This window comes from Lissotriton vulgaris, chromosome 10 (genome assembly GCF_964263255.1).
Source record: "Lissotriton vulgaris chromosome 10, aLisVul1.2, whole genome shotgun sequence".
Taxonomy (NCBI): domain Eukaryota; kingdom Metazoa; phylum Chordata; class Amphibia; order Caudata; family Salamandridae; genus Lissotriton; species Lissotriton vulgaris.
The window spans coordinates 907,086,022-907,158,110 of NC_141698.1; the positions used below are offsets into that span (position 1 = coordinate 907,086,022).

The 72,089-nt window shown below is 47.0% G+C and overlaps 1 protein-coding gene across 1 annotated transcript; it reads right to left on the reverse strand.

The window, feature by feature from the left end:
* Positions 1–21,991: 21,991 nt before the first annotated feature.
* BET1 (Bet1 golgi vesicular membrane trafficking protein) lies at positions 21,992–38,025 on the reverse strand. The gene is made up of 3 exons (XM_086941880.1): positions 37,721–38,025; positions 26,366–26,422; positions 21,992–22,158 (listed from the first exon to the last, which is right to left on the reverse strand). Exons 1-3 carry the CDS (start codon positions 37,841–37,843, stop codon positions 22,003–22,005), a joined length of 336 nt encoding a protein of 111 aa, XP_086798006.1. The 5' UTR covers positions 37,844–38,025; the 3' UTR covers positions 21,992–22,002.
* Positions 38,026–72,089: the final 34,064 nt, after the last annotated feature.

The window sequence follows — 72,089 nt, forward strand, 5'->3', positions numbered from 1 at the left end:
ACCTTCAAATCACTTCAATGACACCCCTACTACCCCCCCAACTTCTTTAAAGAAATGATAGGATCACTAGTCCCGCTCTGGTCCAAGATCCTCAACGCCTCTCTTCTTCAAGGTGATATCCCGGACTGCAGGAAGGCTGGCCTAGTGCTCCCTATTCACAAAAAACTCACGCTGGAAACTGAAGACCTGACTAACTATCGGCCAATCACAAATATCCCTACCCTGGCAAAACCTCTTGAGAAATGTGTACATGTACAACTTCACAAACACATTGAGCAATTCCAACTTCTAGACCAATTCCAATCAGGCTTCTGCACTGGCCACAGCACTGAAACGGCCATCACTCATAGTGGACAATGCTATCACTTTGCTCGACTAGAATGAAGCTTGCCTACTACTTCTAGATCTCACATCTGTTTTTGACACTGTCAAGTATGACAACCTACTTAACCGCTTGGAATGCAGGGTGGGGCTCTCAGGCTCGGTCCTAAAATGGTTTGCCTCTTTTCTCAACAACAGAAGGCAAAGAGTCAAATCCAATCAAACTCTATCCAACTCCAGTCCCTGCACTCTGGGTGTCCCCCAAAGGTCCTCATCTCCCCCACGCTCTTTAACCTTTTCATTAAACCACTGACTGTAATCCTCAACGCATTCCAACATCCAAAAATCACATGTATGTGGATGACACCCAACTGACCATGAGAATATCTTCCCCTGAAGATATCAAGTCACTCAACGGAACCCTGCTCAAAACCCTAAATCAGCTAACCTCCAACCACCTCAAACTAAAACACCATTAAAACAGAATTCCTCCGCCTGTCACCCACTAGGCAAACCCCCACTGTTGTGAAATATCTAAGTAACCTGCACACCACACATCATTGATTCCACGGAATTACAGGGAGTTGTGCTAGAAAAGAATCTAAACATGCAAGATCACATCAGAGCATCTACCAGAGGAGCGAACTTCCAACTGAGCATTCTAATAAAACTCAAACCTTACCTTCCCCAAGATGACTTCAAATCGGCAGTGCAAGCATTAGTCATCTCTAGACTAGAATACGGCAGTGCTACTCTATGCTGACTTCCAAAACTCAGATTAGCCCCCCTCAGAGCATCTCTGAATGCTGCGACTAGACTCCTCACTGGTTCCAAGAAAGCCAACCACATCTCGCCGGACCTGCAATTGCTCAACTGGCTTCCATTTGAGGCAAGGATCCAGTTAAAAATTGCTTGTATGACCCATAAAGCACTACACTTCAATACTCCTCTCTACCTGACAAATAAGCTTGAACTATAGGGTGGCACCCGGCCCTCAAGGAGCACCAGCACACTGCTGCTTAAGCCGAAGAAATTTAAAAAACTGAAAACCTACAATCAACATTGTCTGGCATTGCCCCGAGAATCTGGAACTCCCTCCCTGTGGAAACAAGACAGATTCCCTCAACATTTGCCTTCAAAAGGGAAGTTAATGCTCTACTAATGAGCACTGCGCTGAATTAGAAGCTTTTCTCCTCTTGTCTCCTATCTTGTTTAGCTGTTTTAGCTACTACCTGACATTTGTTACAGCCCAATGTCACCCCCATTATGTCATTTTTGTTCCTGATGTATATTACCTTACTTTTCTCCCGCAGATATCTTCTTAGGTCTTCCACAACCCGTATGTATAGCGCTCTGATACCCGCTTGGGTCATGTTCGTGCTATATATAACTTTAAATAAATAAGTAATGTAAGAACAAGTGCTTAACTGGTGCTGGTTATGGCGCTGCACTGTGGGGAATGTCTAACTGAACTTTACTTCAGACTCAAGAGAATGTTTTTATATAAAGACTATTGCCTGTTTCAAGTTCAACTCCACCTTACATTGTACACAAAGAGCTTGTGGTTCCCTATATTGAGCACGGCATTAGTGTAGGCCCAATTGTCGCATGATATATGGAGCAAAACTGTAACTAAAGTAACCAAAGGAATTCTAGCTATATAACTTATGGCCACAGTAAAAAAAATCCCATGGTTGGTATTGGTCAATAGTCTCTTATACGAGCTTGATGAGAACATTGATATTAGTGACCCTACTAATGTCCTGTGTTATAGCAAAAAATATAACTGAAGACAGGTTTTATAGAGGAGAGTCTGTAAGAGACGATTGTGAATGTTTGAAGACTACTATAAAGATTTACTGTAATTTACACATTGCCTTCTGATTAGCCTTGACTGCTCGTAACAAGCTACCTAGAGGGTGAGCAGGGGTTATCTCAGAGGGTTTCCTCCTTACCCTAACTAGAATCAAGGGTCCCTATTTGGACAGTGGTACCTACCTCTGCCAACTAGAGACCCCCAGTTCTAACATTGGTGGCAGCGGTGGGATTTGAACTTGTATTTGTACTAGACCCACAGTGATTGGTGTACATCACTAGTGAGTGCAGACCACTACGCCACCACATACTACTGGTTTTAGATTCGATTTTTGAGTAACTCTTCAAAGCATCATGTCTGCGAAAGGAAATGCACTCAGTGAGGGGGCAGAAGCAGAATTGGAGTTTGCCATTAGAGATTTGTATTCATACAAAGCTGGACAACTTAGAAAATTCTGCCTTGAGTTTGAGTGCCCCATAAAGAGCGCCTACAGAAAGGAGGAGCTGCAGAGAATCTCGAAGGCCCATTGGGAGGCACAAGTGGGAAATGATGATGTGAAAGGAGAGAATGGTTTTCAAGTCACAGATCTGCCAGTGGGCAGAGTAGGCTCAGGAGCTGGCAGCAACCACTCCGGTAGGGGCCTCACCCCAGAAGAGTTACAATAGAATCAGAGAGTGAGAGAATATGACTTGGAAGTCATGAAAATGAAAATTAGGCAATTTGAGTTGGAGAAAGAAAGGGCAGCGGAAGACATGAGGCCCGTGCCCTAGAGGAAAAGAAATTGCTTTTGGCTCATGAGTTGAGCCTGAGAGAACTGGATCTTAAAGCCAAGGAGGTGGATGCCAGTTCAAATGGTGGCAGCGCGCAGCCAGTGCATGGGGGTAAAGTATATATTCCCAAAGACCTGGTACAGAATTACCATAGGAGTGAGGATATTTATGCCTGGTTCACTTCGCTTGAAATTGCATTGAAGATGAATGGTGTGCCTGATCAGTATTGGGGGCGGGCCTGTCGAAAAATTTTGAGGCTTCTGGGAGGAGTGTTCTAGAGCCCTTAGAGATGGCAGGTGCCATGACCTACCCCAATATGAAGGAGGCCTTATGTCTCAGGTATGGCCTTACTCCAGAGGGTGTGTTACTGCTACAACGCATCTTTTACAACGTAATGCTGTTACAACGCAGCTATTACATCGCAAATACCATTACAATGCATGCCATTACAACGCATGGCATTACATAGCAGATGCTATTACAACGCATACCATTACATCGTAAGTATTGGTAAGTATTTAATTTTTATTTTTATTTTATTTAATATGTTATTATTGATTTAATTATTATTAATTTAAAAAAAATAATTATTTCGTTTTTAAATATTATAAATTAAATATATCAATTTAAGTATTTTTTAAAATAAGTATGAGTATAGGAGTATATGTTTTGGGGTACTGATGTATATGTTTTGGGGTGTTTGGGTATTTTTAGGTTTTAGGGCAGTGTTTGGGTTTTGGGGTACAGGGGTGTTAGGTTTTAGGGCAGGGTTTGGGTTTTGGGGTACAGGGGTGTTTTTAGGTTTTAGGGCAGGGTTTGGGTTTTGGGGTACAGGGGTGTTTTTAGGTTTTAGGGTAGGATTTGGGTTTTGGGGTACAGGGGTGTTTTTAGGTTTTAGGGCAGGGTTTGGGTTTTGGGGTACAGGGGTGTTTTTAGGTTTTAGGGCAGGGTTTGGGTTTTGGGGTACAGGGGTGTTTTTAGGTTTTAGGGCAGTGTTTGGGTTTTGGGGTACAGGGGTGTTTTTAGGTTTTAGGGCAGTGTTTGGGTTTTGGGGTACAGGGGTGTTTTTATGTTTTAGGGCAGGGTTTGGGTTTTGGGGTACAGGGGTGTTTTTAGGTTTTAGGGTAGGGTTTGGGTTTTGGGGTACAGGGGTGTTTTTAGGTTTTAGGGCAGGGTTTGGGTTTTGGGGTACAGGGGTGTTTTTAGGTTTTAGGGCAGGGTTTGGGTTTTGGGGTACAGGGGTGTTTTTAGGTTTTAGGGCTGGGTTTGTTTTTTGGGGTACAGGGGTATTACGACTTTATATAAATTAAATTAATTAAATTAATTTTATTTAATTTAATTAAATTAATAACAATATTTACAATTATTAATTTAATTGTATTAATAAACGATTATAATTAAATTATATTATTTAAAAATGTTTAATTAATTAAATTCGTTTAATTATATTAAATATAATTATATTATGTATTTATAATTTAATTAAATTATAATTATATTTATTGTAATTAATTACATTATATTATTTACAAATTTTTTATATTTCATTAATTATAATACATTAAATTAATATCAATTTTAATATTAATTAAATTTCTATAATTAAATTAATTACGGTTTTAAAAATGTTATATTATTTTTATTAACTTAAATTAATTTAACTAATTTTATTACATTTTTTTTTAAAAAGATATACTTACCTATACTTACGATGTAATGTCATGCGTTGTAAAAGTATCTGCTATGTAATGCCATGCGTTGTAATGGCATGCATTGTAATGGTTTTTGCGTTGTAAAAATCGCGTTGTAACGGAATACGTTGTAAAATAACGCGTTGTACTGACACCAATCCCTCCAGAGCAGTATAGACTGCAGTTTAGAAACTCCAAGAAGAGAGAGTCTGAGACTTGGATGGAATGGGTGAATCAGTACTCACGTGCACTGGAAGGTTGGATGAAGGGTAGTAAAGTAACTGATTTTAAGGGGTTGTTGCATTTAATCAGTTGGGAGCACTAGAGTAGTCTGTGTTCCAGAGCTGCGCCAGCATCTTTTAGACAGCAAGCTTACAGACCCCATTGAGCTTGCTAAGGAGGCGGACCGCTGGACCAGTACCAGGGTCCAGAGAGGAATTGTGGGTACCACAGCCAAAGGTGGCAGGGTCCCCAGCAGTAGAGTGTGTGTGTGGGGGGGGGGGGACAAGGGTAACCAAAAGGAGTTCTCACAAGGGCCCCAAAATAGTTCCCAGGGAAAGGAATCCCAATCCCCCAAACCTAGACAGCCATGGCCCCTTAAGGGCAGGCGGGACAATAGAGACAGGAGAGATAACCAAGGTCCCCCTACCTGCTATCACTGCAATGAGGTGGGCCACATTGCTCAAAAATGTCCCAAGAAGAAGCTAGCACCTACTGGTGCTCCCGCCCCAGCGTTAGCAAGTGTAGCTTTGGGAGGGGATTTGGTTTCTAGTGACTGGGGGGAGCTAGCAGTTATGACCCTTGTCTCTCTAGGAGACCAAGAGATGGTCCAGGAAATCTTACTGCCCTCTAACACTAAGAAGTATGGGCAGAAGGTGACCATCAATGGGCGGGAGGTTGAGACTCTGAGAGACACAGGAGCCAGCGTGACATCCGTGAGGTGTCAGTGGGTGTCTGAAGAGCAAATCATCCCTGATGCACTCCGCCCTGTAGTGGCAGCTGACAGCTCAGTGCGCCTCTGCAAGCTGGCGCGTGTTCCCTTTGAATGGGGGGGGGGGTGGAGATGTCTCTGGTCTTTTGGAAGTTGTTGTCAGTGATGCCTTGCCTGTAGACTGTCTGCTAGGTAACGATCTGGAGAGTTCTCCATGGAAGGATGTAGAACACAGAACTCATTTGGAGATGTAGGGTTTGCCTGCATGGATCTGTGTGACCACGCACGCTATGGCAGCCAGGAAGGGTGACTCAGCGGAGCTGGAGCTTGAAACAGTGGCCCAGAGACCTGCCAGGAGAGGAAGAGGCAAGGGGCGCAGGAAACCCACTCCAGCAGTTCCCACGGTCCAGGAAGGAGCAGAACCTGAGGGGGATGCCCTGGAACCTACAGGGGAACAGGTGGCCGAACGGGGAGACCTACCTGAGCTGACCCATTGGCAGCAGGAAGGTGGTCCCTCCAGGTAGGAATTCTGCCGGGTGCAGAAAGAATGCCCTTCCCTTATTGGTCTGCGGCAGACCAGGCAGCAGGTGGAGCATCCAGATATCACTTTATCTACTGGGAAGATGACCTACTATATAGCGAGCCTAAGTTTACTGAGCCCGGTGCAACCCGTGTGCTGGTGGTACCCGAGCGCTTCAGAATCTTCCTAATGGGTCTGGCTCATGACGTGCCTCTTGCAGGACATCTGGGGCAAGACAAGACCCTGAACCGGCTTGTCACCCACTTCCACTGGCCCCAGATGAGAAAGCACGTTGGTTCCTTTTGCAGATCTTGCCAAACCTGTCAAGCCAGTGGCAAGACTGGAATGAAGTTGAAGGCACCCCTTCAACCCTTCCCAGTGGTGAGCACCCCTTTCGAGCGGGTGGGCATAGACATAGTAGGGCCCCTGGACCCCAAGACAGCCTTAGGCAACAGGTTCATCCTGGTCTTGGTTGACCATGCCAAGCGGTAGCAGTCCCTCTCAGGACAATCACAGCACCCGTGGTGGGCCGTGCATTAATGGGGATCTTTTACCGTGTGGGGTTCCCCAAAGAGGTGGTCTCCGACCGGGGTACCAACTTGATCTCTAGGTACATGAAGTCTCTGTGGGAGGAGTGTGGGGTAACTTATAAGTTCACCACTCCTTACCACCCTCAAGGAAATGGGTTGGTTGAAAGGTTCAACCGGACCCTAAAAGGTATGATTATGGGTCTAGCGGAGCCCATGAGACGGAAGTGGGACGTTTTGTTACCATGCCCGTTGTTTGCCTACAAGGAGGTGCCTCAGAAGTCCTTAGGGTTCAGTCCCTTTGAGCTCCTGTATGGCCACCCTGTTAGAGGACCTCTTACACTGGTGAAGGAGGGGTGGGAGAAATCCCATGGGAAACCCCCCAGGATGTGTTCAGCTATGTGCTGGCCTTTCGCAACCAGACAACGCTTCAGGAAGCTCGCTCAGGAGAACCTAGAAGCTAGCCAGGAAGAAATGAAAAGATGGTATGACCAGAATACCACTCTGGTCGAATTTCAACCTGGGCAGAAAGTGTGGGTGATGGCGCCAGTGGAGCCTTGTGCGCTCCAAGACAAGTGGACTGGGCCATATGAGGTGGTGGAAAGGAAAAGTGAGGTAACCTACCTGGTTAACCTGAGGACCCCCAAGCAACCCCTGAGAGTCTTGCATGTGAACCGCCTCAAACCACACTTTGAGAGGTCTGAAGTGACAATGCTCATGGCTACAGATGCAGGAAGGGAAGAGGATAGTGATCCTCTCCCTGACCTTCTGGCAGTTAAGGAGCAAGACGGGTCAGTGGATGGTGTGGTCCTCTCGCCCACCCTGACCCCAGAACAGCAAAGAGACTGTCGCCAAGTGTTGGGTCAGTTCTCCTCTGTTCTCCCTGACCCCAGGTGTCACCAACTGGTGCGTCTATGGTGTGGACACTGGAGATAGTCTGCCTGTGAAACAGAAATTTTACAGGGTAGCTGACAAGGTCAGGACCAGCATCAAGGAAGAAGTTTCCAAGATGTTGGTGCTAGGGGTGATTGAGCCCTCCAGCAGCCCCTGGACTAGCCCAGTGGCCTTGGTACCCAAAGCTGCTGCGCCCTGTGCCACTCCAGAACTCCGGTTTTGTGTGGACTACCGTGGGCTCAATGCGGTCACGAAGACTGATGCACGCCCCATCCCCAGAGCTGATGAGCTCATGGATCGGTTGGGAGCTGCCCAGAACCTCAGTACCTTTGATTTGACCTCTGTGTTCTGGCAGATTGCCTTAACTGATGGGGCCAAAGAGAGGTCTGCATTCTCAACGCCAGAGGGGCACTTCCAGTTCCGAGTCATGCCCTTTGGGTTGAAGAATGCCCCTGCCACCTTCCAGAGACTGGTTAACTAGGTACTGTCCGGGCTGGAGGAATTCAGCGCCGCATACCTGGATGACATCGCTGTGTTCAGCTCCACGTGGGAGAAACACTTGCAACACCTCTGTGTCAAAGTCAAAAAGATTTATTGCATAATTAATTAAAATCGTTACAATTTCCACATAATAATTTTATAATACAAAAGACAAAATGCTTGCTAAAAAATTAGACTGCTCCTTTGTTAAAATAATGTAACACAGTTTAAAAAAATGTCATCCGGGGATACTCCCGCAGGCTTTACGGTCAAAATGTTATTACGTGAATAGTGCAGAATTTACCAGTCATTAGGATCGAGGCAGCGTTGGTGACCCGCTTCATTAGCCCTGTCCTTGTTCCACAAGACTCAGGCATTTTTTCACTTCTGCGAAGAATTTTATTCCCCGGCAAGCCAAAATAATTGAACTCCCTCCCAGCCAACAAGTTACCATTTGCCTGCAGGTGCTGATTTTTAACTCGTTGCAGATCTGTTTTAAGAATTGACGACGTTGTGCCAGGAGAGCCGGACAAACACACAAAAAGTGAGCTAGTGATTCTGTTTTGTATCCACATAGTCTACAACTCTCCGTCTGGTAGTTACCTTTCCAGGATGGTGCTAGATCCTTCGAAATGTGCATCCCCATCCTATAGTCTGTGAAGGCTCTTTTTAAATGCACATTGAAATGAGAGGATAAGTATGCATGCGGTAGTCCAGCTTTAAAGGAGTTGATTATGGTCCAACCATGTCGCCGTTTGAGAAGTGACGCTTTGTCATCTTGAAAAGATTTCATCCTTGCTGCCTTGTTGTCTAATCTACTTATGGTTGCTTTGTCCGTCACAGACTCCCATGTGCCTTCCAACCCCAGTTCTTTTACACAGATTTTCAGATGTTTTCCCCAAGGGCACAGGGTTCCCTTCACTCCTTGATTTTTTATAGCTTCCCAGTTTAACCAATCCATTGAATCCGGATCTGCTGATCTTAACTTGTGACACAGTTTTACAAAGCCGCTCATGCTCCTATATTTCTGGTTTTGCAGACCAAATTCCAGCCTAACTTGCGGGGCTGAAGCACACTTTGGAAGGTAAAAACTGCTTTATAGATTTTGGTTTGAAGCTCATTTAGTAGGTCTATTTCCTTGCCACACCAGGTGACAAGACCGTAAGACAAGGATGGTAAAATTTGTGCCGACATAACCTTCAGGAGGTGATTGCAGTTCGGACAGTCCATTTTTGTTTTTAGCAACCGATAAGCAAAAATTAGGCTTTGGGCTTTTGCGCGTACTGCAGTTATATGCTCAGTTTGTTTTGCTCCCTGGGAAATTGTAACTCCAAGGTATTTATACGAACCTTGTTCGTTCACCTTCGTCCCGTTGTATGTCCATGTGTATCTAAGTTTTTTTGGGTCTACTAGACGGACCACTTTGGTTTTTTCTTTGTTTAGATCCAGACCTTCTTGTTTTAAGTACGCTGATAGTATGTTTAAGGCTCTTTGTAGACCAACTGGGGTTTTGCTCAGCAGGACTATGTCATCTGCGCATTGCAGGCAGGGAATTCGCAAGTTTGCCAATGAAGGTGGGTGCACTTCATCTGTGTCCAGCACTATTGCGAAGTCAGAAAGAAAAAGGTTAAAAAGGGTGGGCGCTATAACGCAGCCTTGTTTTAGGCCCTGGTGTGTTGGTATGTTCCTCGTTGTATAAGCTCCATTTTCCAATTTAACCTTTGCCCATGTGTCTTCATGTAAAACTTTTATTGCCTCTATTAGTTTTGTTGGCGTCCCCCAATGCTGCAATTTACCCCATAGAGGCTCTCGGTTAACTGTCGAAGGCAGATTTAAGATCTACAAAACAGGCATACAATCGTGCGCCCTTTGCTGCTAATCTGTCCATTAATAGTGACAGGCAAGTCAAGTTGGTAATTGTCCCCATATTCCGCCTAAAGCCTGTCTGAAACCAGGGGATTCTGTGAGATTCTTCAATCCAGTCTTGCAGCTTTAGGAGAATACAAGAGGCGTAGAGCTTTGCTTCGACATCTATCAGCGATATAAGTCTGTAATTTGTTGGGTTGCCATGGTCACCATGTTTGAATATTGGATGAATTACGTTGCCCTTCCAAGATGCAGGTATTTGTGTGTCTTGATAGATTTGATTAAAAAGTGGCGTTAGGATTTCTGCCCAGAATTCCGGGTCGTGTTTAAAGATGGCGTTGGGCAGCCCGTTTGGGCCTGGCGCTCCTTCAGCCTTTAGCCTTGTGATGATTTTACAGAGTTCCCCTCTAGTGATTAGTTCTGGGACTGTCGTCTCCTCTTATGAGCTGTCCTTTAACCCCGGTCCTACTGTACCATGTTGTAAGTTCCCAACTGGCCATTCTCTTCCGGATATGTTACCCGTGTATTGTTCGGGAGGCCTGCTGTTGTTATGCTGTAGAGGGATTGCACATGTTGGGTCCAAGAGTCTGCTCCTACTCCCGCTTCCTGGTAGAGTTTTGGTCCTTTATTTAGGTCATTAATGATACCCCAAAATTATCGACTGTTGGGGTGTTTTCCTGCACTTAGTAGTTTATGCCAAAGCTTCTCCTTATAGGCAGATTTTGCGACGTTTAGTGACTTCCTATAAGCGTTTCTGGCTTCTATCAGGTCCCCCTTATTTGTTTGTAACCCCAGTTTTTTTTGCCGAGCTAAAAGTCGGACCTCCTTTGCTACCCTCCTTTTTTTTGTTCTTAATTCGTTGGAAAACCAGGGCTCCATTTCAAGGGTAGACTTACTTGGAACACTTGAAGTTGCTGGAAATTTGTGAAGAAGGTCCAGGACCAATTGCTCCCAATTTTTTACCAGGTCCTCCTTTATTTGCAGCCTTAACTCGAGTTTCCGAGCTGTTGCGGCGAGCTGGATTTTTTCCAGCATTTCTCCACGCCATTTTAGTTTCTTTAAATTGAATTTAGAGGCTTGGTGTAGTAAACTTGATATTTTCGGTGCCACGTTGGGCGCAGAGTTTAGGGAAGTTATTTGGGGGAAGTGGTCACTTTCTGGCCGTTGGACAATTTTAAAGGTCTCAATGCCTGGAATTAAGTAGTCACTTACTATTGTGTAATCTATAATTGAGTGGACCCTTCCACTCAGGTACGTAATACCTGCCGGCCTATCCCCCAACGCGTTGCCGTTCAAGATCGTCAGACCCAGGTCTCTTAGATCGAGGGCTAACCTGGGGCCTCCTTTGGGCTGTCGCATGGTTCCTTTTGCCCCATGTTTACCAATTAGGTCGCAGTTGAAGTCCCCTGCGATTAGTAGTGGACATCCTAGATAAGTTTTTTGCATCGTTTTAATCAGCAACGCCAGGCTGATTTGTTTTTCTTGTTGTAACTTCCGGTCTGGGTGGATATAAACATTGAGGGTTATGATTTTCCACTGTTTGGGCCCAACTGACATGGATTCAGTGATTCTGGTCACTTGTACCCAATTGAGGCCTACATCCAATACTTCAGATGTCCAGTTAAATTTTTGAGTTATACGAGTTGATTGACCGCCCCGGGGGTGCCCAAAGTTTGAATGTCTTTCTGCCGGGATGTGGTGGGTCTTAAAACCTGGTATTACACTTGGTGCTAGTTTCCATGACTCCTGAATCAGGATTATATCTTGGTTGGAAGAAAAAAAAAAAAAAGGATTGTGTATCATGGTCCAGCTCCATTTCTTGGAATCCGTGTACGTTCCATGCGCATACTGAGATCTTTGTTGAGGTTGTTTTGGCACTCTGCGTTTCCTCCATCCTACATGGAGACGATGAGAAATGTTTCTTTATGTTAGGGTCCCTTTTTACACAGGAACGTGGGGACCCAGGACCAGTCTGTTATATCCCGGTCGTGTTGTCTGGTTGGTTGCTTGGTGTCTGTCACGATTTCCCCGTCCGCTAAGCTTGCAACGGCTGGTGAAGTAGCACGTGCTCCTAATAGACAGGAGAACGGAGGACATATTTTTTCGTTGCCCTTTGATTCGTTGTGGGTGTTTATTTGTAACGGAAATGGATATCTTGGGCATTTATTTCGTACAAGCGAGATGCCCCATGTTTCAAAGTGATCTTTTGTGGGAAATATCTTGTCGGCGATGGCTTTTGAGGCCCACGTTGTGATGGTGACTTCAGACTCTGTATGATGGGGCTTCTTTTAAATTCGACTGTCAGAAGGTCCTGTGATGTTATCTCGTTTAGCTCCTCTATTTCCTGGAACAATTTTAGAAGGTTGCCTCGGTTTATGAAATCCTGAGGCCCCTCTGATGGGTATTCCGGGATGAATGTTAGGATGTGGTGTATAGTTTCCAGATGCTCATTGGAATCTTTAGACTGTTGAGGCTTCGTAAATTCATTGAGTTTGGGAGTTGTAGAGGGGGGGGGGGGGGGTCTCGTTCCCGGTCTGTGTTTACTGACGTCGTATGATTAGTTGGACATTGGTTTAGACCTGGAAGTGTTGAAGGCTCTGCAAAGGGCAGGCCTCACGATCAAGGCCAGCAAGTGCCAGATAGGGCAGGGATCTGTGGTGTATTTGGGACACCAGGTGGGGAGCGCACAGGTGGCGCCCCTACAGGCAAAGATTGATACCATTCTGGCTTGGAAGCCCCCCAAAACCCAGACAGAGGTGAGAGCCTTTTTAGGTCTCACCGGGTATTACAGACGGTTCGTCAAGGGATATGGCACCATCGTTGCCCCCTTGACAGAGCGGACTTCTAGAAAGCAGCCCAAGAAAGTGAACTGGACCGAAGCCTGCCAGACTGCTTTTGACACCCTGAAGACTGCCATGTGCACAGCCCCTGTGCTCAAAGCACCTGATTTCTCCAGTGAGTTCATAGTGCAGACAGACGCTTCAGAGCATGGTGTGGGAGCAGTATTCTCACAAATCACCGAGGAGGGAGGACACCAGCCGGTAGCTTTCATTAGTAGGAGGCTACTCCCCAGGGAACAGAGGAGGAGTGCGATTGAGAGATAAGCTTTTGCTGTGGTCTGGGCTCTGGAGAAGTTGAGGTCCTACCCGTTTGGGACTCACTTCCCTGTTCAGACCGACCACAGGCCCCTCAGGTGGTTACTGCAAATGAGGGGTGAGAACCCAAAACTGTGGAGGTGATCCATCTCCCTACAGGGAATGGACTTTACGGTGGAACACCGCCCTGGTACAGAGCACGCCAACACTGATGGTCTGTCTAGGTTTTTCCGCCTTAGTGAAGAGAACCCCCAAGAGGGTGGGTAGTTCTCTCCACTTTCAGCTGGAGGGGACACATGTTATCTGACATCTATGGCGTGGTTTTCCCCTATCTTTTTGCCTCTGCCTCCTGTATTTTTGATGCTGTGCTGGATTTCGTTTTTGCTGGTTTAGATGCTTTGGACACTCTGCCACTGCTGATCAGTGCCAGAGTGTAAGTGCTCCCTATGTAAATTGTTATCATGATTGGATATACATGATTGGCATATTTGGATCACCCCGAAGTCCCTAGTAAAGTGCATTGGGTGTGCCAGGGCTGGTGATGACAAATGCTACTAGTGGGCCTGCAGCACTGATTGTGCCACCCACATGAGTAGCCCTAAAATGGTGTCTCGGGCCTGCCACTGCAGTGCCTGTGTGCAGTCTAGGAACTGCCGTGTCCTCCTCGTCAGTGTCCCCACTGACCAGGCCTAACCCTTCCCTTTTTGTGCACATTAGTCTCCCCTATGAAAGGCCCAAGGTACCCCCCCTGGGCAGGGTGCAGTGTATGTAAAAGGTAGAGCATGTACTAGTGGGGGTGACATGCTCTGATAGTGAATGGCAGCCATTTTCGTTTTTCACTATTGCAAGGCTATCTTGCTCCATAGATTAACATGGGGGATGCTGGCTACAGTGGCTTCCAGCATTTCTTCCCATAGGAACAAGATAGGACAAAAGTATCTTGTATCCCTGAACTCAGAATTTAATAACACATCTTTTAGGAAAGGTGGTTTTTAAATCCTGTGTAGTAGTTGCTGTACTCTTGCCTGACGTTTGTGTGCCTTGGCCTGTTTGTGGATGTACTGTCTGGTTTGAGAGTGACAGAGGCTGGGGATGCCCCAGGAGGCTGGCTGAGTCAGCCATAGGCTGAATGACTGCATTTGCAACTGGAGTGGTGGGAGGAGTTAGCACCTGGGCCTGAATAGGGCTGTGCCTGCCTACCACAATGCTGGCTCCACCTCCTGCTGGGCGGCTGACTACCCTGCCCCTCACTCTGAAAGGAAAGGAGAAGCCAGGAAAACAAAGTTCTCAAGAAACACCCAGAACTGGTTCAGACCGGGCTCAGGGCCCACATGCACCAAGATAACAAAGACTTTTAGGGGTATAAGTACAGGACCCCTGACAACAGAAAATTAGATCATCCTGGAATCAAGAAGGAACCTCTGCCAAGGAGAAAGCTGAATCTGAAGAAGTAAGACTGTTCTGCTGTTGCTCTGCCGGACTGACCTGTTGCTTTGCTGCCAAGGAGAGAGGAAGGACTTTGCTGTTGTGCTGTGTCCCCTGTCTTGAAGGAATCTCCAAGGGCCTGAGAAGAGCTGGCTCCCTGTTCTGAAGTCCCAGGAACAAAAAGACTTCACCCCCAACTTCCCTGAACTCTGCTGAGAGAGTTCTGTCCTTCCTAGAGTGCTTGATCCATTTATGGGGCCTCTGGAAGTTGTACCTGTGCTGGGAAGCTTGAAACTAAGCTTGAGATACTTTTGCAATTGAAAAGTATCGCATCGCTTGCTGCGGAGCGCATCCGACAGTGCGAGAAGTTTCCCGCCGCTACGAAGGTCTGTTGCCGCTGTCAGAGCAGTCATAACCTTCGTTTGCAGGACGCACCCGATCGGTCTTACATTGCTGCGGTCGTCGCAGAGTCAGTCGGCGCTGGGTGAGATCGCCGCACTGCTTGCGGATCGCATCACGTTGCTGCGAGTGTCGTCGCAGAAACCATCGCGTCGAGGAGCTGCGAGAGAGAAGATCACCGCTGGTCCGCGCATCGTCGCCCCGGAGATAGTCGAGCCTCCAAAGATCGTCGCATCGTGCCTTTGCGAGAACAAACTTCCTACGGAACCTACGCACCGGAATCCATACAAGTGGCCTTCCTCCCCATACAGACCGGATTTGTCGCAACACGGCCGCTGCTGCAGCGGGGCTGTCGCATCGGAGCAACGCTCGTTTTCCACCGCGCTAGCTTCTGCTTTTGGAACTTTGTCGCAACTGAAAGGTATTGTGAGTAAATGTGACGCAACTGTGAGCTTTTCATACATCTGTGGATTATTTTATCGCAACCTAAAGAACTTACCTTACAACCTTAAGAACTCTTTTGAAACCATATTCTTGAATTGTGTATGTTGGATTTTTGTCGTTTTGGTCTTGTGTAGTTTAGATTAAATACCTTTATTTTTCTAAACTGTTGTGGAGTCAGTTTGTGGTGTTTTCACTGCTTTACTGTGAGTGTTGGTACAAATGCTTTACACATTGCCTTCTGATTAGCCTTGACTGCCCGTGCCAAGCTACCTAGAGGGTGAGCAGGGGTTATCTCAGAGGGCTTCCTCCTAACCCCGACTAGAATCAAGGGTCCCTGTTTGGACAGTGGTACCTACCTCTGCCAACTAGAAACCCCCAGTTCTAACACGGGCCAACAGAGCAAGTAATTCAAAAGGTATCTGTTGCTGGTACCAAATCTACAACATTGATTTTATTTTTCCAGATTATGAATGGCTACGCTGCACCTTAGGGTAGCCTTGCCGGATATGGGTAAATGGTATCAAAAGTTACCAAAAATGCCAGTGTGAGGGCAAATCGCACCAGTCAACCTTATATTTTATACTCTTGTCATTTTCATAGGGATATTAGGAAGCAAATTGTAGGTCCTTTTTTTATTATGAGGAAATATATTTTTATAAAGACACATTTAATTTTATCTGTGGTATTGAAAATGAGGAATTGTGTTATGCTGTGGCTGCTTATGCTTAATTAGCTATTAAAAGGAGGAATGGCAATTCACATCTTGAGTCCCTAGCTTATGAGATTAAAACTTATACGGCTGGGGTAACTCATATGACTCAAAGTATGTGTTGGATCCTTTCTTATTAGATCTATGTTAAGCACTTTTGCACATTATATTTTCTCATTTGCAATTGGTTATAAGTGGCTCAGAAGCAAAATAAAATGCAAGATGATTTTTTGCTGAAATGCATAGAAATTGTTCCTTCCTGCATAGCATAGCGTCTGTGTAACGCAGCCTAGGGGAATGTATTTCAATGTACTGTTATGTGATATTTCTGTTTATTGTAAATCACTTTCATGGATTTTGCTCAAAAAAACGATTTTTGAATTTGACTTGAAGCTTTTAAATAAAAATGGTGCCAATAAAGCATTAAGCACCAACCAAGGTCATATTTAGAGTTGGAGTTTCAGTAGGAGATCATCCCCATAGCCCAACAGAGAAATGACTGTCTGAGGTGTTACCATGTGTCTGCCCACCATATTTAGAGTGGACTAACAAATGTCAAGTTTTCACTGTCTGTCATTGCTTTTTCTATTTTCATAAGCAAAATCAAGTTAAGGATTTGGTTTTTGTATATAAAATAAAAAGTTGAACATTTGACGTATTGCTCCGTAATGTTGATGGAGTTGTCCATCAAACATTCCATGCATTTTCAGGAACCGTTGTGATGGAGCTTCCTGCAATTGAAAGATGTCTGCTGGGCCAGGGCACTTTTGTAAACTTAGCAGGTGGAGTACCCACGCTGGAATAAAGTACCATAGCAATGGTGCATACTCCCACCGCCAAACTCGAAACCGTAGTCTTTAAAATTGAAGTCAAAAATTCTCAGCAAGTCAAAGAAGAAGGCTGTGCCCGAGAAGGGTACCATGGGGCTGTATAGCTGCTGAACGAGGTCTCCGTGAAGCCGTTGACATTTGGTGGGAAAGCTCAGCGCAGAAAAAGTAAAAAATGTGCATCCAAGGAAGGTCCCTTACCACCCGGAAACTTTTGCCACCTTCGCCCTATGAAGATTTCAATGCTCGCACTTATTCACTTTTGGGGAATTCAGTTTCCTCCAGAGGGGCAAGGCTTCAAGCTGTAGCCAAACACGGCTCTATGTGACTAGATACCTTCTCTGTCGCCCCTCTGAAACAGATTTGCTGATGTGGAAAAGCTCTGAGTGAGCGATCTGAATCTTTGGATCAGATGCACTGCATCTTCGACAGACTGACTTTGTAGGCTTACCCTGGTCCTCCAAAGGTCTCGGATAGTAAAACGTTTCCATGTCCAGATTTTTTAGGATGTTAGGAGGGATACACTGACACAGCCAGGGGTCCTAGGACCTCAGGAAAAGCACTTGAAAGGCAAGACTCACTCCAGAAGAAGGCAGAGTCCAGGGCAGGTTTAGATGGAACTGGTCAGCTGGGCTCTTTGGGAAAAGGGCGTCTAGATGCTTATTGTGTTTCTATAGCTTAACAGGAGGTAGGATGTCAATCTCTAACCCTCAGAGTTCACTTACTGGTACGGTGTAAAAGTGGGAGCAGATTCAGCCTTTCCAGTCTCCACAGCAGGTGCAGTCCTCCTGTCTTCCACAGGTCCAGTAGTGTTCCGAGGAGGACGTTCAGGTGTTCCACATTTATACCTGGCTCTAGCCTATTGGAGGGTGGGGTGGGGGGAGGGGTGACTCCTGGTGTCTCTTATCAATAGAGAGCATATTTAAATATTTCCATTTGTTCTTGTATGCCCCTACTACAAACGATCCCACAGTGCCCCTTCTCTACCTAAATGCAACATAGATGAACCTTCTCTCCCCTGTGTATACTTTGTGCCCACCCTAAAGGTGTGGCCAGGGAAATTAGCAATCCCTCCTCTGTGGTCGCTCAAAGCCAGTTCTGTGGGCAGCTCCTCCCCACAGGGATTAGTGCCTGGCTAACTGCGGGACAAAAGAAGGAGACTGGCACATGTGTTCGTTACATCTGCCTTAGACAAAGTAGGTATCTTTGAAGTGAATTATGTTTTAAGCACAGCCCAGATGGTTAACCGAACAGAGGAACAGATGCCTCCCCACACCCTAGGTCTTTGTCTTGGCTCTGTCTGGGAGCAAGTTCCCACCTCATCAAATGGTCTATTCAGCGCCTGGGTGACAGTTAGAAGATCACGCAAATATGCTTTAAGCAGAGAAGAGGCGACTTTTTATCAGTATCTTTTCCAAAATGTTTATTACAACTACACCAGTACATTGAGCTTGTAAATATTTTAAAAAGTCCAAGAACGGGTACTGTAGCGGTTTCCTAGGTAGAGATAACATTAATAGTTTCCCAATGCATTGCTTTGGAACAGCTAACCATGCTACAGGGAAAATAGCATTTAGGACCTTATCACTAAGAACATGTTTAACATTAACCTTTCACATGTTCTATTTTAAATGTGTTAAGAGCATTTAAACCTATTTGGGAGGGGTGGGGGGCTTCAGATTTAAAAAGAAGGTCTTAGGCCTGTCTAAAGGGGTTATTTTAAGAGGTCGAATTTGTAGTGTTAAAAACAGGCTATGAGATAGGCCTGCAGCCAGGTTTGCCCTGTCACTGAAGTGGGTGGTACAATGGGTTGTGCAGTCCACTAATGACATTTAACTAACAAATACACTTTGTACCATCTACAAGGGACTTACGTGTATGGTAAATATGTCAACCAGGAGTATAGACAATTTAAATATGTAATAGAAGTCGGAGCACATGCAACGGGCCCCGTTATGAAAGTCTCAGTGCAAGGTGTCAAACAATAAGGGGTGATCCAGCAAAAATAGGTATTTTCTTACATTCACATAGCGGAGCAATTTCCACCTTTATCTGACATTGTTAGACCAATACAAGCAAGCAATAAAACTGAAAGAACCTACAAAATTGTGGGACAGCCGTTTTTCGAAACCGTAGCAACCTGATTTTTCAGCACTTGTGTTAAGAGATCGGGATACTCATAGCCATGATAGGGCCAGGGAAATGTCACTTGCAGAGCCAAAAGGTACCCCCCAGGCCCTCCAGAACTGGAAACATGGATGCTCTATAATATGAGGCTGGAAAAGGTGGTGCCCCTGTCTAAGTAGTCAAATACCATCAGCTCTGACTATCCTCCACTGGATCTCAGTGGAAGTTGGGCAGTGAAAGGTTGCAAAACTGAATCCTCACCAGCAGGGAACGTACTCGACGCTTCACGTCAGCTGAAGTATGACATCCGTAGCAGCCACTACCCATGTATCAGAAACAAGGCCCACAGGATGAGCTAAGAAAAAGACACAAACAATGAAAGCACACTTACTTGAAGAGGGGAGCATAGCAAATCTGTCTCCAAAGACGATTAAAAAAAACAAAAACTATTTAGGGGTTAATAGCCTAGTATAGTCAAAGGAAGCAGTTTAAAAAACAAAGGACAAGTGTACAGCATTTCTCCAGATGACAATTCACCTCACAGATAAGAACTGGGACAAAGAAGGCAAGGTGGTAAGGTCTCTTATTCCGAAGCTATTTAGATCATCTTCACAGAATGCTAGATACGGTTTAGATATGGAATGCTGGTGTTGCTCAATTCTTTGACCAGCCATCTGGTGAGTCTCAAATGAGAGAGGAGAAATGGAAAGTGCCAAACAATGAAACAATGGATTATTCAGGTCTAGGTTGGTAGCATATTTAATTCTAACCGAGGGGCCTCCATTAGGGTTGCATGGTATAACCCTAAAAGGCACTGCTAAAAGATGCGCTCCAGTTATTTTTAAAACCTTTGGGTAACCTCACTTATGCATATATAAGCATTAAATTATGTATGCAAAAACCTATCAGCACCCTGAGGAAGGTGAAAGGCTATCTGGCAATATAACACAGAAACGTGCATCGGCAGCAATACAGGGTCTGACAGATGTTAAAGACTAACATTTAGACATAAGAATGTATCAACTGTTAAAAAAGCCATGCTATGATGCCTACTTTTACACACAGCATCTAATATCAGATATAAGACACTGTGAATCAGATATGCAATTACATAAGTTAACTGGATGACATTATGCACTGGAAAGTTGAGGAACTAAGTTAAAAAAAATTTCAACATCAAAATAGAAGCAAGGCAAATTACAGATTTTGCCTACTGCGTGGCCTGGACCATAAATATGCAGCGATGATTTTATTGGGGGATTTCGTGTGGTTGCGTTTGATTGCAGCTGAATCACTGGTGTTTTAGAGTAGAATTTTAAGGGAGGGACGGGATGGCCTGTGAACATGTGTAATAATCAATGTATACAATTTGACAAAAAAAGTCTTGCTATTGTAAAGTATAGACATTGAATTTGAGTGAAACAAACAATATTTGCAAAGTTGGCTTCTGTATTGATTAGATTTATGGATTATAAGGTGAGGTTTCCTATATCTAAAAGCAACACAGGGTTGGTGGTTTGGTATTGCGATTTGTATGTGGTTCCCCTGGTCCGCAACCCTCGTTTGTGATTCCAGGGCCACCAAGTAACACTTATGTGTGTCCATTTCAGGCCTTGCTTAGCCAACAGCTAAAGGAACAGAGGGGCAAGATAATAGACCCTCCTCTCCCCCACATCGGGCCACAATAGGCTTCCCACAGTTGTGGCATGGCTTCAATTTGGTAATTTTAGGGGAAGACAACTTTCCAAGTACACGGACTGGATAATTTTTGCATTGTAAAGAAAATAAAGTTTGAAGCAGAAATGCAGGTCCTTGTTGAAGGGTGCACAGATAACAAAAACGTATGTCAACCGCAGCAGTGGTACTTATACGCAGCTCTGCTCGGTCACTTTCGATGTACCGCCTACCAGTGTGCGGGAGCACCGAGGAAAACATAACCAGATCCAGTCTGATGCCTAGGAAGATGCTAAAGGTTAGGATTATGCAGATAAAAGTATCCTTATACTTTCCCCAGCACCCTATATGGACCACTAGGTTGTTGATATTCAACTACTTTCCTAGCATGGCACAGAGGATGCGGTTTTGGTCTGTATGAGTAATTCTACTCTCTCATTGAGATTCAGCTGCTGCTATTGGGGAGATTATCACAAAGTGTAGCACCTAATGAGATCTTACTGAGAACCCGGATCGGACACCCACACCTAGGAGGGATCACCCATCTTGAATAATTAGAGACAGAAGAGACAATGATGTTGGAGATATACCTGCAAATAGTACTTTGAGGCCCTTTACTGTGATGTATGGAGGTCTCTTATTGTAATGATTGGTCCTGGTATGCGGAGCGATATATACTTCTCTTCACTGTATTAATGTAGTCAATATTCTGGCTACAATATACTTGTATTAAATTATTAAATACTCGATATCCAGGTAGTACGCCTCTTCTAAAGCTTTACACCAGCCTGATTTTCAAGACATGTACGTATGAAGTCCGTGCACACCACTTATCAGGAAAAAATTGGAACATGTGTAGCCCTTTCCATCTAAACCTATGTACTTATGAAATAAGGACTCTGAAACAGAAGGGTAATCTATCGGTGCATGTGGGACTGTCCTCAAATAAATGAGATGCAGACTTTCCTGGTCATAAAATATATTTTTAAAACTATAAAAGATCAGGAGAAAATATCTGATACCAAACTACTGTTTATGGGTCAACATATGAAAACTTAGACTTCTTGAAATGGATACATGGGTCAAAGTCACATGCTGCAGAACGCAGAGTACCTAGCGAATCATAAGTACCAACCTTGAACAGAGGGACCAAGACTTTAAAAATTAAGAAAATCCAAATATATTATACAGTGCTACATTATAACCCTATTACAAAGTGCAACTTTTATATCATAAAAATCACAGACGATGGAATGCAGATCTAAAATGAGTGGTTTTGTTGAGGTTAGCAGCACACCATTATTTTTAACACTCCAAAAGTTCTGCAAAATCAATGACTATTAGCCAGGTTATGTGAAAGATGCTTCTGTAATATGTTAAAATTAAATTTTAACCATATATTTTTACAATTTAAATTTTATGAAATTATGTTTAAAGATGTTAGACGTATCAAAATAGCAACAAAAACAAAGATCTCATACTTTCATCACCTTAATTTAATAATCCAGTAAATTATAAAAAAGACAAACAACACAAATAGCAACATATAGCACAGCAGCTTTGATTGGCTTCCTCTGGATAGTATTTTGAGCCTCCCCATTGTTGCACCCAGCAAGCCGCCTGCACTGTCAAAGTCCGAATCCTATTAAAAAGGATATAAATGAACAAGCATTAGATCAAAAAGAGGAACTAGGACAGTAAGCATTATTTAAAGACAGTAGGATTATTTTTGCTCAAACGCGGGTTTATTTAACCGTCTGAACAAACTGAATTAAAACAGAAAACTATACATGCAATTTATTAAGTTTCCTTTTGGTTGAAGAGACCTGGAACTCCCTCCCTCCCAACCTGCGCTTGACCCAAGACCACCTCTCCTTCAGGAAGAAGCTCAAGACCTGGCTATTCGAGCAGTAGCAGCACTCTCCCCCCCTTCCTCCCCCCCCCCCCCCTAGCGCCTTGAGACCCTCCGGGTAAGTAGTGCGCTATATAAATGTCTGTGATTGATTGACTTGCTGTGATTAGATTTAAATGATACACAATTAAATGGTCAGGAGTGGATCCTTTAGCACTAACCAAGACACATTTAACTTACTGTGAATCTTATTTTGCAGTCTACCTCGATGATACGGCTGCAGACTCGGATATTTTTAACTCTTTTCATAAAATATCAGTGGCAATCAAGAACTTCTCAGCAAAACATAAAAAGCCCCCCCCCCCGCCCCCATCATCATCAAGACAAGCCGATTTGATGCCAACTGCACCAAGACCCACGCAGTCTTAAAACGTGCCCTTCATAAGCCAGTTAGATACCAGGTTGAAAATGGCAAGGACGGCGTATAGAATTTCGCTTAGAGACCGCAAGGAGGCTATAAGAACTGAAGCATGGCGGGCCCTCCAATTAGCGTCCGAATTAAAAAATACAAAAAGGTTTCTGGAAGGCCGTGAATGCCCCGTTCCTGGCTCCTAAAAATAAACCCACTATTGAGAGAAGCATTAGTGAGGACCAATGGGTGACTCACTTTTCTAAGTTATATAATGATAGTGTTAATGAAAATCATCGTCATGACTTGAGCCCAGCCTGTGACTGATCTTCCAATCGATATTGATTTTACTGTAGAGGAAGTTATACTTGCTATTGATACAAGCATGGGAGCAAATCCAATCCTCTCCTCTGTGGCCCACTGCTAACGTATGTTTTAAAGGTTTGCTGTAAGCAAGGATTTATCCCAACTTGGGCAGAATTTATACTTGTTCCTATCTTTAAACAATCATTTACAATGCAATGGTCTCGGCATTATTAAAGGTAGAGCTATTGGCATTGCGTATGAAATTTTTTTTTTACATCTTAAATAAGTGGCATTGTCATTTACATTGCCAATAGCTTAATCGCTCGCAAATGCATGACCTATTGCATTTACACCCACACAGAGCCACCCACACACACACACACAACCCCACACACACAGAGTCCCCCACACAGAGCCCCCCCACACACACAGAGCCCCTCCCACACACAGAGCCCCCCCCCACACACACACAGAGCCCCCCCACACACACAGAGCCACACACAGACCCAGAGACACACACACACACAGACACACACACGCCCAGAGACAGACACACACGCCCAGAGACAGACAGACACACACACACACACACACACCCAGAGACAGACACACACACACAGAGACACACACACACACACACACACACACACACACACACACCCAGAGACAGACACACACACACACACCCCCAGAGCCACACACACACACACACTGCAGCCTTACGGTCCTCGACCTAAAAAGGAGACCGTAACGACTCGGCTTGCCATAGACCAATTTCACTTCCGGACTAATTTGTGAAAGTGGTTGGGCGAATTATTTTAAACAGATTGCAGACGTGGGCAGAGGATACGGGTGTAGTTACCGAATTGCAGTATGGATTCCGTCAAGGACTAGGTACTGTGGAACAAGGCCTAAATCTAAACTTGATTTGTGTAAAATACATGCAATCCAAATCAGGAAATCTTTTCTTGTGTTTTGTCGACCTGAGCTTGGCTTTTGATTGTGTTAGTCACCACAAACTTTGGAAAATCTTACAGTCCCTGTGTGTGGAAACCAAACTTATTAACTTTTTAAGGCAATTGTACCAAGATGCATAGGCGAGTGTTGGCTACGGAAGTGCAAGCGAGTGCAGTTTTAAAATCCCTGTCAGGAAGTGGGTAAAGCAGGGGTGTGCGTTAGCCCCCTTCTTTTTCAAGCTGTACATAAACGGTCTAGGCGCAACACTGTCCAGGGAATGTCAGGACTTACCTTGCATTGGCAATCGCCGCTTTACTGTATGCGGACGATGCAGTTTTATTATCTCGCTCACAAATAGGACTGCAAAGAGCTGTATTGAGCTTTGAAACCTATATGTCTAGCTTGGATCTTAACGTAAACATCACCAAAACAATTGTTATGACATGTGGTAAGTCTAGTGCAAAGTGCCGGGATATTTTTATTAACAACAAAAAACTAGAATACGCCAGTTATTTTTCATATCTGGGAATTGTCTTTGAAAAAGGGGCTCGTGGGTTAATGCCATTACATTGAGAAAATTGTAATTTGCTACAGCCATGGGAGAACTGGTAAACTTTGCAAGAAAACTAGGAAAGCGGCAGATAGGCGAACTGTTAAAAATTGACAACATTAAATGTATTACAACAGCCAGGTACGGAGACGGAATTTGGGGCCCTGCAAATGTAGAGCCGCTGCAGTTAGTGGAGAATGAGTTTTTAAGATCCTATTAGCAGTTCCAAATAGCACGGCCACGTATATTAGCCATGCGGAATTGGAAATGCCATACCTATCAGACAATTAAAATAGAGCCGGTTTTATTATGGCACAAGATATGGTGGAGTACGACCACCGGCCTCAACATTGATGTGGTAAACAATTGTTTTAAACCGCAGTGGGTGTCCCGCATCCCATGGGTCAACTACTTTAAAAACTTTGTGACTGACCTGGGGTGTCCAGAATATTTCTCCAACCCGGTTAGCATCACTACAAACCCAAGGAAAGTTTTAAATACTGCTTGTATGAACTTCTTGGAGACTAGCAGACTTTCCCATAACATTATTAAACCGTCTGTTAGAGAGAATGAAATGTTACTGATACAAATCGGGGACACAACCAGATCTACTAAATGTGATGGGGAGTTTGACAGAACGTTATTGACCCTCTTTCGTCTAGGCAACTTTCCTAGAATGATCACATTCCCAAACATGAATGATTGGTGACGTTCTTTAGGCCCCTGCCCATGCGATGACACATCCACCCAGTCCACCATTCACATTATGTTTTTCTGTAAATTGTATATATTATTACGGAAAGGGTGATCTTACCTATTTTAAAAGAGTTAGGTTTGAGACAATGCCGCCCGCCTTTTTTAAATTGCAACTTTTAGAGGATGGAATTTTTATTGATTGTTTTTCTGCTTCTAACAACCCCTTTCATGTATTTGGTTAAACAATGTAACGCGTCAATATTTTTTACTGGGACGTATAAACTGTGTGCTACTCGATGCGTATGATATGATGTTGCAGCTTTTTAACTAATATGTATGTTATTTTAAATGGTTTGCTAATGCACACATAAGATATGATGCATTTTTTTATGTACTGTGTTTTTATGATTTAATAATTGAAATCAAGTAAAAGCTTATTTTGATTTGATCTAAAACTAGGTCTGGCTACACAGGGCTCTCAAAGAGGCATGACGGTGCACAAGGAACTCCCCAGCTTATAGCAAAATCAATTTTTCAAATGTTCTGGCATCTCTGCAAACTAATAACTGCCCCATCAGTAAACATTTCGACCTTTGACTGTTGATCCTATAAATACCCATGCATCAAAATTAAATTAATAGGTCATCATATACAAGCAGATATTTCAGTCATCTCAACATTTTTAAAAATGATCATCACGCCACTTTGGAGGTTCAAATGAGTCATAATCAGTATCAAACAAAAGGATACTTTCTCTACATAGACCCAAGAGAAAATGCCAGTCATGTGTGCATCACATTTGATACAATCGTCTAGTTAAGACACAACCTTGAATACAGTTTTCAGTAGAGAAAGCTTAATTTGTTTCTAAATTATTTTTTCATCATCATTTAAACTATCATCTGAAATGGATGACCGGCCTTTGTAACTTAAATATTGTTCAACCATGTATTTGGATACACTCTAGTTCTTAAAAGGAGAAGCTGGTTGTGCCGCGTTTTTATATTCAATATAGTTCTCTATTTGGTGGAGTGTATGCATGCTTCATTAGAACTCGGCATTGAAAACAATTGCCTTACCATTTCAGACAACATTTTATTTTGATTTTTAACTTCTGTTCCCATGTCAATAGAAATCTGTAAAAAATAGATATCACAATTTTAGTTTCGTATCTTTTAAGTGCCACTTTCATATGAAGTGTCGGATAATAGAATTGCGCATAGAGGGCAGTAACAAATAAAATATGAAGGAGATTTTGAAGCACGTCTTATTAAGCATTATAGTTCTCAGCTGTGGGAGGTCAAAACTTAAAACCCAAACATATGGCTGCTAACTCAAAGTAAGGGTGTATGTTGAGCGGGATGGTCAATTAATAGCACATGTGCAATATGGATTTTAACATCAACTCTCCCCTGTCCCAGACATGCAACCACTGTCCCAGTGTGCTTCATATTCCTGTCCCAATCTTACACTCCGCTCGTGAAGTCTTACTTCAACAATAATTAACATTGAGAGTACTTAAATTAATTTTTGCACTCCACGAGATACTAAATTACACTGATCAAATGAAAAAGGTATATGGGTTGAGGCAATGATCTCTTGCTACTAGGTTTGAAGTTGCAAAAGAGATAAGCTTGCAAATAGAATTTTCAATAAATGCCAATGAAACAGCAGCATTTGGGAGTCTTGCCTGCTTTTTGTATATATCGTTATATTATCAATGTGCTCATCAACAAGCAAAAAATGCTGCTTGTCATATGGTGAAAAATATACATCTGTAGCACATTATCAAAGGGGGTAGTGCAAGGTGTACATACAGAATTACATAGGACCTTGAAATGGTAAAATAGGTTCACGCACCTAAAGCTTACAACATATAGGGACATGAATAATGACTTCTGGATACTTTTAGCAGGCACTAACATCCATCCTTTTTGGAGTATCAAACTTGCAAGCAGTCGTTCAAAATTCCTTACTTTTTCTTTTTTTGAGGTATCAGATAATTACACAATGGGCCACAAATATCCTGGGGTCTTATGGTGGTATGTTTAAACAATGCATCTACTTTGGTCCAACCATTCAATAAACCATATCCTGTAGCTCTCCTACTTTGTTTGGAAGAGGACCATACAACCAACCCAAAGACGTTCTCCTTTAGTGCATAACAAAACCATAACTTTAGTGACACTCTACAGACATGGAAAGTTCGGAAAACTGCAAAGTACTTTCAGTTTCTCTTTATCATTCTGCCCCAGCATGGATTATGAGAGCAAGTCTACCAAACACACGATGCCACAAGACAGAAAACCATTTGGTTTTAAGGGGAACAGTTTAGGTGGCATGGCTGGAGGCTCCCATTGAGCTTTCAATATTGTTAAAAATGTAACAGTGACTCATTTTACATTAAATGAAGTGAGGCGTTTCCTAGAAACACAAGGAAACGAAAACTAACATGAAACAACTAAAACAAATCCACAATCAGAACTCACCCATGTTCTTAAGTGCCTCGACTAATGCTAGCAATCCTCTTTTCTTGCTGCTTTCAGATAGTTAAGTAACGATTAGTTTTTTCCCCTTATTTGAACAGGTATGTTATTTAATGACCAGTTATGTTCATTATGGTGCACCTTTTATTTCTGCATTATTGTCTTTAGAAGATGAAACAGTCCTACATTTTGCCGCCTTACTTCCTCCTCTTTTGCATCTCTCTCATTGTTTGAGCAATCTGGCGATCTGGTAGCAGCATCTGTAAGGTATCTCCTTTACTCCTACTCATGGGTAGATTTGCATGCGCAGTTCTCCCTCTGGATAACAACTTCAGATATTGGCTTGCACTTCTTCTCCTTTCTGTTGCCAGGTAGGTCTCTATTTTAGAGCCATAGTGTCACGAATGCCATTTCACAACCGGCCTCTTAAGATATTTCTAACACATTGATTGCATGATGATTACTTCGGGCCCATCCTTTCCATTTTCCTATACAAAAAAAGTTCAATAACTTTATCAAGACAGATTAAAATTAGCAAACGAACATTCTGAAGCAACTGTGTTCCTACCATCTGCTAGCACCCATATTTTACATGAAGCATTCAACGAGGACAGCTATAATCTGCTCTTAATAATTCAGTGGCTTCCCTGGTGCAGGAAGCAGTGTTATAGTATAAGAAATATGGCTAAAGAAACACAGGAACTAAAATAAATTCAGTGCAAGTCAATTTGTCAATTCCGATTTCTTGAAGGCGTCGAACCACTACAGAATGAAGGGAGTGGTTTGATTCAACCCCCCTTCACTATTTGGTAGATAAATAGACAATAAAGAGACCATGTCTCGCTGAAGATGGTATTGGTACTGACAATATTCTGGTGCTGGAATAAAGACTGCTACTACTATCCAAGATTCAATCGACGAAACAGCCCTTCATGGTTTCATCTTCCCAAGAGAAAAACACCAGCTTCTAGAACTGCCACAGTAAACTTCATAAACCAATTTTGAGTTTCCATTCATTTAACATCCAAACTCTAGAGAAAGGGTCCTTAACGGAAATGCTTGTTTATGTGAGGAGGCACATATGGTCTCCTTTAGATAAGCAGGTAAGAAATACAATAAAGACACTATCCTCACCTGTCATTCCTAGTTATAAAGCTGCCACACTAACCAGTAATCTAATATTTTTTTGGGCTAGATTTGGCAAGAACCCTAAAAAGGCTACTGCCAAGACAAACTAATCAAAGTCATATGTTCCCTTAGTAAGATATGTAATCTGATTGAAGAGGTAAAGAGGACTAAATTGCCTACCACAATGCACGATTTCTTTACTGGGGAATGCCACTTCCACTATTTTACAAAACTAAGATCTGGTTATGCGAGGAACGCACTTCAGCCCAAAGACTGCGACTCAGAGATTATTTAATTAACTAAATGTCTTAATAGTGAATAATCTTACCATCCACTGATCGAGCACACTCAGCCCTAGAAGTGTTCATGTTTTAAATTGGTCATAGTTGACAGAAATAGGATAGTCACTATTTCCAAGATAGTCAGTTGCAGTTTCCCACCAGAAGACAGTGAGTTAGTTTCCAAACAAAAGGACCTAGATTTGTCATTCCCCTAAGATACAGATCTTCCAGAAACTAGGTTGACAAAGGACAAGACAGAGATGCCCCCAATATTGAGCATTTTCAATTTGCATTTATGAGAACGTTGAAATGTCTTCCAGAAAATTAGTAGATGGTTTCAAAAGATGCCTGGGTCCTTCAAAATGGTGGAAGACTTTCACAATTTTATCAATTCAAACTGCGTTAACGTTACTATACCCCAAAGGTTTCGCAAGCAATATCTAGAACGGTTTCATCAAGTTAAAAAAAAGGGACTAAAAAAATAAAAAGCATATTCTCTGGTCTTACCATAAAATGTGGATGTGCATAGCCAATAGTAAAGAAAGTTCTCCACTCACTAAAACCAAACGGCCACATACTACTCCAGCTTCATCTCTTTTTACTAATTCCGATTGTGAAAAAAGTTCCTTTGTTTTCACAGTATAACAATAAAAATGAGCTCCGTCTCTCTATTTAAGTTACAATGTGAACTCCTTGAACAACTGGACCACAGAGCGGATCGTGGACCTGTAGATTTACAGCTGAGAAAAGCATTACTGATGGTAGTACTTCCTTTCCTGCATGGTAACTTGTAAATTGCTCTTGATGAGAATAGAGGACCTGCATGCTCCAGTCAAAACACTTAAGGACAGGGTAGAGTCCATATCCGAGGACTTTTTACACTTGTTTCGATTGTAGTTCTCACCCCCCCCCCCCCGCCCCCCCCCCAAGAGATGCTATAAACATGCATGTCCTTTTTTGTGTAAAGCCAGTGCCAGTTAGCTACTTTCAAACCTCCAGTAGGATTAGAAGCATAATACTCACCATTTTAATAAAATCTACACCCTTTCACCACTAGCAAGAGAAATCTGCATTATGTTGAGAAAGTCTGGTTTAGGTTGCTGCAAAGAAGTGTTTTGAGAATTGAAAGAAATCTAGTTTAAGAGTGAAAGGGTTGCTGCAGGAAGTCCTTTCAGTCCAGAGCAAGAAACCTGCAAAACACGTGAAAGTGTGGAAGTGTGGAGGGTGGTGGATAAGTTACACGACACGGAATAATTAAACCCTGTGGGTTCATATTTCAGGTGGATCACACTCCTTATGTTGCATTGAAATGGATGTGTTTTGAGAATCTAAATAACTATTTTATCAATAAAATTCCATCTATGCTCTGCAAAAAATGCATAAACATACTTCTAAAGTACTGCAGCATTTAGATTAGGTTATCCATACCAAACTGGAATAAAACTTTAACAACTCGTACATATGGTTCAGTCTCCTTGACAATCAATGGAGCATAGCACAGTCCAGAGACAAAAAGTACACTCAGTACAAATAAAATAAAAACTGGCAAAAAGCCTTAGCTGATACATAAAGGAACTAAAGAAACAATTTGAGAGGAGGGGCTAAAATTCTGGCATTACTCTATGTAGCCAAGATTCTTTGCACTTTTTTTTTTACTAGTTCGCCCTCACCAATTGGTACAATTGTGTCTTTTCCAAGGACAAGACCCAATTTGAAGCAGTTGAACATTTTGGATGACCAGGTAGAGATCTTTTATAAAATTGCAAAGAAGTGTGGCCCACCGAGCACTGCAGGATTCTAAAGTCAAATCTTACAGGTGCACAAGGTTCTAGGTGAGAGGAGAGACAGTCTCAGTGTGTGTGTCGCTCTCTCACTCTCACCATTATAAGATGAGATATAGTAGTACTACCAGCGATGCCATAGCGTAATACATTAGTTACCAGAGATCACCCAGGTTAGTAGGTTTGTCTTGTGCTGCGGGATAAATCCAAATGGGGTCTATTGTGAGGAGATTTTTGTGAGCAGATAGTTAATGTAAGGTCATGTTTTCAGCAAGTGTAGCAAAGCAGGAAGATACCAGAGGCAAGACTGTCTCGCTGGATGCAGCTGTACCGAAAGGGACTGCCAATTTGATATGAAATGGTGAAAGAATAGTTGCTTATTTCAGGGTTTATAACAAGTCACCTTTAGCTGCCTATCAACTGGAAAGGTGGTGAACATTTTTCCAGGAGATGCATGTGGGCCAACAAGGAGGAAAATTACTTACGTACTGAATTATGCTAAGACTTAGGCTTGTGTCACTACACTGCACATCACAATAATGGCCTTATGAAATGTGAGTCAATGATTGGTCTTTTTGAAGCTTTGAGGAATTAGTGAATGTATTTTTTTCTAAGTGTGCCAAACTCAGCAAATCTCCGAGGAAGTTGTTTTTGGTGGAAGTGCACAGTGATAACGGCTTAACAAGTTGAACATGTTGTTGGGTACATTGGATATGAAGCATAAGTTCAGATTCTAGCCACTACATTTTACATTATACCTACCTAATGAGTACATTATTAAAATACTAAGAACTGCATGAAACATGCACCAAACATTTTCAAGAAAGATAGCCCGCTATAAACCATTAAGAGAGAAACGTTAGTGCAAGATTAGCTTGAGTCGTAAGTGTGAATAATTCTTTAGTATGCAATTTATGAGAACAAGAATCAAACTGAACACAAATCAACCAACCAACCAACCAGATCTTCAAATGATCATCAATAATTGACTTTTGCTGGTATCCTTCCGTGTTATCGTCTCTTGTTCATAGCACTAATATTTTTTCTATACAAAAACACACACAAACCACCTTGTTTTTAGTTTTTAAATGAACCAGCGAGTTTTCTATTGCCCTAGTCACTAAGAAATTCTTTAGTTTCATCCACTTCATATTCATGATCTTCTCCTTTACACCTATTCCAATGGAGCAAAAGACATACAGAGGGGAGCAATGAGAGTACTTTAAGTGAAAATGAAAAGTCAGCAAAAGTAAGAAATAATTCAATTGCCTAAGGTCCACGGCTTTAATAGAACAAGCGAGTCTTCTGTGATCTTCCTAACATAATGATAACCTATTTCAAGGCCATCGTGGCAGGATTGAAAGAGTGTTGTAGAGCACTGAAAATTAAGGAAACACTTGCTAACCCATTTGTATTTCAGATGGCAAGACGCTTTTGAGATGCCCATGGAAACTGGTCAGCTGGTGACAGAGGCTAAAACCACCAAACAAAACGGGCATCCCATTAGAAAAAAACAGGTTGAAAAGGAAACGTCTTTCACCATGTACTTTTTTTTCCAGCCGTAACACAATTTTAAAACATACAATGATACACATTATCCCGGAGCTCCCTTCTCAGTTCTCCAAGGTTTAGGTATCTAACTTACTCAATGTGCATAAAATCAAAAACTTCGTAGCTCATATGGGATTTCAGTGCACAGTCCAGGCCCAAATGTTGTCACACATCAATAGAGGCTAAGCCTACTTACTGGACTTTTACAATCTTCACTGACACGAATCACAGACAATCTTCAGAGTGGAAATGACAAACCAAAGCAAATGGTCCCTATCCTGATAGAACGTGGGTTCCATCTTCCTACCAGCATCCACTTATATGGATAAGTTGTGTGACTAAAAGTACCCCACTTGAGTAAACCTGACCACGCTGCCCATAAATGTGCCCAGAAGCACCAGCAATATAAGTAATGCATAAAATCCAAACAACTTACAAAGAACCCCCCCTCCCACACACAATGCTTTGCGTGCATATTGTCCAAAGGCTATGGATTTACTTACCCCTGCACCTTAGATTTTCACCATCCTTCGTTAAATGGCCGAAGTGTAATTTATTTATTTATTTATTTATTTATTTATTGACATTTGTAGAGCGCGGCGATAATAATAAAACCCATCTCTTGACAATCATCCTACCATGTGAGACTGCATTGCTTCCACCCCTTACCTCTACCCACTAAATTGTTGTGTTTCTAATCATTTCTGCACAATGTTACTGCCCTTTGTTCTCACTGTAGAAGAATATGTATGTTCTGTAACCTTACATGTTTACCATGTATCCGGTTACTATGTAAAGTATGTCACTGTATTTTGGGACTGGTTTCTGATTCTATAAATGCAAGCATTGGCAAAAAGTAAAAAAAAAAAAATGTTTTAAAAAAAAGTGTGCACATGCATCACGCTATATCCGAATGAATGTGTTACCACTCATAAAATAATGAACTGCTAGGGTGGAGCAGCAATGGGTGGATAGAGCAACCCAGGAGGAGAAGCATATGAGAGATAGCAGAACAACGGGTTAGAGCAGTGTTCTTCAATCTGTGGTGCGAGCCTCCCTGGGGGGAGGGGGAAGGGGCGCAAAGCCATCCCGGGGGGGGGGGGGGGGGGGCGCACTCCACCCTTGACTCTTACCATTGTTTCTACATCGCAAGTCGTTTTCCTTCTGATATTTCTTTACCCATTTCAAATGGGGATTTTAGATTGGGCGGCTGTTCTGGAGCTGGCCAATCAACACACAGGAACGTCACCACTGACATTCCACCAATGATGCGGCAGCAGCATAGATGGCAGGAAGTGCCGCAAAATTTGCTTGCAAGTAACTGCTGAATGCACCAACTTGTTTCTTCATTCCTGTTGTTTGTTTCGTGCGTGCTGCATTTTTTGTGCCTTGATTCTTCTTTGTGTGGTGTGGGAGCTTTCCTGGTTTGACCGCTGTGCAGTGACGTAGTTTGCTGGTCTCTTGACACCTTCGAAGATCACCAACAGGTAAGTGGAATGGGCTTTTGTAATGGAATTGAGCCCTAATATACTGCTGGGCCATTAAGTGCTGCCAAGTTTTCGAAGTCCATGGAAGGAGGTGAGTGGGGGGACCTGGAGGGGGTTCAGCGGTCACGGAGGGTTGGAGGGGAAATGGATGGGTCACGATGTGCCCATGCTTTTTAATTTCAATGGCAGAGTGGTTTAGTGAAAGGGTGAATAGATGGATAATGAGAGAAAGGATGGATGGGTGAGTGGGAGGATGGATGAGAGAAAATAAAAATAGATGGATGTATGGGTGAAAGGGTGGATGGATGAGTGAAAGGGTGGATGGATGGATAGGTGAAGGGGTGGATGGACGAATGAAAGGGTGGATGAGTGAGTGAAAGGGAGGGTAGATGGACAAAAGGGAGGGTAGATGGACAAAAGGATGGGTAGATGAGTGGAGCAGTGAAAGGTTGGATGAATGAGAGAGGATGAGTGATAGGGTCAATGGATGGATTCATGAGTGGATGCGTAGATGGTTGGGTGGGTGGAAGGCTGGATGATGCCTAAGAGAAAGGGGGATGAGAGAGAAAGGGAGGATGGATGGATGGCTAAAAGGGTGAATGGGTGGAAGGGTGAGTGACTGGGTGGATCGATGAGTACGTGAAAGGGTGGCTGGATGGGTAAAAGGGTAAATGGCTGGGTGGATGAGTATACCGATTGATAGGGTGAAAGGGTGGATGGAGGGATGGATAAGTGAAATGAGGATTGAAGGATATATGATGGATAGGTTTGCAAATGGTTGAATATGTGTGGCCATGGATGGGCACACAGATGGAAGGACATGGTGAAATGAATGAATGGTGAAAGGCTGAATGACTGATGAAAGAATGATTACAACTTGTAGCCCTCAGAACATTGACTTTCACATTTATATGAGTCATTGTCTGTATATAATATGTGTGTGATGTAAAGCACTCCAACAACCTGCAGTACATACTTGGGATGAGTAGCACTATAAAAGAAATCAAATACACATGAGGGACGGTCTATGTGAAGATGAGGGGCATCATTGGAGGGTGGTAGCAAAGCTGACAGGCCACACCGAGTATCAGGCGTTTCCCTGAGAGGCTGGAAAGGTGGGGGCGGGTTTGTTACTGGGGGCTGACACAGCCAAGTTCCTTGTATATCCAGCATTTTTAAGGCGACAATAAAGGCGGCACCACTTATATTCAGGTGTGGTTCACCAGGGTCTGGTGACCAATTTACCTGCTAAGAAAATTGAGTTTTGAGCTGTGTAATAAGCCTCTGTCATTTAACTACACCCACTCACAAACCTGCAGTTAACTAAACACGCTTACTGTGTTGGGCATTATTTACCAGATAAGGCAAGGGATATGAAGATGGCGGTCGGTTATGTGGTGTACAAGATGCCAGAAATTTCTGTCAGGTGGTAGGGGAGGCTCAGCCTACAAATGTTTGAAGACCTCTGGGTTAGAGGGAGAAGCACACAAGGGAGAGAACGTGGAGGAGGGGTAGAAAGACAAGGGAGAAACCTGAAAACACATGCATTCCCATGAAGTGTTTAACAAAAATCTGTAGCTGCCTAAAAGGGAGTAGTGGAACGGCACATGCCAGCCAATCAAAAGGATGGTAAAAGGGCTATGCTCCATGGGAAGGCAACACACAAGATGAGGACCACAAGACTAGATAAGCCAATAATTAACAAGCAAGCTAAGGAGTGTGACAAAAAAGCCAACCAATGGTAAGCAATGGGCGGATAGTAAGCCCACTGTAAAGTCATGATGATTCTACAATAGGTTTTTCGCAAGCAGGCATCTTTGCTGGCAGGTAGGTAAAACCTCAAATGGCTATGAGTGTGCTACAGTTGTGACTATTTTACAGCTCAGAATATAGTATTGCTCGCATAAGTAACCCCCCACCCCGACACCAGGGTTCTGAGAACAACAAAAAACTGAGTACATCAGTCATGGCATGATGCTTATTTTAATCAAAGGCTTGAGGTATGCTAGGGTTCTCTCTATGCCACAGTTATAACTCTAGAATGGTTCAAATTAGATGACACAAGAACACAGCAAGCAAGGGCCCTATCTCTGGACATACAATGAGCCACTTGGGGCATTACATCAAACATACGAAAGGTGATGGTTTTGAATGCTATCCTGAGCAATGGGCAGTGGTTAGACTTACTGCAAGCATTCCTCCCATCACTCTTTGTGTGTCTAATGTAACGCCTATGTGGCCCAGAGTATGCCCAGGCATGGGTTTCTTGCTCACTGCGCCAGTGGTACCAAGTTACACAAAGCTGATGAGCCCCAATATTTACAAAACTAGACTTCGGTTGCTTGTGTTTCAGTTCAGGGAGGACCTGGCTTGCAATTTAGGGGGGGGGGGGGCTGAACCTTTAATCAGTAGGCAGAGTGGAGCTGCAGGGGCTCTTAGAAGGGGTGAAACAACTGCAAGGCCTGGTATTTTAAAGACCTGTGAAACGTTCGGGTGCGGCTCTGTGTGTGCCCGGGATCTGTCTCATCCCGGGCTGCCGCACACGACGGGTGGGGCTGAAGCCCGGTCAGTCCAATGGGTGTTGCGCGCCTGACAGCAGGCACATCGATGTGTGCTGCTCACACTGCTCACTTCTCACTAGCGGAGAAGTTACTGCATGACGTCATGCCAGGTGAGCGTTGTAGGGGGGGGGGGGGGGGGGGGAATCCTTGCTTCTTACATCTCCCATGTGTCTGCTTTTTAAAACACAAAATTATGAACGCTATTGCGAGTGAGGGGGCCCTATTGAAGTGCGCACACTCCAAATTGCCACTTTTCTTTATGAAACTCAGGAGCAGCAACATTGTTGTGGTGAGCCAGGGCTGTAAGTGAAGCTTTTTCAATATCATATACAAGCCATAGTTGCTGCCTATTTATCTTTTGCAACTAACAACCACTGGCGAAGTCAATAGTCCAGACTTGTAAGTATGAGGTTACTTGTATAATATTTCTGGATGCAATAACAAAAACAGCAAAATACAAGTCGGGAGGCACACTATGCTAAGCAAAGATTTTTAGCTTATGTGTTTTAAGCCATGCCCTGAGTAAAGGGTTTCTTCATTTAGTGTTTACCCAACTTGAAAAAGTTGGGATCTTGAGCCACAATGTCTGCTCCTTGATATTCCTGATGCCCCCTCCCCCATTCCTTCTCCCCTCCAAATTATTCTCTATATTTCTGTCACCAAGTTGTTCTGGACTCTCGCCACAGAGTACCAACTCTGGCTCCATGTAACCACAGCATATTATAGCTGATCCTCTGTTGTCCGCAAGGGAAGTCCCGACATGACATTTATAACCTTTGCTACCTGTAACCTGTACATGGGCTACTAACTCTTTCCCTTCTGGAAGACCTTGTAGGGCATTCGTCATCGCTGCCTTACCAAGTGTGCCATTAAGTTGCGTCTTTGCCGGGTGTTTAATTTCATTTCTGATGGCAGAAGGTTAAAAGTGTATTGATTTCGCTGCCTCTCTCATGGTCAAAGTTCATGTAGCAGCATTCCTCAGTGGGTCTTATTATCCGATCAACATTTCTGTGGAGAACGAATAAAATGCCCTAATTCCACGGAACTCTCGGTGAAAAGTTTTATCATTTACTATGATCCTCACACCATTGAAACAAAATAGTGAAAGACACTGTCGGATTATGGATTCAGGAAAGCAGGTTTCCAGGCTACCACTTACTGTCTTAAGTGCTTTAGCTTTCAGCCGCAGGCTCTCGGTCAGCCTCTCGTTCTCCTCCTCGTACATGCTACCACCGATAAGGTGCTGGTGCTCATTTTCTCGACTCTTCCCCCTCCTCTCCATGTTAGAGAATCTGAAGCTGGTTTCCAGACGGAGAGCGCTGCCGCTGATCCTATCAAAGGCAACGTCGAGCAGCGCGCTGCTGTCACTGATGACGTGGCCCGTGGGCGCGTTTGTGTAACGTGTTCCCTGTGCGTATTACCCATGCGCTACAAGATGTTGCAGGATTTGGCGCCTCCCCGTGCAACAGTCGTACCCGGAAGTAGATCTGATAAGTTTAGAACAGTAGTTTGTCACCATGGTGATTGTGTACAGCAAGCAAGCGTATATCAGAGTAATGCACGGATTGACTGCTAGAGTGAGAGGTCATGAAAGCAAGGGTTCAGTTGTGAGTCTCCGAGATGGGTTTTGAAAGAGCAGGAAAGAGAGGACAGTGCTGCGAGGAATAAACCTGCGATAACCTGAGAGGGGGATGTCAATACTTATGACGAGTCCAGTGAGCGATCAAGCGTAGGTTGATTTTCACCATGTTAAAGGTGGGCACCAGGAACTAAGTGTGTGTTCTAAATGGGATTCTATTACAGGACCGGAGGCTTCGGATTATGCTTTCTCTTTCTTTTACTGTCAACACAGCAGCCAATGAAAAACGTTTATACAAAACACAAACTACATTTCCCATGATGCTCTAGCACCAATCATGCCCTGTCAGCCTCTATAAGAGCCAGCAGCACCATTCCATGAGCCTCTTTCCCGGGTCAAACAGGATTACTTTAGAAGCCATCCCAGAGTCATTGGATGATCATCCAACTACTCTAGAAGTCATTTTCACGTCATCAGACATCATCAAGCTCTTGAGGTCATCAGCAGAGGTTAGAAATTTGAGCCTGATGATTTCAGAATGACTTGAAAATGACTGGTGTCTTGATAGGAATGATGACAGACACTATATATCTTTATGAAGGAGCTTTATTCTCTGCTTGTTTCTTCGTCCCAGTCCCTACTCTTACTGCTTCTTAGCCAGTCCCTGGCTCCTCCTGTTCCTGTTCCTAGCTCCGCCCCCCCAAGCACTAGACTGCATTGCACAATGTTACATCTCCCCCTTTCTTAACAAAATGAAATTAACTTCTACCGTGTTCGTAATTTGCCACCCGGCCACATGAGTCAGCAGACAGTCTGTTTGGGCCACAGGAATATGTCTCCAGGCACGAGATCAGATTCAGTCCGGTCTTCAAACAGCAGTAATGTTGAACCAGTGATGGACCTGTCTTTGGTCGATCTTTCCATTGTCTCGACACGAACATCTTTGACCACAGGAGTGCATCCTTGAAAATGTGGGACATTGTGCGTGAACTGCTCGTTCTCAGATTCCGCAATTGTCATAGTTTCTTTTTGCTGTGTGACTGCTGGTATCTCCGCTCGATAGTGGCAGTCTGTTCTCCATTGTGACACTTGTTTTTCTAGGCATCCGCTTGTGATTTCACTTCCTTTGCCCATTCGGTCAGGGGCAGCAATGCTCTTGTGTTCACGGCCCTGCGTATTGGACGATAAGGCATTGTCTGATAAGATATTATCTGAATTCAAAATTTGCAAACATACGTGACAAGAATTTTCAATTCTATTAAGGACAAGGAGGCGAGGATTATGCTTTTCTCTTTTCTTTATAATGAAATGCTCAGCAGCCAATTATGGTAACAAAAAACTACATTTCCCATGAACACTAGGGAACAAGCATAGAGTATACAGTATAAAAGGTCACAATGTTAGTCCTTCTTCCTCTTTCTTTGTTGAGGAACAGACAAGTCCAATAAGGTAATCCAACGTAAACCAATAGGAACATAACAAAACACGCCGCAGATGTCCAAAGGAACTGGAAGCAGGCAGTAGAAGAACACTGGGTCCCCGAACCAGGAAAGAGGGAAAACTCAGACGGATGGCACCGGCAAACTCTACTTCGGGTCAGAACCTGAAAAGAGACATAGAGCCGTAATACCCAAGCAGTGCAAGAGAATAAGAATATAAACCAGGGGGGGGGAAAGCAAGGGATGATAGAGTTTTGCAACATCATCAATACAGATTACAGCAAATAACAATGCAAATCAATTACAATGGGTGGGATAATCCTCGCCTCCTTGTCCTTAATAGAATTGAAAATTCTTGTCACGTATGTTTGCAAATTTTGAATTCTATGTCAGGACAGGAGGCTCCGATTATGCTTGTCCAAAGCTGATCCACCACCACAAAGCAATATGATCGATTGGTTTATAATAAAACGTTTTGAAAACTGAATCAGAAGACCAATCTGCGGCCTTCATAATGTCAAAGAGAGTGACACCCATGGAGAAAGCTTTAGAAGCCATCTCCCCACGTGCAGAATGTGCACCAAACACAGACACATCAATGCCAGCTTCTGACATGAGCCATCGTACCCAGCGCGCTAATGTAGCTGGAGTCACAGGGCGAAATGGTTTCTGTAAAGCAATTAACAATTGACCCTGCATATCTGAACGTAAAGAAGCAGTACTAACCTCGTAATCCTTGAGACACTGCACCACGCAAAGGTTGGGATGAGTGGGAAAAGAGGGATACGTAATCGAAGCTGTATTAGATTTAGTACGTCTAGAAAGACTAAATGTAACGCCTTCTGGCGTAAAACTGCGACCCGCAAGGTCCAATGCACGGATATCCGACACACGTTTACAAGAAACAAGACATAACAACATGGTCAATTTAGCAGACAGTTGTTTGCGGGACAACAACGGATTAGAGGGCCAAGCCTCTAGGAACCGCAAAATGATGGAAACATCCCATAAAGCGACATTCTTAGGACTGGGCGGTTTCGAGAGACGTATACCTTTAAGTACTTTGGAAATGAAAGGGTGTTCACCAGCAGGCTTACCATCAATCTGGATATGTCCAGCCGAAATGGCGGAACAAAAATTGTTGACTGTCCTATAAGCTAGACCTAAAGAGGCTAGGGACGCCAGCAAATTAATGATCAAGGAGACATCTGCTGAAGTGGGATCAACTTCCCGTTGAACACACCAATCACACCAACGCTTCCAAGCCCCTTTGTATCGTTTGTGAGTATTGGGAGACCAGGCCTCACTAATGAATCTGAAAGCGTTGCTAGAAATGCCTGGGATCGTCCAGCGGTCCCCGAGATCCGCTACGCCAGCAACTGGAGAGATCCGGACAGAATCAGGGGATGCGGACCTTCGAGAGGATCCAGCAAAAGATTCCACTTCTGGGGAAGAAGGAGAGGAGCCTCGCAATACATTTCCAGGAGAACCGGGAACCACGCTTGAGCCCTCCAGAGCGGAGTAATCCGAATCAGATCCGCTTGATACCGTTTGGTGTAAGCCAGAACCCTGGGGATCATCATGAATGGGGGAAACGCATAGCACAGAGTCGACGGCCAAGCCTGAAGAAAGGCATCTGTGGCCAGGGCTAGCGGATCCGGTCTCCAACTGTAAAATAGCAGAAGTTGTGTGTTGAGGCGAGAAGCAAACAGGTCTATGTGACACTGGCCCCACCGCCGATGAAGGGAGTGGAATACACGAGGATGAAGCCTCCTGTCGCTGAAATCCCGAAGATGTCGCGAGTGCCAATCCGCAATCTGATTTGTGGCGTCCGGGAAGATATTCCGCAATAACAGTGATCTTGTGCTGAAGGCAAAAATGCCAAAAGTCCTTGGCTATCTCCGCAAGCACTCTGGACCGAGTCCCGCCCAGATTGTTGACATAGCGGACTGCTGACACGTTGTCCATCCGTAGTAGAATGCAGCAGTTGGACTGATGGGGTGTGAAGCACTTGATCGCAAAGGAACCCGCTAGGAGTTCTAGACAGTTTATGTGGAGAGACAATTCCTGAGGAGACCAACGACCCCCCCGTCGAGACAGGACCGCACCGGGATCCCCAACCCCAGCGACTGGCATCGGACTCTATCACTAGTTTTGGCGACGCACCGAAGAGGGCTCGACCATTCCAGGCCTCCATGTGGTCCAGCCACTATTGCATCTCCCAGCTCACTTCCTCCGACAGAGGAATCTGATCTGAGTACCTGAGGCCTTTCCGGAGATGTAGGATTTTCAGACGCTGCATTGCCCTGTAATGCAGAGGACCCGGAAAGATCGCCTGAATGGAAGACGCTAACAGACCTACTACATGTGCCAACGATCTCAATGACACAGTCTGTCTGGAAATAACAGAAGTCAACTCCCTCTTGATGTAACAAATTTTCTGGCTGGGCAAGAGAAGCTGACAGGCAACCGAATCGATCCTGAAACCCAGAAAATCTATTGATTGTGTCGGTGTCAAAACCAATTTCTGAATTTTGACCAGAAAACCGAGAGATTGCAAAAGATCGATGAACCACTCCAGATGAGTCAGGAGCCTGAGAGGACAATCCGCCATAAGGAGAATGTCGTCCAAGTAAATAATTAGACAGACACCCCGAGCTCGGAGATGTTCCACAACCGGCCTCAGAAGCTTCGCGAAGAACCACGGTGCCTACGAGAGGCCGAACGGGAGAACCGATACTCGTACCAAACACCCTTCCACTGAAACTGGAGGAACCGATGATGGGGCTGGAATATCGGAATCGATAGATATGTGTCTTTGAGATGCAGACGGACCATCCAATCTCCCTCGCGAAGGAGATCCCATAAGAGATGGATGCCCTCCATCTTGAAGTGCCGGTACACGACCCCTCCGTTGAAGTCTTTCAGGTTGAGAACAAGGCGCGATCCGCCCCCTTTCTTCTTGACCAGAAACACTGAGCTGACGAACCCCGTTGGATGACGGACCGTGGGAAGAATCGCCCCCTTCCTGAGAAGAACGTCGATTTCCTCGGAGAGGCAAGCTTGATCGTGAAGGGAATAACTTAAAGGAGGGGGAGGATGGGTCTGATGCGGGGGCTGGTAAAACTCTATTTTGAACCCCTGAACTGTTTCCAGCACCCATGCATCACTGGAGATCATGCGCCAGTTGTCGAGAAAAAACTGTACTCTGCCCCCCAAAATCACATCGCAAGCAGGAATCAGGCTCACCTGAAGCGTTGGAGTCTTGATAATGGCCTTGCTGTCCTCCGGAACGGCCTTTTCCATAATTCCCTCTACCCTTGCGGGAGGGATAAAAATTTGATCTGGTGGAATAACCAGAGTCTTGACCTCCTCTACGTTGAGAGTTGTTTCCTCTGTGGGCCTGTTGATGTGAACCTCGGGCGAACGAGCGTCCACGATGTCGTCCGGCCTTGGTAAAAACCGGACGCATAGCGCGTCGCAATGAAGCTTGCGCTTTATCAATGCCACTAAAGGTCGAAACAAATTTGGTCAGCTCCTTCAAGAAAGGCTGTCCGAACAGAAGGCCTTGCGCCTCTGGACCCGACTCAGATGTAGAGAGTTCCGCCAGTTTAGGGTTGTTAGACGGACCGGGAGGGTCGGCCGAGGATAGAGGGAGAGGTCTCCGGGGAGAGCCGTCTCCAGCGATCGTACAGACAAGTAACTTCCCCCCCACAGACGTACACCACACAAGGATAAGGTTCAACGATACTTTATAAGCAATTCTTTAAGTACGGTAAAATGGTACAAGGAGGTCTGGACTCAGGGGTCCCCTCGGTTCTGGTCTCTGGATTGGGAAAAGGGTAGCGGGACAGTCTTGGTACCAATCTGGTAGAGGAAATAGCTCACAATCCTCGAGCTCGGCGTTCTAGATGACCGGGCCACGGCGGAGCCAGCAGGTCCCGGGATGCTTGAAGGTAGCGACGGTCCGCGGCGGAGCCAGCAGGTCCCGATGAAGGTGGTGATTACAAACGGTCCGCGGCCACGCCAGCAGGTCCCGACGACGATGAAGGTTTCAGAAGGTTGCGGCAGCGCTAGCAGGCAGGACGATAGTTCGCAAGGCAGGGCTACGGCAGCGCCAGTAGTCCGTCAAGGATGAGTTCTTCACTGCGTCTCTCGACTCCAGGATACAACTGCCTTCCTGCTCTGGAGCTGCCCCAGTTATAGGTCTGGCGCTCTTTGATGTCCGGACCCTCGCACTTGGAGGTCGGGAGGTCCGGGATGAGGGAGTCCAGACACCCAGCAGGGGGGTGGAGCCAGCGCCTGGGGGAGCTGGGGGTGATCGGCACCTGGCGGGGGAGAGCCATCGACACCTCTTTCTCCCATTGACCTGCCAAGTAGTCCGCTCACCTCCTGGGTGGATGGTGGTGCCGGGATGTCGGGGCCTGGCCAGGCCCAGGGTTAGGGTCAATCGGAGGCCACGCGGCCTCGTGGTGCTGTGTCCAAGATGGCGCCCAGGCCGGGCGAGAGGGCCGGTAGGGAATCGGGCCCATGAGGTGGAGATGTTCAGGGGCAGGGGTCCCATAGGAGATGGAAAACGGGTGGTTGTTGCGTGTGACACCTGAGGGGCCGGGCTCGGGCCTGGTCGTGCGGGGAGGGAGCAAGCCCTTCATGTGGCCTGTCCAACATGCGTCCCCCCCAGCTGAAGGCGGGGAGAGTCACCCATCCTCTTGGGGACTCTCCTCGTCGAGGCAGAAAAAGCGTGACAGGCCATCTGCGTTGGCGTGGTCTTGCCCGGGTCGATGTTCCACAGTGAAGTCCATCCCCTGCAGGGAGATGGACCAACGTAGTAGTTTCAGGTTTTCCCCCCGCATCTGCATTAGCCACTGCAGGGGCCGATGATCGGTCTGTACCCGGAAGTGGGTGCCGAAGAGATATGGCCGGAGCTTTTTGAGGGCCCACACCACGGCGAAGGCCTCCCTCTCGATGGTGCTCCAGCGTTGTTCTCGGGCCAGGAGTCGTCTGCTGATGAAAGCCACTGGCTGGTCCAGTCCTTCGGGGTTCAACTGGGAAAGGACTGCCCCAATGCCATGGTCGGAGGCATCCGTCTGGACGATAAATTCCCGACTGTAGTCGGGGGCCTGGAGCACAGGGGCGGAGCACATGGCGGCCTTCAGCTTCTCGAAGGCCGCTTGACAGTCTGGGGTCCAGTTGACCTCCTTTGGTTGGTTTTTGGATGTGAGTTCCGTGAGGGGCCCCACAATGCTGCCATAGTCCCTCACGAACCGCCGGTAGTAGCCTGTGAGTCCCAAAAAGGCGCGGACCTCGGTCTGGGTGATGGGGGGCTGCCAAGACTGGATGGCAGCGATCTTGAGTTGCAGAGGGGCCACCAGACCGCTTCCCACCTGGTGCCCGAGATAGGTCACGGACCCCTGGCCAATTTGGCATTTGCTGGCCTTGATCGTGAGGCCAGCTCGTTGGAGGGCCTGTAGCACCTCTCGGAGGTGGTGGAGGTGGTCGGACCAGTGGTGGCTGTACACAGCGATATCGTCCAGGTAGGCGGCGCTGAATTCTTCAAGCCCCGCCAGGACCTGGTTAACTAGCCGTTGAAATGTTGCTGGGGCATTCTTCATGCCGAAGGGCATGACCTTGAAGTGATAGTGGCCATCAGGGGTGGAGAATGCAGATCGTTCTTGGGCCCGGGGTGTGAGACCGATCTGCCAGTAGCCCGCTGTCAGGTCGAAGATGCTGAGGTAGCGGGCAGCTCCCATGCAGTCGATTAGTTCATCTGCCCGGGGGATGGGGTGTGCGTCTGTTCTGGTGTCCGCATTCAAGCCCCGGTAGTCGACGCAGAACCGGAGTTCCGGCGTGGTGCCGGGGGCGGCTGCTTTGGGGACCAGTACCACTGGGCTGGCCCAGGGGCTGTCGGAGGGCTCGATGACCCCGAGCGTGAGCATCCTGGCCACCTCCTCTTGGATGCAGGCCCGTACCCGATCTGGTACGCGGTAGGCCCGATGGCGGATAGGGGGACTGTCTCCAGTGTCCACGTCGTGTACGCACCAGGGGGTGACCCCTGGGGTGAGGGAGAACAGGGTGGCGAACTGTAGCAGGAGGTCTCGGCATCCTTGGCGCTGTTCCAGGGTGAGGGCCTCCGAGAGTCGGACCCCGTCCACGGAGCCGTCCTTCTCCCGAGTCCGTAGGAGGTCAGGGAGGGGTTCGGAGTCCTCCTCGGCTCCATTGTCTGTTGCCATCAGGAGGCTGAGTTCTGAGCGCACAAAATGGGGTTTCAGTCTATTAGCGTGGAGGACCCGGAGAGGGTTCCGTGAAGATTCCATATCGATGAGATAGGTGACAGGGCTCTTGCGCTCGATTACTTTGAAGGGCCCCGTCCACTTGTCTTGCAGGGCGCATGGTTCGGTGGGAGACATTACCCATACTTGTTGGCCGGGTTCAAATTCGATGGAGGAGGCATTTTGATCGTACCACCTTTTCATGTCTTCCTGACTGGCCTCCAAGTTTGCTTTTGCCATCTCTCTGAATCGTCTGGTCTGGTTGCGGAGGGTTAGGAGGTACTTGAAAACATCTGGAGGGTTCTTTAGAGGGGGCATTTCCCAGCCTTCTTTGATTAGGCTGAGCGGCCCTCGTACCGGGTGTCCATACAAGAGTTCAAACGGGCTGAAGCCGAGGGACTTCTGGGGGACTTCTCGGTAGGCAAAGAGAAGGCACGGTAGTAGCACATCCCACTGGCGACGGAGGGGCTCTTCCAACCCCCCAATCATCCCTTTGAGCGTGCGGTTGAACCGCTCAACGAGTCCGTTTCCTTGAGGGTGATAGGGGGTCGTGAATCGGTAGGTGACCCCGCACTGTTGCCAGAGGGACTTCATGTATTTGGAAATAAAGTTTGTGCCCCGGTCGCTGACGACTTCTCGGGGAAAGCCCACACGGGAGAAGATCCCCATCAGGGCCCGGCCGACTACCGGGGCTGTCACAGTTCGCAGGGGAACAGCCTCGGGGTAGCGGGTGGAGTGGTCCACCAGTACTAGGATGAACCGATGTCCTTGTGCTGTACGGGGGTCCAGGGGCCCCACAATGTCTATCCCCACCCTCTCGAACGGGGTGGTGACCACTGGAAAAGGTTGCAGGGGTGCTTTCAGCTTGCGGCCGCTCTTCCCGCTGGCCTGGCACGTGGGGCAAGATCGGCAGTGCTGGAGTACATCGTTCCTCATCTTGGGCCAGAAAAAGTGGGTCACCAGGCGACTGTAGGTTTTATCCTGACCCAGGTGGCCAGCCAGGGGGACATCGTGGGCCAGGTTTAGCAAGAAGTCTCTAAAGCGGAGGGGCACCACTAGCACTCGACTGGCCCCTAACTCCGCGAGTCTCTGTTCGCTGTACAACAGGTCATTGTCCCAATAGACCCAATGGGTTCCGGAGGTATCCCCTGCGCTCTGAGCGAGGGCCTGTTGGCGGAGTCCCTCGAGGGAGGGACAGGTCTTCTGCTCTTGGCGAAACTGTTCCTGGGTGGGCCCCCCTTCTTGACACCACTGATCCAGGCCGGGAAGGTCCTGAGGCTGAACGAGCTCCTCTGGAGTTTGTTCTGGGGGGACGGCACGATCGGTGTCTTCTACTGGAGCGACCGGGGGAGGAGGTGCCGGCCATTCAGGTTCTTCGGGCCTGGGGGTGGCACGGGCAGCCATGGACCGGGTGGTTACGCACGCCCAGTCCGGGATGCCCAACATCCCCAGGTGCTCTCTCCTCTCTACGGCGGCCCACGGGGAACTTTCAAGATCATTTCCCAGGAGACAGTCTACGGGGGCGTCATCTCGGACCGTCACTTTCAACATGCCGGAGACTCCTCCCCACTCGAAGGGGACGCAAGCCATCCGACATAGATTCTCCGAATTGTCGGCTGATCGGACAGGGCAGAGAATGTTCGGCAGGATCTGTTCTGGGGTCACCAGGTGACAGCGGACGGCTGTTACACTGGCCCCGGTGTCACGTAGGGCTTCGGCCCGGCGTCCATTAATGTTCACCCATTGACTGTACTTCCGGGTGTTGGCGGGTAGGGGGACCCGCGGGACCATGTCTCTTCCCCCTAGGCATGCTAGAACCATGGCGGCTGGTTCCCATTCTTGGTGTTCTTGCTCACATTCCTCATGTTCTTCGGAGATTTGTTCTTCCCCCAGGGCGGCGGCAGCCATCTGGCGGGGTCTCGGGGTCTGGCTCTGTGGACAATTTGGGTCGTTTGCGTAGTGGCCGACTCGCTGGCATCGGTGACATGTGACATTGGCTCTGTATCCCGGCCGCGCCGGGGTGTTGCCCCGGTTGGCCGGGGGTGGGGTGCTGGTAGCGGGAGCGGCCGGGGTGTTGTCTCTTCCTCGTCCTTGGCCCCCTCCTCCTCCTCGGGGACGGTGCTGACCGTGGTGGTTCCGGTTCTGTTCATGGGACCCATTTCGGCCCACTCGGGTGATTTCCCACCGGTCAGCCTCGGCGGCGAGCTGCCGTGGATCAGTCAATTTACTGTCGAGGAGGCGCTGCCTGAGCTCGACGAAGCAGTTGTTTGATAGATGCTCCCATACCATGAGATTGAAGAGTTGCTCGTAAGTCGTTACGTTGCTTCCCTTGATCCAACCCTCGAAGGCCCGGCTGAAATAGTTCACGTATTCCACCCAAGTTGTACCCGGGATCCGGGTGCAGTCTCGGAACCTCTGGCGGTACATTTCGGGTGTGAGCCCATAGCGGGTGAGGAGGGCAGCTTTCATGTGGTCATAGGAGGTCATCAGATGGTCTGGGAGCTGTAGCAGGGCATCGCGGCCCTCATTGAGGAACCTCCCCCATAGACCAGCTCCCCAGTCGCTTCGATCGATCCGGTGGGAGGTCATAGCGATCTCGTAGGCCTTGAACCATTGCTGTATGTCGTCCTCTCGGAAATATTCTCGAACGACATCCTTGGGGATGTGTACCTTCTTTTCTGTTGCCCCCGGGGTGCGCGGTTGCTCGGGCACCCCTAATTCTTTGTTCTGCTTGCGTAAGTCTATCTCAGCTAGTTTGCGCTCGTGTTCATACGCCAGTCTCTTCTCTTCGAGCTCTCTTTGTCTCTGCTTCTCTTCCCGTTCTTCTCGGAGTCGCAGATGTTCCAGATTCAGTTTTTGTTCGGCTAATTTGAGTTCGCCATCCATTTTGAGCCGGGCCATTTCTAGTTCATGTAGTCGGGTTCTTTCTCGTTCTTGGATCTCATCTTGCGAGAGACCCGTTCTTCGCTCCTCGGGAGCCGTGGTGTCTTTTTCTGCTGCTGCGACATTTTGGTCCGGGGGTCTGACGGCCCCGGTTTCTGCCCAAGACTCAATGGCGTGCTTGAAATCGTCTTTAGTACTCAGACCGGTGGTAGCGATACCTAGTTCAATGCAGAATTGTTTCAACTCACGATGGCTGTATTCTTCCAATTTCTCCATCTGGAATTTCTCGGTGGATCCGCTTTCTTTGGTTGTCATTGTGATTTCGTCGTGGGGTGAGCTACTCTCTGTACGATTACGCGTTGGTTCGGATCGCGCCGCTGGCCACCAATGTTAGACGGACCGGGAGGGTCGGCCGAGGATAGAGGGAGAGGTCTCCGGGGAGAGCCGTCTCCAGCGATCGTACAGACAAGTAACTTCCCCCCCACAGACGTACACCACACAAGGATAAGGTTCAACGATACTTTATAAGCAATTCTTTAAGTACGGTAAAATGGTACAAGGAGGTCTGGACTCAGGGGTCCCCTCGGTTCTGGTCTCTGGATTGGGAAAAGGGTAGCGGGACAGTCTTGGTACCAATCTGGTAGAGGAAATAGCTCACAATCCTCGAGCTCGGCGTTCTAGATGACCGGGCCGCGGCGGAGCCAGCAGGTCCCGGGATGCTTGAAGGTAGCGACGGTCCGCGGCGGAGCCAGCAGGTCCCGATGAAGGTGGTGATTACAAACGGTCCGCGGCCACGCCAGCAGGTCCCGACGACGATGAAGGTTTCAGAAGGTTGCGGCAGCGCCAGCAGGCAGGACGATAGTTCGCAAGGCAGGGCTACGGCAGCGCCAGTAGTCCGTCAAGGATGAGTTCTTCACTGCGTCTCTCGACTCCAGGATACAACTGCCTTCCTGCTCTGGAGCTGCCCCAGTTATAGGTCTGGCGCTCTTTGATGTCCGGACCCTCGCACTTGGAGGTCGGGAGGTCCGGGATGAGGGAGTCCAGACACCCAGCAGGGGGGTGGAGCCAGCGCCTGGGGGAGCTGGGGGTGATCGGCACCTGGCGGGGGAGAGCCATCGACACCTCTTTCTCCCATTGACCTGCCAAGTAGTCCGCTCACCTCCTGGGTGGATGGTGGTGCCGGGATGTCGGGGCCTGGCCAGGCCCAGGGTTAGGGTCGATCGGAGGCCACGCGGCCTCGTGGTGCTGTGTCCAAGATGGCGCCCAGGCCGGGCGAGAGGGCCGGTAGGGAATCGGGCCCATGAGGTGGAGATGTTCAGGGGCAGGGGTCCCATAGGAGATGGAAAACGGGTGGTTGTTGCGTGTGACACCTGAGGGGCCGGGCTCGGGCCTGGTCGTGCGGGGAGGGAGCAAGCCCTTCATGTGGCCTGTCCAACATGGGTCCAATTTTAGGAGAATAGAACTGCGTCTCTCGCAAGATATAGCACAATTGGTATTCCCCAATTGGCATACAGCCCTCTGCGCCCATTCAATCAGTTCATCAGGGTCCGCAAGAGCTGAAGCCTCCTTGGCCTGAAAACCAAGATCCAGAATCTTGGTCAAAGGACCAAGCAAATCAAGCAATTTGTCTTGGCAGGATCGCCAAGACCTGTCAAGGCCCTTCTTGGGGTCCTTTGCGCACTTTTTTAAGTAGGTCACCATCATGTCTGCCAGATGATCAGCAAGATCAGGCCTCGGGCATTCAGAGCGGAGCTGGGCCCTAACAGGAGAGTCAAAGGGCTGACGGATGTGTGCCTGAACATACGTGTGGAACAGGAGCCCATATTACTACCGATGCCCAGGCCGCTGGCGCAAACCGCCTCTTAGTTCCCATGTTGAATAGTTACCAAAATAAAGAGACGGGCGCTGGAAGCAGGAATCAAGAACAGAGTTTAATTCTCATGAGGAGAGCCAGTCATTTCGGACACGAAACACAGTGTCTTTCAGGAGGTGCTCTAACAAGTGAGCTGAGACTCCGTCTTTTATACTTTACAGAACACTTGGCATTACAATCATGATATTGTGTAACAAGGAAAATACATCCCCATGATCCTCGTGTCAATCCTACCCCACATGTGTCCACAATAGGGACCCTTGACCTGCTGATAAGAGGGGAGGACAATCACGCAGCTGAGTGTTCCGTCAACAGTTTAGGATGTGTGCGCCTGATCATAGCCCAGGGGGTGGGGTGGCCAGGATCAATAGTGGGTCCTTTGAAGAGGAGTGACTTCATACAATAAGGGCAGTAAATGGTACCTCCTGGCTCAGGCGATGGCCTCGGACATGTGTGGTCAGCCGGACTCGAGGGGAAGGGGTCATCAAAGGAGTGGTATTTATGCTGCGTGGACAATCGAGCGCGGAGGGAAGGCTTGTCAATAGAGGGGCATTCATGGAAGGAAAGGAGGGGTTGGTCAGGCGCGGCCGTGGTTCCCAAGGACAGGGTCTTGCAGAAGAAGAAGGTTTATGACTTGCCCATGGGAGGAGAAGGGAAGGGGGGGGGAAAGCCAGGGTGGACACAGGGACAGAGTCACATAGAGAGAGAGAGAGGTCTTATGACCCGTACATGAGAGAGCGGGGGCAGTCAGGTGCAGCTGGGGAGGGCTATGCCAGCTAAGGCGAAGGATGTCTCTTCAAGAGGGAATGGGGGGTTTGTGCGGGTCAAGCAGGAGGGTTGCCTTTCACAACAGGGTCGCGCAGAGGGAGAGGGTTTCATGGTCTATGCATGAGAGAGGGGGTTTAAGATACGCGCAGGAGGGAAGCCGAGGATTCCAATGGGTAAAAGGGCCATGGTGCCTAGAATGGCTGTACATATGCATAGGGGTATGGGCTCTTACTGGCAGAGTGATACGGTCAATAATTTACGGTATTCATGGTGCTCACAGGGAGAGGAGTGGGAGAAGAAGGGAAATGAATGCTGTTTATGTACATCAATTTCTTCAATTTCCACAGTCGCCCCTTTTTACATTACAGCGTTCATTTTTGCAATTGATGGGGTTACAGATAGACAGGCATCGTTGAAGAATTAGCATTCGTTGATACTAGCATTTGGCGTACAATCATAGACAGTTGAGGTGATGGGCAGAATGCAGCACATAGGAAATTGCATTTCGTTGAGTTCCTAACAATTAAGCACACTACATAGCATAAGTCTTTCTGACTTAAAAATGTGACCAATGAACAGTTTTGACCAGGTAGTCGAGAGCGGAATTCAGTTCAATACGCAAGATTTCTTCGTCACAGTGTCTTTTTATCAGTGAGCCATCACTGGTAGGCTCTAGTCCGTGTACTTTCGTTGGCGCTGTTGAGCACCAGCGGTGGAGCTATAGGTCCAGCTCGGTTCTATCCTTACGCGTTGCAGGGTGTGGTCAGTCCTCTGCTGTTAGACCACAGTCCTGTTCCCTAAACAATCCGTTTGGCGGCGCCTTATGCTCGGCACCTATATTTCCGTGGCAACACCCTATTCCCATTTGAATGCAGTTCTTCCTTTTGGCAAAAAGTCACGTGGAAAAGAGGGTGGGTGTGGTTCAAATAGTCGATAGGAGGGAGGGCGGAGTTGGGTCAGAGTTCCTGGGACACACAAAAGGGACCAGGGGAGCAAAGGATAACAAGCAGGCAGGCCCATCAATCGGGCCCAAAGAAGGGGAATGGAGACTCCAGGCACACGTGGGTTAGCAGACGGAGGGCTTCAAGGTGGCCCGTCATTTTTCATTTTCCACGTTGAAATGGCGGTCTCGTCCCGTATCTAGTTGCTCTGCAGCTCCATCTTTGGTCGAGGTCACACGTGTCCCAAGATCTGCAGCCAGGCTGTACGTTCACATCTGACCCTTCTCCTTCGGTGATCGTGAATCTTTAAATAGGTACAAAACAAGCTTTAGAGAACTGGTCAGGGGAAGACATTTATGCATGCGAATTCCTCTCTCAATCCAACGCACTTGGGAGATACGCTCATTGGTCACAGTCAGAAGTTCATTTACCAAGCAGTGCATATGTCGGCATTCCTACTGAGTTCATGCCAAGTTTTATTCATTGTCTACACAGGTCACATATGGAGGAAAGTCAGACTCTTATCAACTGTGTATTTCATCAAACTCAACATTTCGGAGCCTCCAGGGAGACTCGTCTTTCTAACCTGCGCCTTAACAGTCTAATATTTCCCTTCAAGGCTGGCTAACCTTTTCAAACAGGGCGGGGGTGCTATCATCGAGAGTCAGGGTAAAACATGTTTCTCGAGGGACGACGGTTACTCATGGTCATCATGTTTATATCCGGGACAGCAGCTGGGGTCTGTCAAATGGGGCGGGGATGCTTCAGGCGCTCGCGCTTGGGTGAAAAAGGGGGTGGGGTAATCTGGGCATTGGGGGTCAATCTAGGCGCTGGCGTTCGTCTCTGATGAACAGAAATAAGGTGCCATTGACATACAGTTCCCCTATAAAAGACCAAATTGGGGGACCTTAGTCGTCTTACCTGTCCTTTCCTTCTCAGCCAATTCGAGTTCATTCATTTTGCAGAAAGGAGAGGTAGTAATATGGCGACATACAATCATTTTAGTTTTGGTCAATTTCGCTGAACACCTTCGCGTTCAATAAATATCCAATCAGACTGGTGCCGGTGGGGCACAATTTTACCACAAAGAGGGAGAGAAAATAGGGAGACTCTCATAGAGAGTGAGAGTCGTCCGCAATCCAAACGAGCCATTCGGTACACGTATGACATGTAGAGAGAGAGGGAGAGAGAGAGAGAGAGAGAGAGAGAGATAAGGGGGTGGTGAGAGAGAGAGAGAGAGAGAGAGAGAGAGAGAGAGAGAGAGAGAGAGACGTGTACGAAAATAGGTCATTTAGTGCGCTCACAACACAGAACAGCAAAGGTCGGGTAACACGCAAATACAGACAGAGGGGAGACATAAATCCGTACATTACATACACACAAACTCAGACAGGGAAGACAGCACATGTATTACATATATATAAGACATTCACGACAAAACAGAAAACAACAGGTGGCCAACAAAATCCATATTATATCCCACGTATCTTTACTTTCCTATTTATCTATGTGCTTAGCTCTTTCTACCCTTCCCTCCTTCTCCTTCTCGCTTGTTATCTCTGCGAGCGTTCTCAATTGCCAATACTTACACCTCAGTTAGTTGATCAGAAATTAACCTGGTCGTGCTATTTACCCATGGTTGGATCTTAAACCATTTTTCAGTTCCTTCCTTTGGTGGGAAGTTCCCCAGGCTGAGGCAACGGCAAGTATTGATCGGGAGAACAGTCGGACAGCTTGGCTATATCTATAAGAGTGTGAGAAAGGGGGCAGTGCATTTTGAACATCAGCAACATTTCTAACTTTCCAGACGGGTGGTGCCGTGGTAACCCTTACCCACACACTTTTCCTTGTCCTTACCCTACCTAGTCAAATGTCTAGTTACATTGTCTAACGTGTTATTTCTTAGTCAATTGTCGTCATACAGTACCCGTCAAGTTTCTATGTCAGTCCATCCTCCCAGTCGCTATGTTCTAAGGAGGAACAGTCATGTTTAAGTCTACGTCTTTTTGAAAACTTATCGTCATAAGGACTATGCACATATTCCCTCCTTCCCTTTTCGTCGGTGGTTCGACCATCGCTCTCCCACACTCCAGCCGACGTTCTGACGTGACCTGCAGAAGGGAGGAGAAAGAAGGGGTGGGGGGGGGGCAGCATTCAAAACACATCGGCATGCAGTAGTCCGGAAATGTTTTTACTTACCACATACTCGACCTATCTCCACGTACTGCATTTCTTTACCATCTCGGCGTTTAAGCCCAGAGGGACCAGTAATGTCAGACAGATAATCATTGACGATCTGCGTATCTACATGAGTTACTTGGTCGCAATCCCTTTTGTAGGGTGCAAGGGTGGCGGCCAGGTGGCATTTCTGTGGTGTTGTTTCAAGGGCGTCTAAAACACTTTTTCCGGCTGCCTGTGACACAAAATGTAGCTGCTAAATATCCGGTCCTTTTTAATCTACATCCTTCATCACACTTATTCTTCGCTCACAGTAGCAAAAACATCCAAAACTCATTAATGCAACTGCTACAACCATGCTCTCTTTTTCAAAATACTTTTAATAAAGAGGGTTGGTGTATAAATACAGGCCTATAACCCAGTGGACCGGCCACGGAGCAGATCGGAACTGTACGTAAGAAGAACGAAGTTGGTGGCAGTTCATTGCATAAAGTGCAGCAGTGCAAACAAATCGTATCAAACTTCCCTACAGAGCAAGCATGATGCATGTCAAGAATTCAGTTTTAATTAATTCATAAATTCATTATCCAATACTCATTCTTTATCTAAATTACATCAATTCATTTTCCAAATCATAATCAGTACCCACCCTAAGTCAGTTCTTTGTCCGGGCACATACTCAATATCCTTCATATCTACTTTCATTATCCAAAAAAAAACTACATACATATCTCGGGGCAAAAAGCTGCGTGGTCAGGGTGCAACAAAGTTTATTCAAAAAAAAGTCTCATTTTGTGTCGGCGCCATTTTGGGTGGGGTCAGGCGAGTTCCAGCACAGTCAGAATATCTCCAATGACTCGTGGTTGGACCAGAACCTTCCGTTGGAAGTTCAAAAAGTTTTGCACAATGTGGTAACAGTCTAACAACAGTCAAAGAGTGGAGAGGGCGGCAACAATTTTCCTACCGGGTCATTCTGGTGTTCCTCCGGAACTGAACAAGTCTGTGCCGTGGCTGCATTTTAGCCATTTCCAAACTGAGGCTGGTGCCTGCAGGAGTGCACCGATGTCGCGGTTCCCAGTGAGGGGGGCGGGGGCACCTGTGCGGAGGGATCGGGGTGCCCCCCCGGCTCTCATAGAATCTTCAAGGTTGAGGAGAGAAGGCATGGGGTGCGTGCCCGTCCTGGGCAAAAGACCGCTTTTTGATGTGGACCCTCTTTAAGCAAAGAGCATTGGGGTGTCGCTGGAAGCCTCCACCTGGAGGGAGGTGGGGGAGGCTCGTTCGCGTCACCTCCCCCTTCCAGCGACCCCACGCCGTTCCTCGGCTCCGCCGCTTCGATATTGGCCGTGCTGGCTATTGAAGATGGGGGGGGGGGGTGGTCGGCGGCTGAGGCAAGACAGCCCCCCCCCCCTTCCTTTTTGACATGTGGCGGGACTACCTCCAACTCTCCAGGAGTGGACACGTGGCGGGGCTACTTGCTCTTGTCCAGACGTCGGCATGTGGCGGGACTACCTGTAACTATCAGGGCGATGGCATGTGGCGGGACTACCTGCAACTGTCAGGCGTTGGGTGTAGTTGCGGCCATTATAGCACAAAGAAATGCCGCCATCCTCGCTTTGGCTTCGACCTTCGACGAAAACCGGATCGGGTGAGAGAGAGGGGTGGTCGGTGGCCGAGGCAAGACAGCCCCCTCTCTCCCCGCGGCCTGCAGGGCGGCAGAAGAGGGAAAGGTGGAGAGGTCCTTATTATTCTTTGGGCCGCCTGCCCACCAGCATCTCCTACTGACCGCGGCCAGGCGAGCCCCGCATACCTCGAGGCCTCGCCCTCCGGATGGGCGTAACCGCGGACCTGTTGCACTTCGGGAGCTTCCGGAATGGGGGGTAGGTACCTATTGAATTGTTTCTATTTCGTGTGACCGTTATTTGGGCGTGGTGGGCAATGAGGCAGACATGTTGGGAGCAGGAATAGGCAGTGAAGCCTAGCTACCTCGTGGCTATTTTTGCTGTCAAACTTTTCGCCATTTTATATTTCTTATTACGAACTATTTCTAGGTCTCTTATTTTTAGCGAAGTCAAAAGCTCATCAGGGGGTTACTGACTTAGCCTGATTTCTTTTTAGTTTACCTTCTTTTCCTTAGCGTGTTTCGAGCTAAAGTTTTCTGTTAGTAGGGAACGGTGATCACTTCATATTTTTATGTGTCCTTTTCACTAGGGGGTACTTCTGGACGGACCAGACGAGTTCCCTCCAATAAATGGTCCGGGGTGGAACGAGATTGTCGATCAAAAGGGGAACATATATTCCTTCATTAGGGTATCATCCTGGACAGACCAAGCGATGTACTTCCACTTACTAGGGTAGCCTCCTGGACGGACCAGATGGTCTACTTCCACTAAATGGCCCATGAGCGGGGAGCATATGTCCTCCATAAGGGTAGTCTCCTGGGCGGACCATGCGAGCTACCCCCCAAATAACCAAACAGTGGGGAGTGGGTAGGACTGACGAATTCACAAAGGGGCATAACCTACCCTTTGCTATTTGCAAAGACTAGACAGAATATTTCTATTCCACGTTGTTTGCAAGTAGAAAATACCTCAAACGAAACAATTCCTGGGACAACAATGTCCAGGCAACCAATCAATCAGTGGGGAGAAAAACAGGCATGACGGATTACAATGGGGACAAATGTCTGCATTACCTGCCCTTCGCTATCCATAAAGGAAACAGAATATTCCTATTCGTCTCTGTTTGTGGACAGGGAAGATCTCAAAGAGCAACAATCGATTATTAATCGATTTCAAACAATCAGTGGGGAGAAAAGTAGGCATGACGGATTACAACGGGGACAAAAGTCTGCATTACCTACCCTTCTCTATCTGCAAAGAGGGACGACGTTCCTATTCGCCGCTGTTTGCAAACAGAGAATGTCTCGTTCTCCAGAAGAGAACCAATATGTCAAGTAGCCTTCAAAGCTAAATGAACCAATACCAACAATATCAGTATACAAATACCGATTCCAATACAATCAATCAATCAATCAGGTGGATAGAACCACCCTACCAATCAGGCATAAAAACACCCTACTTAATCTTACCCGGACCGGACCATACGGACAGTTCTTCATCTTCCTCCTCCAGCGCCCGATCGTTCTCTTACTCCATGTAGCATTCCTGTGGGATTCCAGTCAGGACAATAGGTCACTCGAGAGAGGTCCGTTCAGAATTGGTGAAGTTCTTTTCGATCGGCAGCCGGGCGAGGGCCCTCTCAAGGCAGGTATACTCCGATCATTCAGATGTTCACTTCTTCGTCTGGATCTCTCTTACCGGACCTTATGTCACTGATGGACCTCGCGTTGGGGCGCCAATTGTGGAACAGGAGCCCATATTACTACCGATGCCCAGGCCGCTGGCGCAAACCGCCTCTTAGTTCCCATGTTGAATAGTTACCAAAATAAAGAGACGGGCGCTGGAAGCAGGAATCAAGAACAGAGTTTAATTCTCATGAGGAGAGCCAGTCATTTCGGACACGAAACACAGTGTCTTTCAGGAGGTGCTCTAACAAGTGAGCTGAGACTCAGTCTTTTATACTTTACAGAACACTTGGCATTACAATCATGATATTGTGTAACAAGGAAAATACATCCCCATGATCCTCGTGTCAATCCTACCCCACATGTGTCCACAATAGGGACCCTTGACCTGCTGATAAGAGGGGAGGACAATCACGCAGCTGAGTGTTCCGTCAACAGTTTAGGATGTGTGCGCCTGATCATAGCCCAGGGGGTGGGGTGGCCAGGATCAATAGTGGGTCCTTTGAAGAGGAGTGACTTCATACAATAAGGGCAGTAAATGGTACCTCCTGGCTCAGGCGATGGCCTCGGACATGTGTGGTCAGCCGGACTCGAGGGGAAGGGGTCATCAAAGGAGTGGTATTTATGCTGCGTGGACAATCGAGCGCGGAGGGAAGGCTTGTCAATAGAGGGGCATTCATGGAAGGAAAGGAGGGGTTGGTCAGGCGCGGCCGTGGTTCCCAAGGACAGGGTCTTGCAGAAGAAGAAGGTTTATGACTTGCCCATGGGAGGAGAAGGGAGGGGGGGGGGAAGCCAGGGTGGACACAGGGACAGAGTCACATAGAGAGAGAGAGAGAGGTCTTATGACCCGTACATGAGAGAGCGGGGGCAGTCAGGTGCAGCTGGGGAGGGCTATGCCAGCTAAGGCGAAGGATGTCTCTTCAAGAGGGAATGGGGGGTTTGTGCGGGTCAAGCAGGAGGGTTGCCTTTCACAACAGGGTCGCGCAGAGGGAGAGGGTTTCATGGTCTATGCATGAGAGAGGGGGTTTAAGATACGCGCAGGAGGGAAGCCGAGGATTCCAATGGGTAAAAGGGCCATGGTGCCTAGAATGGCTGTACATATGCATAGGGGTATGGGCTCTTACTGGCAGAGTGATACGGTCAATAATTTACGGTATTCATGGTGCTCACAGGGAGAGGAGTGGGAGAAGAAGGGAAATGAATGCTGTTTATGTACATCAATTTCTTCAATTTCCACATACGCAGCAACTGCTGGAGAAGGCAGCCAAGAGGTAGATTGAGGGTGAAGAATATCAGCAGGCTCAAAGGTCAAAACAGGGGGACGCTCAGGAGCATCAACAAAATGTTCTTTGCAGACTCGCTTCCGTGGAGGAGCCTCATCATGGTCAGACGAAGCTGAGGTATGCACCTGATCGGACTCATCAGTATCTTGAGGCGCAGAAGACTTGGAGGCCTCAGCCGCTAAAGACTTTGCCAATTTTTGGAAATCAGACTTGTGAGGATTGGCGATAGATTTGGAGGACTTCTTTGCAGCCAGCAACCAACCCTGTTGCTGCGCATACTTATTCAAGTGCCGTTTAAGTGGAGTAATGGCACGCACCAGCGCCTTATTAGCCGACTGCTGGACACCCTTGTCCAATTCTTCGACCAAATCATGTTCCAGAGAACCAGAATCATCTCCCTCATAATAGTAGTCATCATCCTCACCATAGTACTCTTCCATGATACACCAGGTGTATAAATAAAGCCCACAAGATGACTGGAAGGAAATATGGAGTGCCAAAGACACAATTCAGGGGGAGTGTAGTAAACCCCACAGCAAGCCAAAAGAGCAGGCACAAACCAGGCTCAATATGATTCAAAAGTGGAGGGAGTAAGGCTTGCTGATACCAAGCAACACACTCTAGGCAAAGCCTATGCAGAAAAAATAACAACCAAAGCCTTCACTGAACTCCGGCGTCAAACGGGGTCAAATTCTAAGCAGGCTGTGGGCTGTGACGCAGAAGCAACTTTCCTCTAACCGGCTCTGACAGGGAAGCCGGAAATAATGCCAGTGCGCATGCGCGACACGGCTGCCCACAATGAATCCGGCTCGAGAGCGCTCACGCTCCCGTACAAGCCAGCAACCCCTGCTCCCACTCCACAAAAGGAAACAAGGGCACACAGAAGCGCCTGGTCTCAGGGAGGTGACCACACGCTCCCGGGAAAGAAACCGAACGAACGGAAAGGAAAAAATCGGCAACGGGCACGGCAGGCAACCGGAGCCAAAGCGCTCAAGGGAGACGCAACACACAGCGCACAGCAAGGGCTAAAGTCAAGTCAAATAAGGTAAACAGAATACCAATACACAACAATGCAAGCACAGTAAAGACAAGCAAGTACTGGAAAGAGCACCTAACTGGCTGCGGAGCAGCAAAGAAAGAGGAAGAAGGACTAACATTGTGACCATTTATACTGTATACTCTATGGTTGTTCCCTAGTATTCATGGGAAATGTAGTTTTTTGTTACCATAATTGGCTGCTGAGCATTTCATTATAAAGAAATGAGAAAAGCACAATCGGAGCCTCCTGTCCTGACCTAGAATTGAGTGTCCTGATTCGGTTTTGGGACTTATTTGCGAGCTCCATTTGTCCTATCTGCTCCCACTTGCGTTTGTCAATGTTGAACTCTTTGAACATCGGGGCATGAGCAAGTTCCGTTCTCGTCCCCTTTTGTCTTCGTGATGAGGACCCATCTTTGCCGAAAACACTTTGTCTTCTTGACATAGTGATGAGACGGTCCTTTCCCAAGCCGGTGTATAGTGTCCCATATGGTTGTCTTTCTTCTGATAACCCTTGGAGTCAACCTCGCAGACCCTGTCAGGGGTGACAGTACCCTCCTCAGGTCCGGATATGACTGCAACTGACAAGACAGGCTGCTTAACGGGGTGATCGAATGTTCCGAGCCATCGGCGTGAGATATGTTGCTTTGGACGGGTAGAGCATTCTCTAAGTCCAATGTCCGTTCAGGTGATCGATGCCATGGGTGTTGTCGTGAACTTGATTCTGTGGAGCCCAGTGATCGTACTGACATGTCTTCTGAATCAGGGAAGTCTCTTGCTGATTTCCTTCGGGATCCTTCTTTCAAATGTGTTTTGACTGATACACTTCTTGAACTGGTAGGCTGTGACAAACTGCTCTTAAAGTCAGAACTGTCTTTGGGACATTTCTTGGGGTATGTCTCTCGACATGTCTTCCGCGCTGTTTCAGTGGAATGATTGTCTGACAACCAAGCGTCTATTTCTTTTGTTCGATCCCAAGGCCTTTTGTTGCTGCCCCTCTCGTATGATGTTACTTGTCTCCTCTCAGTTCCCTCATTTTCACTGAGTGTGCTTGCCTATCGCTTTCTGGTGTCGGAGTGAATCACCCAGTTTTATGAGGTCTCTTTCTTCTCGCTTGTTGGTGTGAGAAGTTGGCCCGATATGCAACGTTCGCTATTCTAGCGACCGCTATGTATCGTTCCAACGACCCTTATGGTGTTTGGTTGTAAGTCAACCTATAGACCAGCTATCCTAGTAGCGTGGATACGAGCAGTCTAAGGCTAAAGACTCGAGAGGGCGCGTTAAGCCAGCTGTTTACCACACATGTACCCCTTGAACACCCAGTGAAAGGACACCACACAAGTGTTATGAAAATAAACAGTATATTTATTAAGAATCACAACAGCCCTGTACTCTTTATGAGGACAGGGTACTTAGCACGAACCAAATCTCTTTAGCAAATACTTTAAGTGCACAGTTAAAACAAGTGTCCGAGGACACGGAAAGGTTTAAGGCAAGTCGGAAGCGAGGGACTCGGGACCCTAGAGTAAGGAGGCTATGCAGGCACTGAAATGCCGAGTTACCTAGCCACGAGGGCTGCGGCTGCACAAGTCTTACAGGCGTCGGGGTCTTCGCTGACGAGCCAGGAGCCGGAAGAAAAGGAGTTGCTGGCCGGCGACCAGTGCTGAATAGTTCGTAGAGATCCAAGCCTGGATCGGAGATTGATGAAACCTGAAAGCAGAGGGGACCAAGTTCGTACTACTAGCCAGTAGTCAGAGGGTACCAGGAAGGCACCGGTTGGCCGTCACCTCGACCAGGTGAGTGGGCGACGCTAGGCTCTGCAGTCTCACGGACCAGGAGGCGTTGTCGGCGACCACGGTGGAGGTGCGAGCTGTCCCACGAAGGATGATGCTGTCGGCGTCGCTGGGCCCAGGATGGGGCAACAAGCCTTGGCAGATCTCAGGGCCACGTGGTGGGCCTAAGAGGGCGTCTTGAGTGGACCAGGAGGGTCCGGGGTTGCTTCTCGCAAAGATGGAAGCAAGGGCCAGTCTGGAGCAACCAGACCAGCAGTGATGATTCTCGGATGTCGTCACAGAAGGGCACAAGCCAGCGGCTAGTGACCAGACAACGTGCTGAGCAGCGAGCAGAAGGGCCCCACGCAGATCGTGGAGATGCTGGGGGACTGCACTTCGGAGCTGGAGCGGCTCAGGGTCGGGGCTTCTCGGACCCCAGAGCACTCGCCAGAGAGTTACCTCGATGGTCGTGCTGGTTTTAAGAGCGTGCAGGTTCTGATGATGGCCGGTCCCTCGAGGTCTCGTCGCACCCACAGATCACAGCTGAGCTGATGACGTGGGTAGAGGTCAGAGGTGCCAGGGAAGCCGGTTCTCGTCGAGCTGGGCCGTCGGATTCCTTGAGGAAGGACTTACAGCAAACCGCAGAGTTCTTAGATGGTGCCCGCTGATGCAGGGTGACTACTCCTTAGCCACAAGGGAGAAATCTTGAGAAGAGTCTTGAAGTCCTTTCGTAGAAAGTATTCTTGATTCAAAGATGATCTAATTTGGAAGGGTCCCCGCTCCGGCCTTTATCCTAAAGAAAGGGGTGGGTACATGACTAGGTCCTGCCCTAAGGGTGGGACCAGGAAGGGGGGTAGTTACACCCCTCTCCCCTGCCGGACTTTCCCCAGGCCAGGGCTGTCGCGCCTGGAACTGGTTCTAACCGGCAGATGCGTAGTGAGCACCGGGGTGCCACTCCGCAGTCACCTTCTCGCAAAAGCCCTACCTACCTAGAATACACAAACCCTGTCTGGGACGGTGCGAACACCGCCCTCGACAGGAAACCCTTTGTCCAAGCGCTCCTCGCTGGAAGGACTCCCAGCAGCAGGAGGTCAGACTCGTGTCTGTGGTGGCAGCATCCATTTTGTGGAGCTGAGGCTTTCGTTAACTTTAACCGGGGTTCACAGTTACGTACATGTCGTGTCCCTCTAGAAGGGCGGAATGCTAACCTCGTCGCCAGAGTTGGTGAGAGGGCAGCATCCCGATTCGTATGACACCTTACTCGACATGTCTTGATAACGCGACACCGAAGTTACCGATGTGGCACGCGTTATCATGGAACAGCCATTGGATCTTTTCTCCGCACGCTGCAACCGGCTCGGCTCGGGCCAGAACACAGTTCACGCGAGCCCATGCACTCTGCCTTCAGGATTGTCAAGGCCTGCCATAGGAGTGACTGATAGGGACTCGGGTGTCCATTGTATGGTTAGATATAGAGCTACTATATCTAAAGCAAAGGGTGATTACACGACTTCGCCCCAGCTGTCATGCAGCCAGTTGTGTCAAATTTAGGAGGCCAGCCAGGGGTGGCATAATACATGCTGCAGCCCCTGGCGGCCCTGGGTACACCTATGCCCTGAGTTACAGGGTCTGATAAGGTGGCCCAGTACCAATTGGAAATGTACCTAGGGTACATGGAATCCATTTTAAAGAGAGAGCAGTAGGCCTGGGGTCCTGATTGGCAGGGTCCCAGGTCGACTATGTCCAAAACCAGCTAAAACACAGGGCAAAAAGTTGGGGGCAACCATAGTCAGGATGTACCTTCCTACACAACCCCCCCCCCCCAAACGAAAGGAGATAAGGCTATCCTTGTCCAGGTAAGCCTCTATTACCTAAGTGGCCATATAAGGAAGGACCAGCTCTGGCTTGGTTTCCCCCTGTGTCATGGTCCACTAGGCAACCCCTCACCCTAAGGGTATCTGAGGGTCTCCACCATAGGGAATCTCTGTCTCTGGTGTGTCTGGGGAAAGAAGAAGGCTGATGCTGGGATGGAGTACTGAAGTGAGGCTCCTCTACCTTTGGGCTCAACTTCCTCCAATCACCATTCATCATGTGTGCCTTTCTTTCTTTAGCTGAGATGCACTGAGCTCTCAGGGTCAGCCTCTGGCTACCTAAAGCTGGAGGCTGAGTCCCTCGGTTTGGCTTACTGGAGGGACAGGTCAGGTCTGGGGTTTTTAGGCCCCATGTTTGGCTGTGCCCAACAGTGTCCAGCTGGGGGAGTTCCCTAACTACTTTTAAGGGGGATCCCTCAGGAGTCTGTTCTATTTTCACTTGGCTAGGTTTACCAGCTTCAGTGATCCTAATCTGTTGATTAAGGGGTTCTTTTGGACAGGGGGCCCTTTGGGGTCCACCACTGGCCTTCCTGATCTCTTCAGCCCTGGGCTGACTGAGGCAGGGTAGAGAGGTGCAGGTTACCTGCTCCAGACTGGGTCCCACCTGGGAAGGGTCCACTGCCATCAGGGGCTCTGCCAGGCTAGGCCTGACTACCTCTGGGGCAGTTCCTTCAACAGGGGTAGAGTCAGTTCCCTGAGGAGGCTGGCTCTCACCTAGTGTCTGGGAGGGGGAAGACTCTTCTTCCTCCTCAATGCTCTCGGTTTGAGTGGAGTGATCCATTGTTTCAGGCTTCACGACCTCACTATCTGTCTGAGTAGAGGCTGAGACCATTTCAACCTTGCCAACCTTTTCAGGAGGGCACTCAGTCTGTGTTTGGGCTGTGACTGTCACAGCCTTCCTATCCTGCTCTGGAAAGTCTGTCTGAGCCTGGGCATTGGCTACCACTGCCCTTCCAACCTTTTCAGGGAGGACTGGTGCTTGGACTGGGGCTGTAGCTATTACTGCCCCACTAACCTGTCTGGATAGGCCTATCATTCTGGAATGAGTTTCTTGTTCCACCTCAGCCCATGCTGAGAGTTCCAGGTCATTCCCCAGTAAGCAATCTACAGGTAGGTTATCTGTCACTGCCACTCTCATGGGCCCTGTGACATTACCCCAGCTGAGCTTGACTACTGCCATGGGATGCCTTCTCTTCATTCCATGAATGTCCGTCACCTGATAAGTAAAACCAGGGGTCAGTTGAGCAGAGGGGACCAGATGGTCACTCACCATGGTGAGGCTGGCCCCTGTGTCTCTGAATGCCTCAACTTTCTGACCATTCACTAAAACTTCTTGTCTATACTTTCCCAAAATGTGGGGTCCAGTAGTGAAGTTGGCAAACCCCATGCCAGTCTCACAGACAAGAGTGTGGTCAGGGAACCTGGCTAGGCCATAGTCCTCCTGATTGCCCAAAGTAATGCCCACCACATTCTTGGGGGCACTCCCACCACCTGGGGGATTACCACTAGTGGTAACAGGAGGTTTAGGAGTATTACCTGGTGGTATGTTTTCCTTATTGCTATTTTTAGGGCACTTGGCATCACTTTTGTAATGGCCCACCTGTTTACAGGTATGGCAATAAGGTTTCTTCTGTTCTGAAGGAGTGTTCTGGGACCCACCACCCTTGTTGGAGTTTTGGGGCCCTGGGGGAGTCTTCTCTGTGGATTAATCCCCACCCTTCTCTTGAGGCTTGGTCGATTCCTTTTTCTGGTCACCACCCTGGTTTTTAGGCCTGACCCTGGTTCTGACCCATTTGTCTGCCCTCTTACCCAATTCCTGTGGAGAGGTCAGATCAGAGTCTACCAGGTGCTGATGTAATAACTGGTTCTGACAATTATTTAAGATTTGCTCCCTCATAATTAGATTATACAATCCTTTAAAATCAGTCACCTTACTACCCAGTAGCCAGCCTTCAAAAGCCTTAGTGGCACAATCGACAAAGTCAGACCAGTCTTGAGACTGCGTTTTCGGGGTATCCCTGAACAGCACCCTGTACTGCTCAGTGGTTAGGCCGAACCCTTCAACGAGTGTATTTTTCAAGATTTGGTAATCGTTAGCATCCTCCACCCTTGTGGTGAGGAGCTTGTCTCTTCCTTTTCCTTCAAAGGAGAGCCACAAGATAGCTGCCCACTGACTCTGGGGAACACCCTGCACTGTGCAGGCCCTCTCCAAAGCAGTAATCCATTTGTGGATGTCGTCCCCTTGTTTAAAGGGGGGCACTATCTTCCCAAGGTGTTTCGTATCAAAACTCCTTTCCCTATTACTAGGTACATTGCTGCCACCAGTGGGGATTGCCCCACTTAACTGTTGCTCTCTAGCGAAAGCAAGCTTTTCCTTGGCCAGGGCAAGTTCTTCCCTTTCGATCCTTAGATTAGCTGCCCTTTCCTTCGCTTCGTACACTCTCCTCTGAGGGGACGTCATCCCTCTTTGAGAAGAGTTGTGAGAGCCGTTGGTATGAAGGGATCTGCCAGAGTCTCTTGACAGAGATCGGGCTCGTCCATTCCCCATGTTAAGCGGAACCGACAGTAGCGCCGGGGTTCCCCCAGTACCACTATCGTGTCTGCTTAAGTTGGACCGTGTTAGTCTGACGACTTCTACCTGTCCCTTATCTGCCTCGTCCCCAGAGAGATCCTCATCCTCATCCTCCTCCACATCCTCGTTCTCGGTTGCGAGGTGAATGAGGTCAGGATCGTCTCGGGTTCCCTCGAGGGGAGGCATGTCTCCTTCTGGATTAGAAGAGCTATGAAGTTTCTCAGCTCTCCTGGCATCATAAGTCTCCAAGAGACCAATCAGAAAGGACGTTGTGGGGTTAGACCCCTGCTGAATCTTCCGGGAGTGACACAATCGTCTTAACTCCTTGAAGCTCAGCACAGTATATCCTGAAGGGATGACCTGTGGAGGGTCAACTGACACAAGGGGAGACTCAGAGTTTCCTCCTTGGCCCGACATACTGTTTCTAGTGTGGTGTAAGTGATGCACCTACCTACACTATGTGTTTTCCTACTGATCCCTTGCTAAGAGTTGTAGCCAAGGTGTGCTAAGCCTTGAGGAGCTACAACAGCTGGTTCAGTAGAACTCAGAGTATTCTAAGCTTTAGTTATATGTACTAACAGTACTTGCGCGATCTTTCAACAAGATATTCTTAGGATACGTGTGGTAAAACAACAGCAAGCTCAAATCCCAACCGCTGCTCACCAATGTGAGAAGTTGGCCCGATATGCAACGTTCGCTATTCTAGCGACCGCTATGTATCGTTCCAACGACCCTTATGGTGTTTGGTTGTAAGTCAACCTATAGACCAGCTATCCTAGTAGCGTGGATACGAGCAGTCTAAGGCTAAAGACTCGAGAGGGCGCGTTAAGCCAGCTGTTTACCACACATGTACCCCTTGAACACCCAGTGAAAGGACACCACACAAGTGTTATGAAAATAAACAGTATATTTATTAAGAATCACAACAGCCCTGTACTCTTTATGAGGACAGGGTACTTAGCACGAACCAAATCTCTTTAGCAAATACTTTAAGTGCACAGTTAAAACAAGTGTCCGAGGACACGGAAAGGTTTAAGGCAAGTCGGAAGCGAGGGACTCGGGACCCTAGAGTAAGGAGGCTATGCAGGCACTGAAATGCCGAGTTACCTAGCCACGAGGGCTGCGGCTGCACAAGTCTTACAGGCGTCGGGGTCTTCGCTGACGAGCCAGGAGCCGGAAGAAAAGGAGTTGCTGGCCGGCGACCAGTGCTGAATAGTTCGTAGAGATCCAAGCCTGGATCGGAGATTGATGAAACCTGAAAGCAGAGGGGACCAAGTTCGTACTACTAGCCAGTAGTCAGAGGGTACCAGGAAGGCACCGGTTGGCCGTCACCTCGACCAGGTGAGTGGGCGACGCTAGGCTCTGCAGTCTCACGGACCAGGAGGCGTTGTCGGCGACCACGGTGGAGGTGCGAGCTGTCCCACGAAGGATGATGCTGTCGGCGTCGCTGGGCCCAGGATGGGGCAACAAGCCTTGGCAGATCTCAGGGCCACGTGGTGGGCCTAAGAGGGCGTCTTGAGTGGACCAGGAGGGTCCGGGGTTGCTTCTCGCAAAGATGGAAGCAAGGGCCAGTCTGGAGCAACCAGACCAGCAGTGATGATTCTCGGATGTCGTCACAGAAGGGCACAAGCCAGCGGCTAGTGACCAGACAACGTGCTGAGCAGCGAGCAGAAGGGCCCCACGCAGATCGTGGAGATGCTGGGGGACTGCACTTCGGAGCTGGAGCGGCTCAGGGTCGGGGCTTCTCGGACCCCAGAGCACTCGCCAGAGAGTTACCTCGATGGTCGTGCTGGTTTTAAGAGCGTGCAGGTTCTGATGATGGCCGGTCCCTCGAGGTCTCGTCGCACCCACAGATCCCAGCTGAGCTGATGACGTGGGTAGAGGTCAGAGGTGCCAGGGAAGCCGGTTCTCGTCGAGCTGGGCCGTCGGATTCCTTGAGGAAGGACTTACAGCAAACCGCAGAGTTCTTAGATGGTGCCCGCTGATGCAGGGTGACTACTCCTTAGCCACAAGGGAGAAATCTTGAGAAGAGTCTTGAAGTCCTTTCGTAGAAAGTATTCTTGATTCAAAGATGATCTAATTTGGAAGGGTCCCCGCTCCGGCCTTTATCCTAAAGAAAGGGGTGGGTACATGACTAGGTCCTGCCCTAAGGGTGGGACCAGGAAGGGGGGTAGTTACACCCCTCTCCCCTGCCGGACTTTCCCCAGGCCAGGGCTGTCGCGCCTGGAACTGGTTCTAACCGGCAGATGCGTAGTGAGCACCGGGGTGCCACTCCGCAGTCACCTTCTCGCAAAAGCCCTACCTACCCAGAATACACAAACCCTGTCTGGGACGGTGCGAACACCGCCCTCGACAGGAAACCCTTTGTCCAAGCGCTCCTCGCTGGAAGGACTCCCAGCAGCAGGAGGTCAGACTCGTGTCCGTGGTGGCAGCATCCATTTTGTGGAGCTGAGGCTTTCGTTAACTTTAACCGGGGTTCACAGTTACGTACATGTCGTGTCCCTCTAGAAGGGCGGAATGCTAACCTCGTCGCCAGAGTTGGTGAGAGGGCAGCATCCCGATTCGTATGACACCTTACTCGACATGTCTTGATAACGCGACACCGAAGTTACCGATGTGGCACGCGTTATCATGGAACAGCCATTGGATCTTTTCTCCGCACGCTGCAACCGGCTCGGCTCGGGCCAGAACACAGTTCACGCGAGCCCATGCACTCTGCCTTCAGGATTGTCAAGGCCTGCCATAGGAGTGACTGATAGGGACTCGGGTGTCCATTGTATGGTTAGATATAGAGCTACTATATCTAAAGCAAAGGGTGATTACACGACTTCGCCCCAGCTGTCATGCAGCCAGTTGTGTCAAATTTAGGAGGCCAGCCAGGGGTGGCATAATACATGCTGCAGCCCCTGGCGGCCCTGGGTACACCTATGCCCTGAGTTACAGGGTCTGATAAGGTGGCCCAGTACCAATTGGAAATGTACCTAGGGTACATGGAATCCATTTTAAAGAGAGAGCAGTAGGCCTGGGGTCCTGATTGGCAGGGTCCCAGGTCGACTATGTCCAAAACCAGCTAAAACACAGGGCAAAAAGTTGGGGGCAACCATAGTCAGGATGTACCTTCCTACAGTTGGGGCCCTAGTGTCTGTTTCCTGGGAGTGGTATTTTCCTCGGCTACATATTTCTTCTGACTCGTCTGTGAAGATTGGTGGCCCGCGGGTTGCTCGGGTGTGTTTGTGTATCGGCTCCCAGAGTTGACATGACTGGTCCGGTGTTCTGTCTCTTGTCTTTCCTTCATACTTGTTGAGCAGGCTGACATCGGTTCCATCCGTGTGATCTATCCCACTTGACTCTTCTTCAGAATAGTTTGTACCATTTGTTGAGTGACTCCTTGAAGTTGAATAACTCCCTGAGGTTATGTTGGTGGGGCTGTCATAATCCTGGATGATCCCAGACTTTTATCTTCGCGTTGTTGACTCAGAGTATTTCATGTCACTTTGTCTCTCCTGCTGTCTTGTCTCTAGTCTGCCTTCGCCCTCCCTCTTTCTGGTTTCGGTTGCGTCTTGGATTTTATGTTCTGACATGAGGGATGTCTCCTTTCGCTTATCTTCCTTTCTTGCATTGACATGCAATTCTCTTGACAACTCTCTTGTTTTGGCTCGCTCTCCAGCTTTAGCCCTCCTGATGATTTCCTTTAACGAGAATTGCCTTTGAAGTATCTTGCGCTGTGCGTCTGGTTTTGAACAGCTCTCAATTACCCGGAGATGAATCCCCTCCTCATTTGTGAATGTATTGAATAAAAAAATTATACATATTAAATCAACACTGTAAAATACAATAAACAGAAAACAAATACAATTTAAAAAGTGGCATAGATAAGTTCTCGACGTGTGTTTCGGCGACCAGCGCCTTCTTCTGGAGTAGCCACGTAATACCTATAAGAAATAATGATATAAAATATATACTATTTTTATAAAGTTGACAACATTCTAGGTAGTCTACAACACATAGAAGCAAAAGTATCTAGAGACTTATATTATATAAACTTTTCTTTGTGTCTCAAACAGGCCTACAACACATAATATACAGGACAGATTTTCATAATCAGTGGACATTTGAAATCATTTTAGGTCATTGCTCGTTAACCTATAAAAAGTTCATGAATGTGGGACGATTGGATAGATCAAGGGGGGGAAAAATATGATGGCCAACTTTTACTAAACAATAAATAGTAAAGGGCACACTCTATTGTTTTAAATGTTAATAAACTCATTTTGAAAAAAGTATTGTCTTATTGATGTAAAAGTAGAGTAGTTATTAGATTCTATGATTAAAGATTTCATAGCTGATGATTAAAGAATTCAAAACTGAAAAGTGACGAATGGATTATTGTCAAACAACCACACAGATTAATATAAGTCGTAATGATATATGATAGATGAATTCTTGATAACCCTGTTGTATGGCGTTGAGATAGCTGTATAACAAAAAATTGAATATCTTTGATTTTAAACTAAGCGTACTATGCTTAGTTTAAAATCAAAGATATTCAATGTTTGACCTGCTTGAAGACATCAGTCTTCTTAAAGAATTTATTATGGAATAGACGTTAACCAGTACCATATAAAAAGCAGCTGTAAAAGATAGATCCGCTATACAGCTAGCTCAATGCCATAGATAGATCTGTTATACAGCTATCTCAACGCCATACAACAGCAATTACTGAAAGCACGAAGGCAATCAACCTTCATATAATTAATCTCTCCCTTCTTTTTGATTAACTAGAATAGACAACATATAGGGTAGAAATAATAGGAATAAAATTATTTGACAATGAGGTTAACATGGTTCACCTTCTCTTGTAGATATTTGCAGAAAATGTGTTACCTAGAGTGAACACTAGCGACCTGACTATACAGGAGCTCATGACCAAAACATTCCATATGGATTTATTTAAAATCAAGACACTTTTTTAATTAAAAAAAAAACGTAAGTTCTGCATTTATCATATTCATTTTTGCATGTATTGGGCTATCAAGAATTCATCTATCATTACGACGTATATTAATCTGTGTGGTTGTTTGACAATAATCCATTCATCACTTTTCAGTTTTGAATTCTTTAATCATCAGCTTTGAAATCTTTAATCATAGAATCTAATAACAACTCTACTTTTACATCAATAAGACAATACTTTTTTCAAAATGAGTTTATTAACATTTAAAACAATATAGTGTGCCCTTTACTATTTATTGTTTAGTAAAAGTTGGCCATAATCTTTTTTCCCCCCCTTGATCTATCCAATGGTCCCACATTCATGAACTTTTTATAGGTTAATGAGCAATGACCTAAAATGATTTCAAATGTCCGCTGATTATGAAAATCTGTCCTGTATATTATGTGTTGTAGGCCTGTTTGAGACACAAAGAAAAGTTTATATAATATAAGTCTCTAGATACTTTTGCTTCTATGTGTTGTAGACTACCTAGAATATTGTCAACTTTATAAAAATAGTGTATACTTTATATCATTATTTCTTATAGGTATTACATGGCTACTCCAGAAGAAGGCGATGGTCGCCGAAACGCGCGTCGAGAACTTATCTATGCCACTTTTTAAATTGTATTTGTTTTCTGTTTATTGTATTTTACAGTGTTGATTTAATATGTATATTTTTTTATTTGATCGCTGTGAGAAGTTGGCCTGGTATATAATGCTCACTAATTCTAGTGATCACTTTGTACCATGCCAAGCAACCCTT

Bases quoted from the DNA above. Each gene is read 5' to 3' on its own strand.
- BET1 (XM_086941880.1), bottom strand. From the start codon at position 37,843: ATGGAGAGGAGGGGGAAGAGTCGAGAAAATGAGCACCAGCACCTTATC. The intron at 26,423-37,720 runs GTAAGTGGTAGC...TATTTTTTACAG, and splicing joins AAGCTAAAGCACTTAAGACA to ATTTCTATTGACATGGGAAC. The intron at 22,159-26,365 runs GTAAGGCAATTG...CCTTTTTAATAG, and splicing joins ATAAAATGTTGTCTGAAATG to GATTCGGACTTTGACAGTGC.